Genomic DNA, 72,089 nt, shown 5'->3' with positions numbered 1-72,089 from the left:
AAATACTGGCAAGCTTGGATCAGGAAGTGAATGCGTCATTCAATGAAAGAAACATGCAGCTCATAGTAGCAAAATAAAAAGAAAAATGCAATTAAATAAATTCCAATTAATAAATTAGCACACTATTGCAACTCCCCGGCAACGGCGCCAAAAAATGACGTAAGCGGAAATTGGCAGACTAAGAATTAATTAGAAAAATGACGTTGCAAGTACAGTTCTTAACCGGCGAAAATCCACTTATCAATTTAGAAAAGAGTTGTCACAATTTTAGAAATAAAATATTGGGAGTATGAGTCCCAGGTCGTCTCCCAACAAGTTGCAGGAAAATGTGCTATTTTATCAATCAGAGGTTTTCCAAATAGGTTTTGAGTTTGATGAACAAAAAATTAAATTAGAGAATTTGTATGATTTAAAAAAATCTTGACCGTGAGAAGATTAATTGGAAGTTCTATCCTTGTTGGAATTTTGTCAAGATCAATTAATAATTAGTCATTGTTTTCATTTAGTCAACCCTCAACGAATGAAGGAAAGTCAAATTAAAAGTCAACTTCTATTCACAAGTCCTAACCCTCTCCCTTGGGAAGGATTAGTGTTAGTGACTAACAAGCTAACGAACAATGAACCAATTATAATTGAACTCTTGAGTATTCCAACTCAAGGTTCTCCTCTTAATCAACTCCCAATCAAGTTGGGGAACTACTCCATCATCATAAATATTTACTTCACAAAATTAATGGGGAAAATAAAAAGAGACATAATAAATAATAATCAAAGAGATTAATTAAAAGTAAAAATAGTCTTGTATTAATGAACTCTAAAAATAATCCAATATCAACTCTGGACAAATTAAGAATATGGAAGAGTAAATGAAAAGTAAATAACAAACTATAATGACCAGTTCTGGAGGTAGACTCTTCTCAAAAGCCAAAGCCAAAAATCTTCAAATACTAAATTATGAATGTCAAAAAGAAGAAACCTAGGGGAGGAGTAAAATCAGATCTAAAAAACTAGAAAATTATCCGGAATGAAAATTATTCTCTTTGTCTCTGCATGTTCCCTGGCTCTAATCTGTGTTTCTGGGCCGAAAACTGGGTTGAAACGTGGCCCAGAATCTATGCCAGCGTCTTCTGTAATTCTGCAGATCGCGCACGTCACGCGACCGCGTCATCTACGCGTTCGCGTCACTCAGCGTTTTCCGTGCCACGCATGTGCGTCGTCCACACATTTGCGTCACTTGTGCAGCTTCCAATCCACGCAGTCGCGTCAGGCTTGCGAGCGCGTCACTGTGATTTCCTCCATTTCGCGCGGCCGCGTGAGCCATGCGCCCGCGTCACTTCTCGCTGGTCATCTCCTCAATTCCTTGTGTTTCTTCTATTTTTGCAAGCTTCTTCTCCATTCCTTATGCCATTCCTGCCCTATGCAGCCTGAAACACTTAACACACAGATCACAGCATCGAATGGTACGAAGGAGAGAATAAAAAATATACAATTAAAAGATCTTCAGGAAGCAAGTTTTAATCATGGAACATTTTCAAGAAGGAATCGTAAATACATGCAAATTATATGAATAAGTGGGTGAAGACTTGATAAAATCACTCAATTAAACACAATATAATTCATAAAATAATGGTTTATCAATACACTTTTAGTGAGGGTTCGATGCTCGATTCTTTGTTCCCGGCTTTCATGAGCTACTTTCTTCTGCAAGTTTACTTGTACTTTATTTTGTGATTTGAATTAGTGAAATCCGGTTCATATTTGTTCTTGAAAGATTTATTTACTTTTCACCAAGTAGGTATAATCATTTTGCATGTAGTTGCATTCATATAGATATGTTACATTTCATACATTCTACCATTCTCCTTCACTCTTTTAGTTCTCTTGAGCTTAGCACGAGGACATGCTAATGTTTTAGTGTGGGGAGGTTGATAACCCACTATTTTATGATTTATCTTATACTCAATTGAGTGATTTTATCAATTCTTCACCCACATATTCATATGAATTGCATGGTTTTACAATTCCTTCCTTATTTCATGATATATGTGAAAATATGTTTCCTATGCCTTAAAAATGTTAAATTTAATTATCCTTTATTACCATTCGATGCCGTGATCTGTGTGTTGAGTATTTTTCAGGCTTTATAGGGCAGGAATGGCTTAGAGAACAGAAAGGAAACACGCAAAAATGGAAGGAACGCACAAAATGGAGTTTTTAAAGAATCGGCAGCGACGCGAACGCGTGAACAACGCGGACGCATGACTAGCGCAAAACACAACTGACGCAGACGTGTGACTGACGCAGACGCGTGGAAGAGAAAAACTCCAGATGACGCGGACGCGTGACCCACGCAAACGCGTGACGGACCCCACGTGCAAAAAATTACAGAAGTCGCCCCCAGCGATTTCTGGACCCTCTTTTAGTCCAAATTCAAGCCCAGAAAACACAGATTAGAGGCTATAAAGTGGGGGAATGCATCCATTCATTCAACAATTCACACAACATTCATAATTCATAATTTTAGGTTTAGATGTAGTTTTTAGAGAGAGAGGCTCTCTCCTCTCTCTTAGGATTTAGGATTAGGATTAGGATTTAGGATTTCTATTATGATTAGGCTACTTCTCTTCATTCCATGTTCAATGTTCCTTTAATTTATGTTTATCTTCTACTTTTATTTATTCTAATACTTTTACTTGTATTTGACTTATGTTGCCAAATTGGCTTATGAACTCTTTATGTTAGATTTGAATATTCTATTTAATGCAATTTGAGGTATTTTAGATATATGATTTTTATTTAGCTTTCTATATTCTTGGCTTTGGTTGAGTAATTAGAGACTCTTGAGTTATCAAACTCTTTTGTTGATTGATAATTGAAAGTTGCTAATTGACTTGAATTCCACTAACTCTAGTCTTTCTTTGGGAATTGACTATGACTTGAGGATTCATATTGATTTATCCACTTGACTTACCTTCATAGTTAGAGGTTGACTAAGTGGGAGCAACGAGCAATTCTCATCACAATTGATAAGGATAACTAAGATAGGACTTCTAATTTTCATACCTTGCCAAGAGTTTTCTTAGCTATTGATTTATTAATTTATGCAATTTATTTCTCTTGTTCAACCTTTCAAAACCCAAAAATACTGTTTTCCAAAACCAATAATAAAACACACCTCCCTGTAATTCCTTGAGAAGACAACCCGAGGTTTGAATACTTCGGTTTATAAATTTTACTGGGTTTGTTACTTGTGACAACCAAAACTTTTGCACGAAAGGATTCTCCGTTGGTTTAGAAACTATACTTACAACGCGATTTCTTTTATGAAATTTTTTACCGGCGAAAATCCTCTCGTCACTCAGCGGCGGAAAATACAGCACTGCAGCGACTGGTGGTGACAAACGGCAAATCTGACGGCGAAGATAAGGCAGCACGAGCTCCCTCTCTTTCTCTCTTCGCTAGTCTATCTCCTGGCGGCAGCTCAATGGCGGATCGGTTGCTCTGTGGCCACGGTGTGGCAGGATGTGACTGTGGCTGAGCACGGTGGTGACTCCATACGCGATTGTGATAGTGATGACTGCATCTTTTCTGCATGCTTGCTCTCTTCTCCGTCGGTGGCTATGGTTCACACTCCTTTCTCCCTTAACGGCAGCACGACGGCAAGGAGCGGGCTCCATGGATGGGACGACAATGGCGGCAACGGCACGTCTTCTCACGTGCAGTACTTTGGCGGTTGGGCAGCGGCATGACGCGAACAACAACCTCAGTCGGCGACCAGAGATGCGGTTGTGCGTGGCACAACTACGCATCTCCTTCATTCTCTTCTCACAGATCTCTCTCTCTCTCTCTCTCTCTCTCTTTCGATGATGATGATGATGATGATGTATGTACACTCAGTGAAGTGGGGGAAAGGGAAGCTGCTGATGAAAACATAGGAGTGTAGGGGTTTATGAAATTAGGGTTAGTGTGGGTTGATTTGGATATTTAAGGCTAGGGTAATTTTGTATTACTTTTTTTAAATAAAACTAAGGATAATATAATAATTGAAAACCAATTTAATCAAACAATAATTATATATAAAAATACTGTTTATTCATCAAATTGCTAATTATTTTTAAATAAGTATCCTAATTTAAAATACAAGATAATATACTTAATTTTCTTTATTCATAAAAAATGAAAGTATTAAACTCCAAATCTTTATTATTTAAATCAGATCATGTAAAATTCTTATTATTTAACAATTACCAAACTTTATAATTTAAATATGAAAATTATCCAATAATTGTAAAATTAGATAAAAATCTAATTTAATTATCAAAACCTACTTTAATTATTTTCAATGAAATAATATATGAAAATAAAATCTCTAATAAATGAATAAAATTTGAAATCAGCTCAAAATAAGATTTTTCAAAAGTTCTAGGTCTTACATTCTACCCCACTTATAAAAATTTTTGTCCTCGAAAATTAAAGTAAGGCATAACATAATACATAGTCTTAGTATTTTACTTTTAAATACTTTTTAGAAAAGTAAGAAATCATGACACACACACACACACACACACACACACACACACACACACACACACACACACACACATATATATAAATGTTCAAATACCGGATAACCATAGGATTTAAATATAAGGGCAAAGTATGGTGTAAGGCAGAAGACATGAGATAGGCCCGATGTAAAAAAGGTTTCAAGACTTCACAAAAACTTGAAGGAACAAAATAGGGTGTAAGTCAGGATAGCCGTTTATAAAGCAACGCGGTAGTTAATGTGGCAAAAGGCTATAGAACAGGCTGGTATTAAGGCAACAGATATAACATTCGCTCACAGATATCGTACGCACTTCAGAATTTCAACTTCTCAACTCCATCAATCACTTTACAACTCCATAATCGGTCACAAGCCTAACACCCGCAAACTCTCTCGCAAGGAACAAAACCCACCACAACTCCTCATAATGTTGCACACTTACCGCTATACCTTTTCACGTTCACGAACTACATTCTAAAGAAATTAACGCTTCGCTTGGTACGCCTAAAGGTCATATATGACTCTAAAGCAATCCTTGAGTTTATTCAGAAGGATACAAGACCTTGGAAAAAGACAAGCGACAAGGACAAAATCCGCAAGAGCTTGAAAGGATTGTTGAGATCACAAGTAATCAGGGATGCACAAGGAATGAAGAGTGCCAGAAAGAAAATTAGTTTGGCAACCTCAAAAATGACTCCCGAATCAACGAAATCCGATAAGAATAATAAAAAAAGAAGTGTAGTAGTTTGAAACAAAATCAAGTCGAGTCAAGGAACATGAGGTTTAAAAATACTTTTGAAAGCATTGCTCATGAAGAATGAAAAACTTTTGAAGTTGCATGCAATAAAACTCGGAAGAGAATCAAGTTGCATTACTTTAAAACAATTTTCCAAATTATAGATAGAATATGTGAGGTTTAAAAATGAAATTCAATAGGGTTAAAGGCCAAAGGTAATTTCTCAAAATTTTTGAAAGTTAATTTGGTTCTCATTTAAGCAAAACGGGTATAAGAGTTACAACAAGGATAGAAGAAAATTCAAACTCTATTTAGAAAGGAAAAATTTGAGGTGCAATTTTTTTTTGGTAAACTCATTTTCAGCAAAAACAGGGTTCCGCATAGGTGAGTGTTCAAAAGTGCACCTTCGCGTATGCACGCCACTGCCGCATACGCATATATCAGGTTTTCAAAGTTTCATATAAAGGAGTTAATACTAAATTTAAAAAAACTTTGACAAATTTAAAGAATGGCTATGGATGCAATTAAGTGAGAAAAATTTATTTAAAATCTCTTAAAAAAGGTGTCCAAATCTTGTTTTAAAAATTCATCTCAAAACTTCGAGAATATACTTGAAATCACCATCTCAAAAGAACATTCAAGAATGTTAAGATGCACTTAAAAGGAAATCAACCCATACAGGAAAGGATCTTTAGATCAAGGGAATTCCTAACAAAATACACTAGGCATGGAATGTCGAATAAGTTTTTAATTGATCCAAAAGAATACAAAACGCTCAAGGAAAGACAACTCAATTCATAGTAAATTTTCAAGAAAGAATCATTGACTAAAGAACTTTGGTAAAAATAATAAGAGGACAAATGGTGCACTAGGTTGAGACAAAATCAAGCTAACTCAGATGAATATGAGATCCACAAGAGAAGGAAAACTAAGGTTAATGGTGACGTTCACAAAAGTAAGGGTGTAATTAAAAAACAGAATCAAATATGACATCTATAGAAATGAAAAGCTTAAGAAGAGAATTGGTTCGTTCATAAGAAGAAAGATTTGAGTCCAACATTTTCAAAATAACAATTGCATAAACAATGTAGTATGCTAAACCAAACTCAAATAAAAAATAAATTAGGTGAAGTTTATCAAACAAAAATCAGCTGGAAAGAGACAAAATCTTTCTTTGAAGAATATCTAAATACATAATCAAATAAAGATATTCATAAAAATTGTAATATAGTTGTTAGAAACTCAAGTTGTATTTTAAAATAAGTATATTTTCATAAACCAGTAAAAGAACTGGCGAGGTATTGGGAGTAAATAGTTTTTAAATTGCATAAAGATTTTTCAAAGTTTTAGATAGAAAAGGTTATATCGAATCAAAATGATTTTATAAAGGTTTTAAGAATAATGGTTGTAAATATAGTCAAGAGAAAAATTAAATCACAACTTCTTAAAAAAAACTTAGAATAAGAGCTTAAAGGAATACACTGCATCGAAACAAGTTCAAAGTTGTTCCAAAGAATACATGGATAAAGAAAAGAGTTTAAACAAAGAAAAGCAAACACACCAAGGACGTTAAGTAAACAAATGCGGTTAGAATCAAACGAGAAAGCATACGAATAGAAAAATAGGGTTGGAGAATAATCAGTTAACTTACCAAGAAAGAGATCTCAAATAGGAATTTCAAAGCAACGATGAAAGAACAAGATAAGTAACTGAGTAACCTCAAGAAATAGTTTCTAACGTGTTTTATCCCTAAATTGAACCTAAATGTGAAATCATGCATTTTTATGCTTAAATTGAGCAATTTAATCCCACTTTTATTCCATTCGATGTCGTGATATATTTTTTGTGAGTAATTTCATGTCCAATGGGCAAGAACAGATAGGTAAAAGTGGAAGGAAGCATGCAAGAAGGTAGAACACATGAAGAAAACAAAGGAGAAGCACTCAGTCAAGTGTGCGTACGCACAAATGGCAAAATCAACAAGTGTGTGTATGCACACAACTGTGCGTACGCACACAACTGTGCGTACGCACAAGTCCCTGCACGTGATCTCATTAAAATGTCATGTGGCTCGCGAATTGGGGCTTTCTTGGCCAAATTTTTGGAGTGATGAAGCCATTTTTTGGATGCTATATAAAGGGGACATCATTCCATATAAAAGCATTAGCTTAGGATTAGTTTTAGGAAGCTCTCTTTTAGGGTAGTGAAAGAAACGTTTTCGTCGGTTAGGAATTTTCACACAATTAATTCTGTTGAAGTATAGATCCAACTAACAAACAGCCTTCAATCAAAGTTTTAATTAGTTTGTCACAAGTACAAACCCCAATTAAAAAAAACTCGAAGTATTTAAACCTCGGGTCGTCCCTCAAGGAATTGCAATGAAGTGCTCAATTATTGTCTATGAAGGAACACGGGGGTTTGATTTGGTGATTGACAAGAAAAGTAAATAACAAGAAAGTAAATGACAATTAACTAATAAAGGAAAGGAAAAGAACTCTTGGTTAAGGCATGGAAACTGAGATCACCATCCTTGTCTACAAACAATATATTGACAATTATAAGGGACCAAACCCATCAAGTCTACTTCTATACTTGAAGTATGTCAAATAGGCTTGATCAACATCAACCCATAAGTCCCAACCTAGCCACTAATTGACTTAATAGTAGGCTAGTGTTAATGGGTATCAAATTAAACAACAAGAGACCCAAAATCACCAATCCAATTAGACCCAATGACTCAAGGACACTCAATTCCCTTAGCCTAGGCCAAGAGTGTCAAAAACTACTCTATAACTAGTGAAAACATTTTATTAAACACCTAGAATGCAATAAAACTGAGTATCATAAATTGCAAGAATTAATGAAAACCATAACTAACACAAACAAGAAATCAACAATAGCAACTAAGATAAATATAAAAAGACATGGAAACATAAAATTGCATTAAAGAAAATAAAAATCTAACAAGGGTTCATGAAAGTAAAAATGGCAACATGAAGAAACCAATAAGAAAAACTAAGAAGATTAAGATAATAGAACATTAAAATATAAAGAGAGTTTATCTAAAAACAAGAATTAAAACTTGGATCTAAGAAAATTTGACCTAAGCTACCCTAAATTCTAGAGAAAAGACAGAGCTTCTCTCTCTAGAACTCTAACCTAAAACATGGCTAAAAACTAAACTATGACTACTTCCTCCTTCCCCTCATTCTCTTCCAATTCCTGGGTTCAAAAGCGTCAGAAATGAGTTGGATTTGGGCCTCCTTCAGCTCAGAAATCGCCCCCAGCGTGTTGCCTTTAATGAGGTCACATGCCGCTTGTCACGCGTACGCATGGGTCACGCGTATGCGTCACTGGCAACTTTGCTTATCACGCGTACGCGTCGGTCACGTGTAAGCATCGCCTTGACGATTTCCTTCTTCACATGTACGCGTCGCCTTGACGATTTCCTTTTTGACACGTATGCGTCGCCTTGAATCCTCCAAATCCTTATTTTCCATGAATTCTCCATCTTGCATGCTTTTCTCTTCACTCCTTTGATCCATTCCTTACCTTTTAATCCTGAAATCACTAACAAACATATCAAGGCATCAAGTGGAATCAAAAGTGAATTAAAATTGACTAATTAAAGGCCTAAAAAGCATGTTTTTAACCATTAAGCACAATTAGGAGAAATTCATGAAACCATGCTATTTCATTGAATAAATGTGAGATAAGTTGATAAAATCCCTTAAATTCAACACAAGATAAACCACAAAATTGGGGTTTATCAAGTAGAAAACACATTAGAACTAGGAGTAGTGTAGTATAGAAAATTCTCTCTTAGGGTTTACTTAATTTCCATTGTAGCCTTTTATAGTTAAGTTTTGATCTTGGATTTTGCTTATCTCATTGTAAGTACTCTTTAATTTCCTCTTTAATGTCACTACTCTTGCTACTTTGTCTTATGGTTCAAGCAGTTTGTTAATATATGTAATTTTGATTTCTTGATTGAGTTTCTATTGTGGATATTGTTAATAGTTTGGTTTTAGTTTTCATTTTCCTTTACAATTTTACATGATTTACTTTTATGCCCACCAAGTGTTTGTGAAAATGGCACTTGGTAATTTTGAATAGATTTTCATACCTTGGCTTGGGAAATGAGTTCTTAGGATACTAGAGTCATGACATTTAGTGGTAATTCTTGGGTAGTTAGTTGGCTCTTATTTCCATTGACGCTAGCTTTTTACAAGTAATTAGTAAGTTAGCTAGGACTTATGGATTAAGGTCAATTATACTTTCTTGACTTACTCCTCGATATTAGGGGTTGACAAAGCGAGACTGACTCATCATAGTTTCCATAGTTATGGTTATGATGATGATAAGATTCCTTAATTCTCATTCCCAAGTCAAGGCTCTCTTATACATCTATATCATTATCACTAGTTTTGACCTTATGCCCTTTTTTTACTTGCATTAAATTTCCTTTTTGATCATTTATTAGTTCTTTTATTTCTTGGTTCTTTTAATTTTTTGTTCCTTGATTCAAAACCCCTCTTTTCTTCACAACCAAGAGTGTGACATCTTAGTTTCATTTTCCGAGGGAGATGACCCGAGGTTTAATTACTCTCAGTTATTTTTATTTGAAATTAAACTTTAATGTTGGCCGATTGTTGGGTTGGGACTTGCAACGCTAATTCTATTTTAAGAAAAATTCCTAACCCGCTTTAGGCCATGCACCAAGTTTTAGGTGCCATTACTGGGGACAATACAAATGGTGTTATATTTTAGGTTGTTGTGAATATGTTAATAGTGTAAATAGCTTACTTTTTTGGTTATTTGGTTATTTTTTTCTTGTTTATTGATGTTTTCCTTTTATTTTCTACTTTCTCTATGAGATATCTCCCTTGTTGCTTGGAGTTTGGTTGTGATCATATTGTACGGTATCATGAATTCAAATTGGGATTGCATCATAGAGTTGGAGAATCAATTGAGGGAGGAACCGTATGCGTTTGAGTAACACTCAGGGCAACCACCACCCCTGATGAGCGGATATTTTATACGCTTTTTGACATCACTTTCATATAGTTTTTAGTAGTTTTTATTTAGTTTTTATTGAGTTTTCATAGGTTTTAGTGTTAAAATCACATTTTTGGATTTTACTATAGTTTTTGTGTTTTTGGGTAATTTCAGGTATTTTATGGCTGAAATTGAGGAGTTGGAGCAAAAGTTTGATTCAGAGACAGAGAAAGCACTGCAGATGCTATCCAGATCTGACCTACTTGCTTTTAGAAGAGCTTTTCTAGAGCTACAGAAGTCCAAATGGAGCACTCTCAATGGCTATAAAAATCTGACTTTTAGAGCTTTCTAGAAATATATAACAGTTCATACTTTGCTTTGGATTAGAAGGCCAAAAACTGGCATTCAACGCCAGCTTCCTGCCCCCTTCCAGGCGTCCAGCACCCAAAGAGCAGAGCCTAGTGTCCAAATGCCTAGAGAAGACTCCCTAGCTGGCATTCCACGCACAAGGAGCCTCATAGCACGTGGATCATATCAAAGCTCAGCCAAGCACTCACCAAGTGGGCCTAGAAAGTGGATTTTAGCACTAAATATACTGTTTCACCCTTATTAGTCATCTGTTTTAGTATTTAAAGGATTAAATCTATGTAATTCATACCACATTTTGCTATTTTCCTTTTTCACTATTATGGTTTACCTCGGTATGAGTTTCTAAACCTCGTAGGTTGATGGGAGGAGTCCTACTAACTCCTATGAATTAATAAAAGTACTATTTTTCTTCTTCGATCTGTGTTTGATCTATCTCTAATATGTATATCCCGATCTTCATCATGATGAACATGACGATCTGACAAATTGGCTCTGTTCATCACATTAAGATGAACGTGCCTGACAAACACCCGTGTCTACTTGGGTTCGTGTGAGTACCTGGAAGAGAAGCACGAGCCAACAGCTATGGATTTAAATCTTTTAGACGGTTAATCCACGATTTCATTGGGGACTTCTCGAGCCACCAGTTCAGCCGATCTCTGGGGAGATTAAGGTCTCTGTGGTATAGGCTAGAATCCAAAGAAGCAGCGTTCTCTGATCCGGAAGATACGACCTTGTTTGTGGCATTTTAAGTAGTATCGCCAAGAGAATGGACTGCTATGCGTTTCACCCTTTGTCAGATTGAATATCATGACCACTAGCCATGGCCGTGTTCAATCTGTAGCAGAGGAGATCAAGGACCCTTGGCGTGTCTTTGATCACTTACAGCCTACCATAGAAGAAGATCATTCACAAGCAAAGAAGACAATAGTACCAGAGTTACTTCAGAAAGACAAAGCAACTACAACTCTCAACTCTATTACCATTCCTAGCATATAATTCTTAATAGGTAACTTCTTAATAGCTAATTTACACCTCCTTCTGATTCTGCCTGACTAAGACTTGCAAGACAACCATAGTGCACTTGCTGGTACTGCTGCTGCTGTACAAAATAGTGTGGGTTTTGCGTACATGCGCACCATGTTTCTGGCAGCGTTGCTAGGGATTGTTGAGTTTGGACAAACTGTTGGATTGTCTTACTCCTTAGATCACGTAATTTATTTTATTTTATTTTGTTTGAATCATTAATTTTTTATTTTCTTCTTCAAATTTTCGAAAATTCTAAAGTTTTTCAAAAATATTTTTCTTTTCTTTGTTTAATCCTTGCATTTTTTGAATGTTTCTATGTTCTTAGTTTGAGTCTTTGAGTCACAATGTTAATGTTCTTGCTTGAGTCTTGTGTTCGTGTTGAGTCTTTTATTTTATTTTTCCTTTCAATTTTTTGAAAACTTTTAAAAGATTTTTCAAAAATATTTTTTATTTGTTGTGTTCAATTGGTTAGAGCGTTGGCTTATGAATTAAGGTAACAGTGACCCTTTGAGTCCTTCTTTCAAAAACTTTTCAAAATAATCTTTATTTGTTTAATTCTTGTTTCAATTTTTTTAGTTTGGTGTTTTCTTGTTAATTTTCTTGGCTTTTTTTCGAAAATAGTGTCTTAATTTTCTAAAAATTTTAAGTTTGGTATTCTTTTTTTATGTTCTTGAGTTCTTTGAGTCTTTAAATTTTGTTCTTTGTATTCTTGTAAGTCTTCAAAGTGTTCTTGAGTCTTGCATGTGTTTTTATCTTAAAATTTTTAAGTTTGGTGTCCCTTGGTATTTCTCTCCAAAAATTTTTGAAAAAAGAAGGTGCTAGATCTAAAATTTTTAAGTCTTGTGTCTTTTTTGTGTTTTTCTCTTTTATCATAAAATTCAAAAATCAAAAAATATCTTTTCTAACTAATTTTTAACTATATTTTTGAAACTTACATTTAAAAATTCAGATTTCAATTTTAAATTTTATCTTATCTTATCTTAGTTGTCAAGTTTTCAAAAATCTTATCTTTTTTTTTTCAAAATCAATTCATATCTTTTTCAAATTTCAAATTTTTAAACTCATATCTTTTTTTTTAAATCAAAATTTCAAAATCTTATCTCTTTAAAAATATTTTTCAAAATCTCATCTTTTTAAGTTTCTTATCTTATTTTTTCTAACTTCCATTCTTAAAATTCAATCTTTTTCAAAATAAATTATTTCTTATCTTATCTTTTTCTAATTTCAAAATCTTTTCTTATCTGATCTTTTATTTTATTTTTAAATTAAAAATCTTTTCTTAATTAATATCTTATTTTCTCTCTCATCTTTTTCAAAATCAGCTAACTAACTCTTCCCTCCTTAATTTTTGAAAAGATCTCCCCTTCTCTCTCTTCTTTTTCAAAACTTCCTAACTAACTCTCATCTCTCCTAATTTTCGAAAATTTCTTCTTCTCTTCCCTCCTCTATTTTTGAAAATTTAACAATTAAAATTCAAATCTTTTTAAATTAATTTAATTTTAATTTTTGAAAATTAATAAATTAATAAATTAAATAAAAAGAAAAATATTTTAATTCTTATTTCACCTCTTTTACTTCTATCTCTTTTTCTACCCCTTCTATCTTCTTCCTTCCTCATTTTCTACCTTTCTTAATCATGAATCCAAGTGGGAATGAAAAATTCAAGAGAACTCTGGGATCTTATACAACTCCCACTGCTGACTTCTATAGAAGAAGTATCAGCATACCTCAAATCAGAGCTAGTATCTTTGAATTAAACCCTCAACTTATTACTCTCCTGCAGCAGAACTGCCAATATTTTGGGCTTCTTCAGGAAGAACCTACAGAATTCCTGACAGATTTCTTAAGGATTGCTGACACAGTACATAAGGAGGGAGAAGACCAAGAGGTCTACAGGTTATTGCTCTTCCCTTTTGCTTTAAAGGATCAAGCAAAAAGGTGGTTGGATAACCAGCCTAAAGATAGTTTAAAAACTTGGAAACAGTTAGTGGACAAGTTTTTAAACCATTACTTTCCCCCTAGAAAGAAGACCCAGTTAAGACTAGACATCCAAGGATTCAAACAAGGGGACAATGAATCTCTTTATGATGTTTGGGGAGGTATAAGAGGATGTTAAGAAAATGTCCCACTGAAATGTTTTCAGAATGGGTATAGCTAGACATCTTCTACTATGGTCTTATAAGCATGGCTAGAATGGCCTTGGACCACGCTGTTGGTGGTTCCATACACATGAGAAAGACCATAGGAGAAGCTCAAGAGCTTATTGAGACAGTTGCCATTAATCAGCATCTGTACTCATCTCTTGAGACTTCTATAAAAGGAGAAGTTAAGGCAATAGTTATTGAACCTAATCCTTCAGAGCAGGATAGCCCATTGACTCAACAACTGCATGCCCTTGCCCAACAAATGCTGGAACTGCAAGAGGCTCTAAGAGAAACTCAGGCTTCTAATAGAAATATAGAAGCCCAGTTGAGGCAAACCTGGCATCAATTATCTAAGCAGATAACAGACGAATGCTAGGCTATCCAACTGAAGAGTTGGAAAACTTTGAAAACCCAACCCCAGTATAATAAAAACAAAAAGCCAACAGAGGAGAATCAGGTCTCTGCACAAGATAACTCTTGGCGTTTCAATGCAGAGAGAGGTATCCCTTTTGGCATTGAACGCCAGGAAAGGCAGAGGATGGGTGTTTAAATGCCCAGGAAGGTGACCTTATTGGCGTTGAACGCTAAGAAAGGGGAGAGATTGGGCGTCCAAACACCCAAAGGAACAGTAGCATGGGCGTTGAACGTTGGTGCACGAAATTGTGATCATCAATGGCGCCACCAACATGGTACGCTCAATTGCAATCTCAACTCTTTATCACAACTTCGCACAACTAACCAGCAAGTGCACTGGGTTATCCAAGTAATAAACCTTACGCGAGTAAGGGTCGATCCCACGGAGATTGTTGGTATGAAGCAAGCTATGGTCATCTTATAAATCTCAGTCAGGCGGATTCAAATAGTTATGGAGGATTGATAATTAAAAGATGAATAAAACATAAAATAAAGATAGAGATACTTATGTAATTCATTGGTGAGAATTTCAGATACGCGTATGGAGATGCTTTGTCCCTTCCGTCTCTCTGCTTTCCTACTATCTTCATCCAATCCTTCTTACTCCTTTCCATGGCAAGATGTATGTTGGGCATCACCGTTGTCAATGGCTACAGTCCCGTCCTCTCAGTGAAAATGTTCAACGCGCTCTGTCACAGCACCGCTATTCATCTGTCGGTTCTTGATCATGTCGGAATAGAATCCAGTGATTCTTTTGCGTCTGTCACTAACGCCCCACAATCGCGAGTTTGAAGCTCGTCACAGTCATTCAATCCTTGAATCCTACTCGGAATACCACAGACAAGGTTTAGACTTTCCGTATTCTCAAGAATGTCGCCATCAATTCTAGCTTATACCACGAAGATTCTGATTAAGGAATCCAAGAGATAAATATTCAAGCCTTATTTGCATGTAGAACGGAAGTGGTTGTCAGGCACGCGTTCATAAGTGAGAATGATGATGAGCGTCACATAATCATCACATTCATCATGTTCTTGGATGCAAATGAATATCTTAGAACAAGAATAAGCTGAATTGAATAGAAAAACAATAGTAATTGCATTAATACTCGAGGTACAGCAGAGCTCCATACCTTAATCTATGGTGTGTAGAAACTCCGCCGTTGAAAATACATAAGAACAAGGTTCAGGCATTGCCGTGAGGCCAGCCCCCATGATCTAAGAACTAGACGTCCAAAGATGATCAGAATATCTAAAGTGATCAAAAGATGAAAATACAATAGCAAAAGGTCCTATTAATAGAGAACTAGTAGCTTAGGGTTTACAAAAATGAGTAAATGACGTAAAAATCCACTTCTGGGCCCACTTGGTGTGTGCTTGGGCTGAGCATTGAAGCTTACATGTGTAGAGACTTTTCTTGGAGTTAAACGCCAGCTTTTGTGCCAGTTTGGGCGTTTAACTCCCACTTTTGTGCCAGTTCCGGCGTTTAACGCCGGGCAGTCTTGAGCGGATTTAGAACGCCAGTTTGGGCCATCAAATCTCGAGAAAAGTATGGACTATTATATATTTCTGGAAAGCCCAAGATGTCTAATTTCCAACGAGATTGAGAGCGCGCCAATTGGACTTCTGTAGCTCCAGAAATCCACTTTGAGTGCAGGGAGGTCAGAATCCAACAGCATCTGCAGTCCTTTTGAGCCTCTGAATCAGATTTTTGCTCAGGTCCCTCAATTTCAGCCAGAAAATACCTGAAATCATAGAAAAACACACAAACTCATAGTAAAGTTCAGAAAAGTGAATTTTAAATAAAAACTAATAAAAATATAATAAAAACTAACTAAAATATACTAAAAATAATGCCAAAAACCGTATAAATTATCCGCTCATCACAACACCAAACTTAAATTGTTGCTTGTCCCCAAGCAACTGAAAATCAAAAAGGATAAAAAGAAGAGAATACACAATGAATTTCAAAAACATCTATGAAGATCAGTATTAATTAGATGAGCGGGGCTTTTAGCTTTTTGCCTCTGATCAGTTTTGGCATCTCACTTTATCCTTTGAAATTCAGAATGATTGGCTTCTATAGGAACTCAGAATCCGAATAGTGTTATTGATTTTCTTAGTTATGTATGATGATTCTTGAACACAGCTACTTTATGAGTCTTGGCCGTGGCCCAAAGCACTCTGTTTTCTAGTATTACTACCGGATACATCCATGCCACAGACACAAAACTGGGTGAACTTTTTCAGATTGTGACTCAGCTTTGCAAGAGTCCCCAATTAGAGGTGTCTAGGGTTCTTAAGCACACTCTTTTTGCTTCGGATCACGACTTTAACCGCTTAGTCTCAAGTTTTCACTTGACACCTTCACGCCACAAGCACATGGTTAGGGACAGCTTGGTTTAGCCGGTTAGGCCAGGATATTATTCTTGTGGGCCCTCCTATCCACTGATGCTCAAAGTCTTGGATCCTTTTCATTTTTACCCTTGCCTTTTGGTTTAAAGGGCTATTGGCTTTTTCTGCTTGCTCTTTTTTTTTTTGAATTCAACTGCTTTTTCTTGCTTCAAGAATCATTTTTATGATTTTTCAAATCCTCAGTAACATGTCTCCTTTTTCATCATTCTTTCAAGAGCCAACAATTTTAACATTCATGAACAACAAATTCAAAAGACATATGCACTGCTCAAGCATACATTTAGAAATCAAAAGTATTGCCACCACATCAAAATAATTAATCTGTTATAAAATTCGAAATTCATGCAATTCTTCTCTTTTTCAATTAAGAACATTTTTCATTTAAGAAAGGTGATGGATTCATAGGACATTCACAACTTTAAGTCATAAACACTAAGACACTAATGATCATAAGACATAAACATAAATAAAACAAAAAGCATAATTTTCGAAAAACAGAAAAATAAAGAACAAGGAGATTAAAGAATGGGTCCACCTTAGTGATGGCGACTTGTTCTTCCTTTTGAAGATCTTATGGAGTGCTTGAGCTCCTCAATGTCTCTTCCTTGCCTTTGTTGCTCCTCTCTCATGATTCTTTGATCTTCTCTAATTTCATGGAGGAGGATGGAATGTTCTTGGTGCTCCACCCTTAGTTGTCCCATGTTGGAACTTAATTCTCCTAGGGAGGTGTTGATTTGCTCCCAATAGTTTTGTGGAGGAAAGTACATCCCTTGAGGCATCTCAGGGATTTCATGATGAGGAATTTCCTCATGTCCATGAGTGGGATCTCTTGTTTGCTCCATCCTCTTCTTAGTGATGGGCTTGTCCTCATCAATGAGGATGTCTCCCTCTATGTTAATTCCAACTGAATTATAGAGGTGACAAATGAGATGAGGGAAGGCTAACGTTGCCAAGGTAGAGGACTTGTCCGCCACCTTATAATGTTCTTGGGATATAACCTCATGAACTTCTACTTCCTCTCTAATCATGATGCTATGAATCATGATAGCCCGGTCTATAGTAGCTTCGGACCGGTTGCTTGTGAGAATGATTGAGCGTTGGGTAAACTCCGACCGTCCCCTAGCCACGGGCTTGAGGTCGTGCCTTCTCAGTTGAACCGGCTTCCCTCTTGAATCTCTCTTCCATTGAGCGCCCTCTTCACAAATGTCTATGAGGACTTGGTCCAACCTTTGATCAAAGTTGACCCTTCTAGTGTAGGGGTGTTCATCTCCTTGCATCATGGGCAAGTTGAATGCCAACCTTACATTTTTCGGACTAAAATCTAAGCATTTCCCCCGAACCATTGTAAGCCAATTCTTTGGGTCCGGGTTCACACTTTGATCATAGTTCTTGGTGATCCATGCATTGGCATAGAACTCTTGAACCATTAAGATTCTGACTTGTTGAATGGGGTTGGTAAGAACTTCCCAACCTCTCCAGATCTTATGTTGGATCTCCGGATATTCACTCTTTTTGAGTTTGAAAGGGACCTCGGGGATCACCTTCTTCATGGCCACAATTTCATAGAAGTGGTCTTGATGCACCCTTGAGATGAATCTCTCCATCTCCCATGACTCGGAGGTGGAAGCTTTTTCCTTCCCTTTCCTCTTTCTAGAGGTTTCTCCGGCCTTAGGTGCCATAAATGGTTATGGAAAAACAAAAAGCAACGCTTTTACCACACCAAACTTAGAAGTTTTGCTCGTCCTCGAGCAAAAGAATAAAGAAGAGAGTAGAAGAAGAAGAAATAGAGGAGATGGAGGGGGGCTTTGTGTTTCGGCCAAGGGGGAGAAGTAGTGTTTAGGTTGTGTGAAAATGAAGGAGTAAAGAAGGGTTTATATAAGGGTGGAGAGAGGGGTAGGGTTCGGCCATTTTGGGTGGGTTTGGGAGGGAAAGTGGTTTGAATTTGAATGGTGAGGTAGGTGGAGTTTTATGAAGGATGGATGTGAGTGGTAAAGAGAATGGTGGGATTTGATAGGTGAGGGGTTTTTGGGGAAGAGGAATTGAGGTGAATGGTGAATGGGTGAAAAAGAGAGAGAGTGGTGGGGTAGGTAGGGATCTTGTGGGGTCCACAGATCCTGAGGTATCAAGGATAGCTCATCCCTGCACCAAGTGGCGTGTAAAATGCTCTTTCTGCCAATCCTGGCGTTAAACGCCGGGCTGCTGCCCTTTTTTGGCGTTAAATGCCAGTCTGGTGCCCCTTTCTGGCGTTAAACGCTCAGAATGGTGCCAGACTGGGCGTTAAACGCCCATTTGCTGCCCTTACTGGCGTTTAAACGCCAGTAAGCTTTTCCTCCAGGGTGTGCTATGATGTGCAGAAAACGATCTGACACAAAACTCACCGGCAAGTGCACCGGGTCGCATCAAGTAATAATAACTCACGGGAGTGAGGTCGATCCCACAGGGATTGAAGGATTGAGCAATTTTGGTTTAGTGGTTGATTTAGTCAAGCGAATCAAGATTTGGCTGAGTGATTTGTGATTTGCAGAAATGAAATTGCATTGAAAGTAAAGGGAATGTGTAAATTGCATGAAATTAAAGAGGGCAAGGAAATTAAAGTGCTGAATCTTAAAGAACAAGAAATTAAAGGGCAAAAACTTAGAACACAAGAAATGTAAATTGCAGAATCTTAAATTGCAAGAAATGTAAATGGCTTGAATTGTAAAGGGAATTAGGAGTTGGATTTGCAGAAATTAAACAAGGAAAAGTAAATTGCATCAAACAGAAGAGTAAAAGGGGTTTGGGATTGAATCGGATATGAGGCAGAAAAGTAAATGAACATAGCAAGCAGTAAACAAAGAATTGAAGTGGGAAATTCAGATCTCAGGGGTCCAGAGACTAGAAAACCAAGTCTAGATCTCACTACCTTCCTTGATCCAACAAGAACAATTGCAAGGGAAATGTAAATTGCAAAGAAAGTAGATGAAGAGCAATTAACAGAAAATTTAAATTCAATTAAGCAGTAAAGAAACAGAGAGATCCAAGGATGAGATTGAAACAGAATTCCTTCAATTCTCCAACCCAAGATCCAAGCAATTGTAATTGAAATTGAAAGCAATAAAACTAAGAGGAAGAGAAGTGAATTCTCCTTCCCCGAGACTAAGAAACTTAAAATCACTCAATACCCCAAAAACTATTCTGAAAACATCAAAGAAAAAGTTCCAAAGAAAATCCTCCTCGAATAACTTGAATTCTATCCTATTTATACACTTTCTTCAAATGATCTTCAAGCCTTGAATTGGGCCTTCGCTCTTGGTGGAATTGGGTTAAGAGAGGCCTTGGTTGATTGCTCTTGGAGTTTGGAGAGGAACCAAAGTGAACCAATTGAACCGGGTTGAAGTTTTGCAAAAGTTTGAGTAAAAGTTTGAGTAAAAGTTTGAGGCTAACTTTTACTCGAACTTTTCATATCAGCCTCCATGCTTTGCTGCTATCCACGTTGGGGCAAAAGTTAGGGGTCTAACTTTTGCTCCAACGTTGGCCTCCTTATGTGTACTTATGGCGTCAACGTTAGCCCAAAAGTTAGAGGCTAACGTTGGCGCAAACTTTTGCTCCCAGGGTGCATTCTTCATGTGCCAACGTTAGCCCAAAAGTTAGGGGCTAACGTTGGCACAAACTTTTGGTGCCCAGGGTGTTCTTTTCATGCGCCAACGTTAGCCCAAAAGTTAGGGGCTAACGTTGGGGCTAACTTTTCACCCAAAAGTTTGTGCAAAAGTTTGAGGCTAACTTTTGGTCCAGCTTTTTGCTTCCTGGTTCATTTTCACTTATTCCATTGTCCTCTCTTCCTCCTAGCCATTCCTTCTTGCTTCAACCTTTCTCCAAGCTTTCTTCACCTATCATTAATCAACCAAACACATCAAAGCTATGCTCAAAATCATGAGATATTCATTCTTTCACAATATGCAACAAACATAGCATAAAACCTCATGAAATTGCATTAATTCATCTATGGTTGATTCGATCAAAGGAAGCATGAAAATCTACCTAAATTGGCTTGCTTAGAGCTCAAGAAAGTGCATAATTCAAGTGAAAACAAAAGAAAAAGGCTAGTGAAACTAGGCTAAGATGACTTGTCATCATGCTATTTTTCTTTCTGTTTTTCATTCTATTTTTGCTTTTTCAATTGTTTTTGTGACTTCACATGATCATCAACCTACAGAAAACATAAAATATAACATTGGGTTGCCTCCCAACAAGCGCTTCTTTAATGTCAGTAGCTTGACAGTGGGCTCTCATGGAACCTCCCAACACCAAACTTAGAGTTTGAATGTGGGGGTTTAACACCAAACTTAGAATTTGGTTGTGGCCTCCCAACACCAAACTTAGAGTTTGACTGTGGGGGGCTCTGTTTGACTCTATTTTGAGAGAAGCTCTTCATGCTTCCTCTCCATGGTTACAGAGGGATACCCTTGAGCCTTAAACACAAGGGAGTCTTCATTCACTTGAATGATCAATTCTCCTCTGTCAACATCAATCACAGCCTTTGCTGTGGCTAGGAAGGGTTTGCCAAGGATGATGGATTCATCCATGCATTTCCCAGTCTCTAGGACTATGAAATCAGCAGGGAAGTAATGGTCTTCAACCTTTACCAGAACATCCTCTACAAGTCCATAAGCTTGTTTTCTTGAATTGTCTGCCATCTCTAGTGAGATTCTTGCAGCTTGTACCTCAAAGATCCCTAGCTTCTCCATTACAGAGAGAGGCATGAGGTTTATGCTTGACCCTAGGTCACACAGAGCCTTCTCGAAGGTCATGGTGCCTAATGTACAAGGTATTGAGAACTTCCCAGGGTCCTGTCTCTTTTGAGGTAATCTCTGCCTAGTCAAGTCATCCAATTCTTTGGTGAGCAAAGGGTGTTCATCCTCCCAAGTCTCATTACCAAATAACTTGTCATTTAGCTTCATGATTGCTCCAAGGTACTTAGCAACTTGCTCTTCAGTGACATCTTCATCCTCTTCAGAGGAAGAATACTCATCAGAGCTCATGAATGGCAGAAGTAAATCCAATGGAATCTCTATGGTCTCAGTGTGAGCCTCAGATTCCCATGGTTCCTCATTAGGGAACTCATGGAGGCCAGTGGACGTCGGTTGAGGTCTTCCTCAGTGGCGATCACTGCCTCTTTCTCCTCTCCAAATTCGGCCATGTTTATGGCCTTACACTCTCCTTTTGGATTCTCTTCTGTATTACTTAGAAGAGTACTAGGAGGGAGTTCAGTAACTTTCTTACTCAGCTGACCCACTTGTGCCTCCAAGTTTCTAATGGAGGACCTTATTTCAGTCATGAAACTTTGAGTGGTTTTGATTAGATCTGAGACCATAGTTGCTAAGTCAGAGTGGCTCTGCTTAGAATTCTCTGTCTGTTGCTGAGAAGATGATGGAAAAGGCTTGCCATTGCTAAACCTGTTTCTTCCACCATTATTGTTGTTGAAACCTTGTTGAGGTCTCTGTTGATCCTTCCATGAGAGATTTGGATGATTTCTCCATGAAGGATTATAGGTGTTTCCATAGGGTTCTCCCATGTAATTCACCTCTTCCATTGATGGGTTCTCAGGATCATAAGCTTCTTCTTCAGATGAAGCGTCCTTAGTACTGCTTGGTGCAGCTTACATTCCAGACAGACTTTGAGAAATCATATTGACTTGCTGAGTCAATATTTTGTTCTGAGCCAATATGGCATTCAGAGTATCAATCTCAAGAACTCCTTTCTTCTGATTCGTCCCATTGTTCACAGGATTCCTTTCAGAAGTGTACATGAATTGGTTATTTGCAACCATTTCAATGAGTTCTTGAGCTTCTGTAGGCGTCTTCTTCAGATGAAGAGATCCTCCAACAGAGCTATCCAATGACATCTTGGACAGTTCAGACAGACCATCATAGAAGATACCTATGATGCTCCATTCAGAAAGCATGTCAGAAGGACACTTTCTGATAAATTATTTGTATCTTTCCCAAGCTTCATAGAGGGATTCACCTTCCTTCTGTCTGAAGGTTTGGACTTCCACTCTAAGCTTACTCAATTTTTGAGGTGGAAAGAACTTTGCCAAGAAGGCATTGACTAGCTTTTCCCAAGAGTTCAGGCTTTCTTTAGGTTGTGAGTCCAACCATATCCTAGCTCTGTCTCTTACAGCAAAGGGGAATAGCATAAGTCTGTAGACCTCAGGGTCAACCCCATTGGTCTTGATAGTGACATTGCAAGAATTCAGCTAAAAACTAATGAGGATCTTCCAATGGAAGTCCATGGAACTTGCAATTCTGTTGCATTAGAGAAACTAATTGAGGCTTAAGCTCAAAGTTGTTTGCTCCAATGGCAAGAATAGAGATGCTTCTCCCATAGAAGTCGGGAGTAGGTGCAGTAAAGTCACCCAGCACCTTCCTTGCATTGTTGGCATTGTTGTTGTTTTCGGCTGCCATGTCTTCTTCTTGTTTGAAGATTTCTGTTGGGTCCTCTACAGAGAGTAGTGCTTTGGCTTCTCTTAGCTTTCGCTTTAAGGTCCTTTCAGGTTCAGGGTCAGCCTCAACAAGAATGCTTTTGTCTTTACTCCTGCTCATATGAAAGAGAAGAGAACAAGAAAATATGGAATCCTCTATGTCATAGGATAGAGATTTCTTGAGGTGTCAGAAGAAAAGAAGAATAAAAGGAGGAGGTAGAAGAATTTGAACTTATCAAGAGGGATAGAGTTCGAATTGTGTATTGAGGAGGAGTGTTAGTCCATAAATAGAAGGATGTGAGAAGAGGGGAAGAATTTTTGAAAATAAATTAAAAGATTTTGAAGAAATTTAAAAAATTGAAGAATGATTTTCGAAAATTAAAGTTGGGAAAGAAATAACGTGATTTTTGAAAAAGATTTTGAAATTAGAAATCAAAAGATATGATTGAAAACTATTAAAAAAAGATGTGATCAAGAAGATATGATTGAAAAGTTATGCTTTTAAGATGATATGATTGAAAAGATATGATTGAAAAATAATTTAAAAAGATTTGATTTTTAAAATTAATGACTTGGCTAACAAGAAATTTAAAAGATATGATTCAAACATTAAACCTTTCTCAACGGAAAAGGCAACATACTTGAAATGTTGAATCAAATCATTAATTGTTAGCAAGTATTTTTGAAAAATGGAAAGAAATTGATTTTGAAAATATATGATTGAGAAGATATGATTTGAAAAAGATTTGATTTTGAAAAATTATGGAAACTTGAAAAAAATCTGAATTAAAAACAAAATCTTCCCTCTTGTGCCATCCTGGCGTTGAACGCCCAGAATGGTATCCATTCTGGTGTTTAACGCCCAAAACTCTACCTTTTTGGGCGTTAAACGCCCAGCCAGGTACCCTGGCTGGCGTTTAAATGCCAGTTTTCCTTCTTCACTGGGCGTTTTGAACGCCCAGCTTTTTCTGTGTAATTCCTCTGCTATATGTTCTGAATCTTCAATTCTCTGTATTATTGACTTGAAAAGACACAAATTAAAATTTTTTTTTGAATTTTTAATGATGATGAATAATCAAAATGAAACTAAGATCAAATAAACAATGCATGTAAGACACCAAACTTAGAAGTTTGTATACTATTGACACTAACAAATTGAGAATGCATATGAGAAACAACAAAATACTCAAGACAAGAGAATTTAAAGATCAAAGCAAGGAAATCATCAAGAACAACTTGAAGATCAATGAAGAACATAATGCATGTAATTTTCGAAAATTAGAAGAATAAAGACATGCAATTGACACCAAATTTAAAATTAGACACTAGACTCAAACAAGAAACATAAAAGTGTTTTTTTGATTTTAAGATTTTATAATTTTTTTTGGATTTTTCGAAAATTATATGGAAAAAAAAAATAAAGAGGATCAAAACTTTTAATAAGAATTCCAGGAATCATGCAATGTTAGTCTAAAGCTTCAGTTTAAAAAGGATTAGACATGTCTGGCCAAGCTTCAACAGGACATTACATTCAATAGCTAAATTGATGAGAATCAATCAGCTTTTGTGATGATAAGAACATCACCTTGAAACTCTAGAATTCATTCTTAAAAATTCTGAAGAAAAGATACCTAATCTAAGCAACAAGATGAACCGTCAGTTGACCAAACTCGAACAGTCCCCGGCAACGGCGCCAAAAACTTGGTGCACAAAATTGTGATCATCAATGGCGCCATCAACATGGTACGCTCAATTACAATCTCAACTCTTTATCAAAACTTCACACAACTAACCAGCAAGTGCACTGGGTCGTCCAAGTAATAAACCTTACGCGAGTAAGGGTCGATCCCACGGAGATTGTTGGTATGAAGCAAGCTATGGTCATCTTGTAAATCTCAGTCAGGCGGATTCAAATGGTTATGGAGGATTGATAATTAAAAGATGAATAAAACATAAAATAAAGATAGAGATACTTATGTAATTCATTGGTGAGAATTTTAGATAAGCGTATGGAGATGCTTTGTCCCTTCCGTCTCTCTGCTTTCCTACTGTCTTCATCCAATCCTTCGTACTCCTTTCCATGGTGAGCTGTATGTTGGGCATCACCGTTGTCAATGGCTACAGTCCCGTCCTCTCAGTGAAAATGTTCAACGCGCTTTGTCACAGCACCGCTATTCATCTGTCGGCTCTCGATCATGTCGGAATAGAATCCAGTGATTCTTTTGCGTCTGTCACTAACACCCCACAATTGTGAGTTTGAAGCTCGTCACAGTCATTCAATCCTTGAATCCTACTCGGAATACCACAGACAAGGTTTAGACTTTTCGGATTCTCAAGAATGCCGCCATCAATTCTAGCTTATACCACGAAGATTCTAATTAAGGAATCCAAGTGATAAACATTCAAGCCTTATTTGCATGTAGAACGGAAGTGGTTGTCAGGCACGCGTTCATAAGTGAGAATGATGATGAGCGTCACATAATCATCACATTCATCATGTTCTTGGGTGCAAATGAATATCTTAGAACAAGAATAAGCTGAATTGAATAGAAGAACAATAGTAATTGCATTAATACTCGAGGTACAGTAGAGCTCCACACCTTAATCTATAGTGTGTAGAAACTCCACCGTTGAAAATACATAAGAAGAAGGTTCAGGCATGGCTGTGAGGCCAGCCCCCATGATCTAAGAACTAGACGTCCAAAGATGATCAGAAGATCTAAAGTGATCCAAAGATGAAAATACAATAGCAAAAGGTCCTATTTATAGAGAACTAGTAGCTTAGGGTTTACAAAAATGAGTAAATGACGTAAAAATCCACTTCCAGGCCCACTTGGTGTGTGCTTGGGCTGAGCATTGAAGCTTACATGTGTAGAGACTTTTCTTGGAGTTAAACGCTAGCTTTTGTGCCAGTTTGGGCGTTTAACTCCCACTTTTGTGCCAGTTCCGGCGTTTAACACCGGGCAATCTTGAGCTGATTTGGAACGCCGGTTTGGGCCATCAAATCTCGAGCAAAGTATGGACTATTATATATTGCGGGAAAGCCCAGGATGTCTATTTTCAAAAGCAATTGAGAGCGCGCTAATTGGGCTTCTGTAGCTCCAGAAAATCTACTTCGAGTGCAGGGAGGTCAGAATCCAACAGCATCTGCAGTCCTTTTCAGCCTCTGAATCAGATTTTTGCTCAGGTCTCTCAATTTTAGCCAGAAAATACCTGAAATCACAGAAAAACACACAAACTCATAGTAAAGTCCAAAAAAGTGAATTTTAAATAAAAACTAATAAAAATATAATAAAAACTAACTAAAATATACTAAAAACATACTAAAAACAATGCCAAAAAGCGTATAAATAATCCGCTCATCAAACGTCCATGCAAGGGAGGTCAGTCATTCATTGATAACAACCCTCCTAAACAAACTAGTATTCCCCCTTCCAAATCAAATGGTATTTGGCCTCCTTCAACCAAGGTTGATGAGTACAAGGCTAAGATGCCATTTCCTCAGAAACTCTGTCAAGAGGAAAGGGATAAACAGTTTGCTCGCTTTGTGGTGTATCTCAAAACACTAGAGATAAAGATCCCTTTTGTAGAAGCTCTTGAACAGATACCTTCTTATGCAAAGTTCATGAAGGATATTCTAAGTCATAAGAAAGATTGGAGGGAGACACAAACAGTCATCCTCACTGAGGAATATAGTGCAATCATTCAGAACAGCTTACCAAAGAAGCTTAAAGATCCTGGAAGCTTTATGATACCATACATTCTAGGTGATGCTTGTACAAGGACAGCTCTATGTGACCTTGGAGCAAGCATCAACCTAATACCTACTTCTTTAATAAATAAGCTCTGTTTGATTGAGGAAGTCAAACCAACCCGCATGTTCCATCAACTTGCTGATGGGTCTATTAAGATACCATCAGGAGTGATAGAGGACATGATTGTCAAGGTTGGTTTTTTGCCTTTCCCACTGACATTGTGGTATTGGACATAGAGGGGCACAAGAGTGCATCTCTCATCCTAGGAAGACCCTTCCTAGTTACAGGACAAACCTTCATTGATGTTGAAAAAGGGGAAGTAACCCTAAGAGTCAATAAGGAGAAGTTCGTACTGAATGCTGTGAAGGCTATGCAGCATCCAGACATTCCTGAGGAATGCATGAGCATTGACTTCATTGATTCCCTGGTGGAAGAAGTCAACATGGCCAAAAGCTTCAAGGACAGGCTTGATGATATCCTTGATGATACTCAGCCTGACTCAGAGAAAATTCTGGAAACCTCTAACGAAATGGAGAAGCTAAGAATCCAAGAGGTTACCTTGCATAAGGACTCGATAATATTCAACGTTCTCAAACCTCCATTACCCCTTGACAAGGGAGGCACTTGCATAAAGGATTCAGCATCCAAGCCTCCACCCTTGGATGGAACTTATTCAATCCATCCTAAGACCAAACGTAAGTTTGTTGTTGGATGTACACCATCCACCTAGGAGGAAGGCCCTAAAAGGAAGATACATAGGGGCTGAAAAAACAAAAATATCCCTACTGAGGGCTTTTCACCATGGAAGATGGTGGTATTCACTTATCCCATCATGGTTTTCACCATGATCATGTGCATTAGTCAAGAGACAGAATTCACATCAGTAAAAATAGAACACTCCAGATGGAGTGTTAAAGTTGAACGCCAGCCAAGGAGCCCCTATTGGGCATTCAATGCCCTAAGAGGGTAGCATTGCTGGCGTTGAATGCCAGCCAGGGAATAGCCCCTGGGCGTTCAAACCCCAGTGCAAGAGATCAGGGAGTCTAGAATTCCCTAGCCTCTCAGGACTAAGAGGTCCCACAGAAGCTCCACCTACCGCACCTTCTTCTTCTTCATTGATCATGTTTGCTCGAGGAGGAGCAAAACTCTTAAGTTTGGTGTTGGGCAAAAGCTTTACTTTTGTGACTTCTACCACTCTTAAGTATAGAAGAAGAGGATGGAGCAAACTAGATAGTATGCACATGAGCCTGTGCAGCCACCTTAACAAAGACAAATGAGTGACATCGAAGAGATCAAGCACTACATTGGATCCTCAAGGAGGAGCACTAGCCACCATCATTCAGGTGGATTCGTTCTTTTTTTCACCCCTTTCCTCTTATTTTTGTTTTTTGTTTTCTGTCTGTTTTATTTGCTCTCTTATTCTAGTTGCATGATCATTTGCATTTGATGTCTTAAAAGCTGTAACATATTCCATATATCTCTCACCTTGCTTAAATGAAACATTTTTATTTGAAAAGAATTGAGAGATGCATGAATTTTAAGTTTAAAATAAGATTAGTTTAATTGGTTTGATGTGGTGTCATTTGCTTTTGTTTTCTAAATGTATGATTAAACAATGCATATTTGAAGTTAAAATTTATGAATGTTGGCTCTTGAAAGAATAAGAAAAAAGGAAAAGTATTATTAATGATCTAAAAAATCTAAAAATTAATTCTTGAAGCAAGAAAAAGCAGCAAAAAGAAAAATAAAAAGCTTGCATGCAAAAAAATAAAAAAATAAATAAAAAGAAAGAAAAAAAATAAAAAGTGAGCATAAAAATCCAATAACACTTTAAACCAAAAGGCAAGGGTAAAATGGCCCAAGGCTTTGAGCATCAGTGGTTAAGAGGGCCCAAAGGAATAAAATCCTGGCCTAAGCGGCTCAATCTAAGTTGTCCCTAACCATGTGCTTGTGGCATGAAGGTGTCAACTGAAAAACTTGAGACTGAGCGGTTAAAGTCGTGGTCCAAAGCAAAAAGAGTGTGCTTAAAAACTCTGGACACCTCTATCTGGGGACTCTAGCAAAGCTGAGTCATAATCTGAAAAAGTTTACCCAGGTAAAGTGTCTGTGGCATGAATGTATCCGGTGGTAATACTGGAAAACAGAGCGCTTAGGTCACGGCCAAGACTCAAAAAGCTGTGTTCAAGAATAAAAATAAGCTTAACTATGATAGTCAATAATATTATCGGGATTCTAAGTTCCTAAAGATGCCAACATCTCTGAGTTTCAATGGATAGTGAGATGCCAAAACTAGTCAGAAGCAAAAAGCTACTAAGTCCCGCTCATCTAATTTTAACTAAGCTTCATTTGAAACTTAGAAATTTATTGTATCTTAATTTTTTGTCCATCCTACTGTGTTTTTAGTTGCTTAGGGAAAAGCAACAGCTTAAGTTTGGTGTTGTGATGAGTGATAAACCCCATTTGTAGGGTTTATCTTATGCTTCATTTAAGGGATTTTATGACCTTTTACCCACATTTATTCAATGAAATAGCATGGTTTTATAACTTCTCCTTTAATTGTGCTTAAGAGTGAAAACATGCTTTTTAGGTCTTAAAATAGCTAAATTTAATTCTCCTTGATTCCACTAGATGCCTTGATATGTTTGTTAAGTGATTTCAGATTTAGGAGGCAAAGATTGGATCAAGGGAATGAAGGAAAAGCATGTAAAGATGGAGAACTCATGAAAAAATGTAGGAATCGCAAAAGCTGTCAAGCCGACCTCTTCGCACTTAATCGACCATAACTTGAGCTACAGAGGTCCAAATGATGCGGTTCTACTTGGGTTGGAAAGCTAATATCCGGGGCTTCGAAATGATATAAGATTTGCCATAGTTGCTACACGTTTGGTGATGCGCACGTGCACTGTACGCGCACGCGTCATTGCTGCCATATGATCCACTTAAAGCAATACGTGGCCAGCAATTAAAGGTATTACGTGATGAGAAAAATTAGTGTCGATCTAGAATTTATCAAAATATGAGTTTCTTCGTTGTAAGTATAGCCTAGACCAATGACGTGCAAAAAATAACCGATTAAGAATTTATATTGGAAATAACGTTGCAAGTACAGTTCTTAACCGATGAAAATTCCGCGTATCAATTTAAAAGGGGTTTGTCACAAATCAAGAATAAAATACTGGGAGTAGAATTCCTAGGTCGTCTCCCAACGAGTTGCTAAGAGAGTGCTATTTATTGGTAAGGAATTTTTCACGAAATTTGGAGTTTGGAGAATGGATAAATAAATGATTATAAATTAAAGCAGTGGAAATTGAGGAGAGATTTTATGTAATTAATATAAAAAGCCTTGACTAGGAGAAGATTAATCGGAAGTTCTATCCTTGTTGGATTTTCCCAAGAGTAATAGTAAGAGGTTGTTATTTTTACTTAGTTAACCCTTACCGAATAAAGAAAAGTCAAGTAATTGAGCCAACTCTTATTTACAAGTCCTAATCCTCTCCCTTGGAAAGGATTATCGTTAGTGACTAGAGAGTCAGCCAACAACTTCTAATTACAAGTTAACTCTTGAGTATTCCAACTCAAGGGTCTCCTATTAATTAACTCCAAAGTCAAGTTGAGAACCTACTCCATTGACATGGATGCCATTTTCTCATACATGTAAAGGGAGTAGAAAGAAGACATGGTAATTAAAATTGAATTGCGATAATTAAGGAAACAAAGAAATTAAATAGAAAAATACTCCTTGCATTAATAAATTCCAAACTTGAAGATATCCATATGTAACCTTAAACAAGATAAATGGGAAATAAAAGAGTAAAGGAATAAGAAAACAAACTATGATAATAGAGACTTCAATGGAGGTAGTTAACTCTTCTCAATATCCAATCAAAAAGCATAAAACTAGAAATCTAAGAATCTATGAATATGAAAAACCCTATAGGAAGTAGTAATTCCTCTTTCCAAGATTCAAAAACCAAAACTAAACTAGTGAATGAGAATATGTGAGTCTATTTTGAGTTGCTGCTGTCCCCTGGCTCTAGTCTGGGTTTCTGGGCCGAAAACTGCGTCCAAACTCAGCCCAAAATCGCCCCCAGCGTCTTCTGCAATTTATGCACGTGCCGCATGTCACGCGTATGTGTCGGTCACGCGTACGCGTCGATGGTCTTCTGCGCGTGTTACGCGTTCGCGTCAGTTACGCGTGCGCGTCGCTGTGGAATGTCCCAAGTTACGCGCACGCGTGAGTCGTGCGTGCGCGTCGATCCTCGCTGGTAAGCTCCTTAGTTTCTTGTGTTCCTTCCATTTCTGCAAGCCTCCTTTCCATCCTCTAAGCCATTCCTGCCCTATAAAGCCTAAAAACACTTAACACATGGATCACAGCATCGAATGGTATGAAGGGGAATTAAAAATACACAATTTAACGGCTTAGGAAGCAAGTTTTCAATCATATAATAAAATTGGGAAGGATTTGTAAAACCATGCATTTTGTATGAATAAGTGTGCAAAGAACTAATAAAAACCACTCAATTTAGCACAAGATAAACCACAAAATAGTAGTTTCTTAACCAACAAACAATCCTCAACATCAAAGTTTAATTCAAATCAATTATATCAACCGAGTATAATGAAACCTCAGGTCGTTCTTCCCTAGGATGCAATTGAAATGTCACTTTTTGGTTGTTAAGAAAAAGGATTTTGAATCAAGGAATGAAAGATTAAAAGAACTAAAAAAAATAAAAGAACTAAGAGATGAGCAAAATTTGAATTAAAGTAAGTAAAAAGAAGATATGATCAAAACTAGTGAAAATGCTAAGAATGCATAAAAGATCCTTGACTTGGGAATTGAGAATTCAAGGAATCCTATAATGGTCATAACCACAACTATGATAATTATGATGAATCAATCTCACTTAGTTAACCCCTAACATCGAGGAGTAGGTCAAGCAAGCATAATTGATCTTAATCCATAAGTCCTAGCTAACTTATCAAACTAGTTGATAGAAAACTAGCTTTAATTGAAACAAGAGTCAACTAACTCCCAAAGAATTACCACTAAATGTCGGACATTATGACTCTAGTATCCTAGGAACTCAAATCCCAAGCCAAGGTGTGAAAATCTACTCAAAACTCAAAATTGGCATTTTCACAAACACTTGGTGGGCACAAAACCAAAACATGAGAAATTACAAGGAAAATTAGAAAACTATAACCAACTATTCACAAAACCAAATATAAACAAGCAATCAAGCATAAAGAAAGCATGAAATATTAAATTCATCAATCAAAACTTCAAGAAACACAAAATTGCAAATATGAACAAAGTAACTTAAACCAAAAGAAATGAAAGTAAAAGTGCTTTAATTAAAGAGAAAATTAAGAGTACTTACTGATGGCTGGAAAATTGGATTTCCACACACACTAACCGGCAAGTGTACCGGGTCGCATCAAGTAATAATAACTCACAAGAGTGAGGTCGATCCCATAGGGATTGAAGGATTGAGCAACTTTAGTTAGGTGATGAATTTAGTTAAGCGAATAGTGATGAATTGAATGGAATTGATTTAACAGAAAGTAAATGACAAGGAATTTAAATTGCTGACAGTAAATTGGCAGGAAGTGGCAGAAAACTAAATTTGACTGAAACTTAAGGTGCAAGAAATTAAAAGTGCTGAATCTTAAAGTGCAAGAAAAGTAAACAGCTGAATCTTAAAGGAGGCAGGAATACTAAATAACAAGAAACTTAAATTGCATGAATAGTAAAAGGAATTGGGTATTGGGAATCAAACAGAACTGATAAATGTAACAGCAAGTGCAGAGGATCAAAGTGAAAGAAATTTAAAGTAAATGTTTCATCAGGGATTGGAGATACTATAATCCTTCAAGAATCAATTGGGTCTCAACTCTTTTCTCAATCATCTAGTAGATCTATGGCGGATTGAAATTGATTGGATCCCAATTCCTTGGCAATCCAATCTCTCAAATCATAATCAATCTTACCAATTCCTTGATCTAATTGCAATGAGAAGAGGTTAAGTGCAAATCTCTCATCCATAAGCCACACTAGCTCTCAAGATCTCAATTCTTCCCGAATGGTGTTGATCAAGAGAGTAGTGAAGGATAGAACTCCAATTCTAATGCAAGTATTTCCCCTTCCGAGGCTCACACAAGCATTCATGAATTCAACCTCCTTCCAGAGTGAAGAATTCTAAATCAAAACAGAAGATACCCAATAGCTAAAAAGATGAGTTGAGAAGAAGAAGAATTTCACTGAATCATGGGAAATACAATAGAGCTCCTTCCCCTAATGAAGGTGGGATTTAGTTCATCATTGCTCTAGTACCCAAAACAGAAAATAAAATGCAGAAGAAGAAAATGAAGAACATAAAGGGAAAAATCAACTCAGATCTAAAACTCAAAGAAAGAACTAAGAGAAAGCTGAAAAAAATATCCAAAGAGGAAGCCCCTTGAAAATTGAATGTTCTCTTATTTATACACCTTATAAATTAGTCATTCCAATACTTGGAGTGGACTTTCTGGCCTTTGATGAAACTGATCATAATGGGTTCTCAGCTGATGTGGTTGGGGCTTGCTTCAAGAGAACGTAGCATTCTCAAAGTGAACGCTGCGTTCATTCACCGATGCGTGCGCGCCCTTAGTGCGTGCGCATCCCTTGCGTTTTTTCCTATCGACACGTGCGCGTCGATGCTGTCTTCTGTCTCAACCATGTTCGCGGCATACCATGTGTGCGTCCGCGTCCATGGTAGTGTTCACAAACTGAATGCTACGTTCGCGCCATAAACGCTCTCTAGGCATGCGTGTCTTGTGCGCGTGTGCGTGGATGATGAAATGCCACTTCTGCGTCTAGTGTCATGTATGCGTCTGTGATAAACCACTATTTCATGGTTTATCTTGTGCTCAATTGAGTGGTTTTTATCAACTCTTTATTGATGTGCGGAAAACGATCCGACACAAAACTCACCGGCAAGTGTACCGGGTCGCATCAAGTAATAATAACTCACATGAGTGAGGTCGATCCCACAGGGATTGAAGGATTGAGCAATTTTAGTTTAGTGGTTGGTTTAGTCAAGCGAATCAAGTGTTGGTTGAGTGATTTGTGGTTAACAGGAAGTAAATGACAGTAAATGTAAAGGGGGAAGGGCAAATTGCAGTAAATTAAAGAGCAGGAAAGTAAACTTGCAGAATCTTAAAGAACAAGAAAGTAAATGACTGAAACTTAAAGTGCAAGAAATGTAAATTGCAGTAACTTAAATTGCAAGGAATGTAAATTGCTTGAATATAAAAGGGGTTTGAGGACTGGGATTGCAGAATCTAAACAAAGAGAAATTGAATTGCCACAATTAATAAGGCAGAAATTGAATTGGAAGCTATGATGATTCTAACAGAAATTGAAATTAAAATGCAGCAAGGTTCACAGATGAACCAAAAGGAAATTGGGATCTCAGGGTTCAAGAGACTAGGTAGCAGAGCCTAGATCTCAATTACCTTCCCAGATCCAAGTAATCAAGAAATTAACAAGAATTAGAAGAAGAAGCAGTAAAGGAAATTGAAATTGAATTCAATTATGCAGAAGGTGATTGAAGAGATTTTGAATGGAGGTTGAGACAGAATTTCCTCAACTCTTCACACCCAAAACTCAAAACAAGAAAATTAAAAGTGCTCAGGCAAGAATGAGGAAGAAGAGAGATCAATTCTCCTCCCCAATTCTCTGAACTCTCGGTCAAATTTCTCAAGGAAAGTGCAAAAGCTCAAAGCTCAAAGAAAGTGCCAAATTCAAAAGCAAAGCTAAAAGTTCAAAGTAAAGGTGAAAGTAAAAGTCCTAATTACATCAAACTAACTCCTATTTATACACTTTCTATTCTTGGATATTGGGATTTGGATGGGCTTTTGATTTGGTGAAGAAATGAATTCAATTGGAATTTTAATTGAATTTTTCGGCCCAAAATGGTAGCTCCCAGGAGGCTGCCCTGCCCTTGTGGAGGGCAGGGCAGGATTTGGTGCGTGTTGGTGCTTCCTTGGTGCGGCTTGGTGCAGTCTTGGTGCGCAAAACGCTGCCCTGCCCTCGCGGAGGGCAGGGCAGAAAAACGTGGTGCTGCCAGGATCGTGTGTGGTGCGCGCTGGTGCTGCCAGGGTATTGATTTGGTGCGCCAGACTCACTTCTTGGTGCGCCAGAGTTGTGCACCAACAAAATGCTGCCCTGCCCTCGCGGAGGGCAGGGCAGTGTTTCCAAAATGAGGTCCCGTGTTCGAATCTGGGCAGAAACACACGCTCAATCATTTTCCTTGGTTTCTTGGCACGGTAATGGACCTTAGTTCCTTGCTTCCTCATGGTCCCGTGTTCAACTCTTGTGGCAAGCATTTGGAGACATTTTCCTTTGATTTTCTTCCTTGGTGAGCCCGATACTGCCCTTGTGGAGGGCAGGGCAACATTTTATTCCTCTTGATTCCAAGGCACAAATTTGTGCTCTGCCCTTGTAGTGGGCAGGGCAGAGTTGCCTTCCTTTCTTAGTTCCCTTATGTTGCCCTCCTAGAGGGCAGTGTGCCCTTGTGGAGGGCAATGCTTGCCTCCCTCATTGCATGCGACACACTTTTCCTTCCTTTGACCACGCTTCCTTCTCCTTGGGTCACGCTTTCTTAGGCCACGCTTTTCTCTTTTTTTCTTTTCTTCACCTACAATAAACCAAAACAACCACTCAAAGTATCACTAAATTCAAGAGGCTTATAAATCAATTAAAATTCAATTAAAATTAGCTTAAACCTCATGATTTAACATTAATTTCATGGTGGTTGCTTGATTAAAAGAAGTTATGCATTTTCACTCCAAATCACTTACTTAGGATGCAAGAAAGTGCATAAATGCTAACAAAACAAGTGAAATTAGCTTGAAAAATGGGTATATGATGACTTGTCATCACAACACCAAACTTAATCTTGCTTGTCCCCAAGCAAGCATCAAAACTAAGAGTAAATGAAATGAATAAGAAAAGAACACATATCCTTATTAGGCATATAGCAGAACTTGATCTATGGGGTCTTTATGCAGATAATGATAACTCAAGTTATTGTTTGCTGTTACATAATACACATTTTTCATCAAAGGTTTGCTAAACTTGCTGTCATAAGACTCACTTTTTAATTCCTCCCTTGCTAACTTTTCTTGGCTTACAATGCTTAACAAGCTTATTATTCTTTTGGAGGTTTGGTGTCAAATGTTGCAGTGATAGCCTTTGGCTTTATTTGTTTCTTTCTTTTACTCAACATCTCTCCACCACAGACACTTGGCTCACTAATTTTTCCTAGGATCATTGATGCCCAACATCTCTTTGGATAACTAAATGTTTTGTATCTAAGTTGCTCTTTATTGTGGACTTTCAATTGGCCATCCCAAATCAGTTGATCTAAGTGACCGGGTTTTAAAATACCCCTTAGAATTTACTCATCCAAGCATATCTCAGTACAAGAACACCACAGGCATATGTCCTAGGGTCCAAGCTATTGGTGTCCAACCTTTATTTTTTGTTTTTATTGCCATTTTGGCTTTTTCTTTCCCTTTTCTTTCTGTTTTTGTTACCAAGGGCTTTTTCATTATTGATAAGAGTCTTTACAACAGCAAGCTAACTCACACTTGAATGAGAATGATATTATGCAGCAGTTATTTCATGAGTTATGCATTTAATCAAACACATATACCACCACCAACTTCCATTCTTACTTATGCAACATTGGATATTTCACTTTTCAATTCAAACCAAATCTCTTTTATTCAAGCATATGGGAAACAAAACAAAATTTAAAGCTAAGTGATGGATAACAAGTATTATGCAGATTTAGCATTTTTCTAGCTATTTATTAACTAACTAAAATGAAAAACAAAGAACAAAAATTGCATGAAGTAAAAGAAATAAATGATGGAGGCATATCATGTTTCAGACATGCATCTCCTTATTAAAGGCATAAAAAGAAGCATGAAAGAACTTTGCCACCTTCTAATGGTCGTGGCTGCTGCTTGATTCTCCCTTCTTCTTCTTTCTCTTCCCTGTCTTGGAATAATCTCGGATCTCTTCACCAGGACATCTTCTACCCCAAACGGAATCTAAGAGTCCTGAGAGCCCAACATCTTCCAATCTTTTAAAGGTTGCCTCAGTATATTGATGAGATCTTGCCTGTTGCTTGGCTAAAAATTCAGGGCATTGCTCAAATGGCTTGATCTCAGGATTGAGTGTTGGCAAATTGTGGGTCAAGTACTCCAACCTTGCTTGCATGTTTTCATCATTCTCCATTCTTTGGGCGTATCTAACTTCTCCCATGGTGTGATGAAAATTCTTCCATTGATACAGGTTGTGACTATATTCCCCTGCTTTAGCTTGACTAAAATACAGTTTATCATATGATTCTTTGAACTCTTTGTATTGCTCTTTTTGTCCTTCAAGAATCTGTGCTTGAAATTCTTGCTGCTGAGTCATCATTTGTTGTTGCCATCTCTCTTGTTTCTCCTCCATTTGATGCTGCCAAGCTTCTCGTTCCTCTTTGTCTTTCAGATATTGCTCCCTAAACTCTGGATGGGGCTCTAGATATTGCGCTGGGCACCCCTGATTTTGCCCTTGTTTAGTTTGCATGAGTTGTTGGGATAGCTCTTCTATTGCTCTGTGTAGATGGCTCATGTCTATGGCATCATGAGCTTGATTTCGTCCTTCCTCTCTTTGGGTTCTCCTTTGTCTGGGAGCTACCACCCCCTCTGGATCATCTTCCTCATTTATTCCTTCCATACTCTTCTTAGTGATCCCTTTTCCCTTTTTTACTTTTTCTGTGTCCTCATCTTCAAAGATTACTCCAGCTTTGTCACATAGCCTGAGGATGGTACTTGGATGTCCAAGACCCTTTGATTTGCTTGTGCTATCGGCCATTTCTTGAATACTGTCAGCTATGAGTTGTGCGAGGTTGATCTCACCTCCATGCAAGATGCAGTATGTCAAGAGTGCTCGTTTGATTGTGACCCAAGAAGCGTTTCCAGTAGGAAGATTAGATCTTCTCACTATTTCATACCATCCCTTAGCCACAGGAGTGAGATTTATCCTCCTTAAGTGACTTGGAACTCCCTTTGAATCTCTTTCCCAATCTGTATTTTCCACACATAACCCTTGCAGGATCTCATCAGGATTATTTTCCATTTGCAATCTAGTTTCATAACTGGGCTCTGCATAGGTTATGGTTCTCAACTTGAGGGCTCTTGTGATGGCAGCTGGGCTAAAGCTCACTTCAACTCCTCTGACATAACTTGTGTAAGGAGCACTATCTTTGTTTTCTTTCACAGCATTTGCATAGAACTCCCTGATCATGACTGCACCGATGTCAGTTAAAGGAGCACACAAGAGTTCCCACCTTCTTTCTTTAGTAATTTGCCTCATGATGGGGTATTCTCCTTCCTTCAAATCAAGACCTTTCTCATAGATGACATTCTTTGCCTTCATGAACCTATGATATCTCCCTTCATGGAATTGGGATCTAAATTTGGTTGCATCAAAGGATGGAGGTTCGGCCACCATAGGTTCCTTTCCCGGCCTCCTTTTTGAACTTGCGGAGGCCATTGAAGTTGAGGTGAAAAGAAAGAAGAAGTGAGAAAAGAAGAAGTTTGTGTTGTGTTTGGGGAGAGTTTTGGTTCGGTTCTATTGTGAGACAAGGGGATTATGTTGGTTTTAGGAGTAAAGAGGATTATGATTCTCATATGAGGGTAGCTTGAGTGAGTCTGCAAACCGTTTGGTGCAACGGCTATTAATAGGCCAAGTCTTCAAGCTTCTCAACAAAACCACAATGAATGAATGAAGAAGGAACCCGTTAGTGCTCATGAATGGCCAAGATTGAGTTGTTCATCCAAGGAATGCATGAAATGGACGGCCTGCATGTATTGTTGAGGCTTTGACGAGGATCCTTCTCTCATTGGCTGCATGCATTTAGGTGTTCAATGTTGCATGCATGCAAATTCTGTTCCCCATGAGCGCGTTCTTCTAGGCACATGTGACCATCTTCTCATAGCTGATCCTAGCCGTGGCCCCTCCTTGCTTTTGTCTCAATCTTTTTCTCCTGCATGAACCAAATTAGCTAGCTTAGAGCATTAATATACTCGTTGGCAATTTATTTGCAAGAATAAAATAAATTGTTTTGGTTTGTTTAATAGTTATTAAAATTTTTTTGTGATCAATTGTGTCCCTAAATAAAAATGCTAAAATTTGGTGAACACCAAACTTATCTTTTATTGAGGGGATGGCTTAACATTGCAAACCGTTCTTCACAATTGATGCATTTAAAAAAAATTTGATGTATGATTCCCTTTTTTTTGTATGGTTTTGAGTCCATGATTGGGAAATGATCTTCTGAACATTGTTACACATGCAGACACCAACTTAGTGTTTGATCCTATGCTTCATCAAAAAGAATTATGCATATGTTCCAAGAATAACTCCCTTTCTTTTTGAAAAGCAAAAATTAAGTGTGCCTTAAGGGACACCAAACTTAGAAGTCTGACTTATGCTCTAAAATGTGCATTTATCAAATATGAAAGTTCAAAATCATACTCAGGAAATCATAGCTTATTAAAGAGAAGACAGAAATTTTAAATCATGGGTTGCCTCCCATGAAGCGCTCTTTTATTGTCACTAGCTTGACATTGAACTCCCTTTAAGGTGGTTGATGTTGGTGATGTCTCAACTTGTCACCTCTCACTGTAAGCTTTCTCTGTGTTCCTTGATGCTCAATTTCAATGTGCTCAAGAGAGAGTACTTGATTGACAGTGTAATAATCCTTTGTTCCCAGCTGTTGATACACTAGTTGCACCTTGTCACCTTTAGAAAATCCTTCAGTTGGGATTTTCTTGTTCTTCCACCCTTTGTGAGCTTTTTTCTTACTCTTCATCTTTTTCTTTCTTGTTGATCTTTCTTTCTTGACAGTGACTTGAGTTGTGATACCTTCCTTCTTGTTCATCACCCCTGCTTCCTCTTGATTTCCTTTTTCTTCTTGTACAATCTCACTCTCTTGTTTTATTATTTTGTCGGTTGCTTGCTTTGGAAGGAAGTCACCACTTGTCTTGCTTGGTTCTTCATTCCTTTGTGATTCTGGAAAGACTTTCAAGGTGATGCTTTCCTCATGCATCCTGAGGGTTAGCTCTCCCTGTTCTATATCCACAATGGCTCTAGCAGTGGCCAAAAATGGTCGACCAAGTATTATGGAGTCATTTCCATTTTCTGAAGAATCCAAGATCACAAAATCTGCCGGATAGATGAACTTGTCAACCTTAACTAAAAGGTTCTCAATCAGCCCCTTAGGATACACTACTGATTGATCCACCAATTCCAAGGATATCTGTATTGGTTTCACCTCCTCTATGCCAAGCTTTTTCACTAAAGAAGATGGGATTAGATTTATGCTTGCTCCTAAATCACACATCCCCTTGTTGATGAATAGGTTTCCAATAGTGCAGGGTAGGAAGAAACCTCCAGGATCTTCAAGCTTAGGAGGGAGTCCCTTTCTGATGAGTGCACTGCATTCTTCACTAAGCATTACAGTCTCCTTCTCATTCCAACTTCTCTTCTTGTTGATGAGCTCCTTTAGAAACTTGGCATACAGAGGCATTTGCTCTAATGCCTCAGCCAAAGGTATGTTGATTTCTAGCTTCTTGAAAGTCTCAAGAAATTTGTGGAAGTGGTGATCCTTTGTTTCCTTGTGGAATTTCTGTGGATAAGGCAGTGGTGGTGTTGAGCTCTTCTCCTCTTGATGTTGTCTTGGGTTTGGTTCCTCCATGATTTGCTTCCCTTTCTTCAAATTTTGTGGTTTGTTGTTTTCTTCTGTGAGTTTTCCTGGAACATTCTTAGTTGTCATGTCCTTGTTGATGGCTTCATTATTCTTTGTTGGCTCATTGTCATTGTTCTTGGTTGTTCCTTGGTTACCATCCAATAACACTTTTCCACTTCTTAGTTGCACGACCTTGCATTCTTCCTTTGGGTTGGGAATGGTGTCACTTGGTAGTGAGCTTGATGGTTTTTCAACAGAAATCTGTTTGGAGATTTGTCCAATCTGCCTCTCTAGATTCTTCATGGAAGCTTCTTGGTTCTTTGTTGTCAATTCTTAGTTCTTCATCATTTTCTCCATGAGCAGCTCTAGATTAGTGATCCTCTGTGAATCTTGTGAGATTGGTTGATTTTGGGGTGTTGATGGATGATGGTAAGTGCCTTGGTTAGTTGGGTGGTTATTGGGTAGGTGATGGTTAGAATTGGGGTAGTTGTTTTGTGGTTTTCTGTATGTGTTTTGGTTAGTGTTTGGCTGGGGGTTGTGGTTTGTGTTCTTCCAATTGTTCTGACTTGAGTTTCTTTGCCATGATTGTTGGTTTTGATTGTGGTTGTCTCCCCATCTGAGGTTGGGATGGTTCTTCCAATATGGATTGTAAGTATCCCCATAGACTTCATTTGTTCCAGGATTTTGGTTGTGCATGTATTGGACTTGCTCTTGCTGTTGCTCCTTTTGAGTTTCTTCACTTTGCACCCAAGTGGTTGGTGGTTGGCTTGTGGTGCTTACTGCTGCCACTTGCAATCCATCAATTCTTTTGGCCATTTGCTCAAACTGTTGTTGAATCTGCTGCTGCATCATCTTGTTCTGAGCTAGAATTGAATCCACTCCTTCCAACTCCATTACTCCTCTTCTTTGTGATGGTTGGCGTTGTCTTTGATGAGCAAAGAAATATTGGTTGTTGGCCACCATATCAATGAGGTTTTGAGCTTCCTCTGTGGTTTTCATGAGTTGTAATGAGCCTCCAGCTGAATGATCAAGTGCTTCTTGAGCTTTTAGAGTGAGTCCTTCATAGAAGTTTTGCAACTTATCCCATTCAGTAAACATCTCTGGTGGACACTTTCTCAATAGAGCTTTGTATCTTTCCCATGCTTCATATAAATTCTCAGCCTCCATTTGAGTGAATGTCTGCACCTCTGTCTTCAATCTTAAGATTCTTTGAGGGGGATAAAATTTGGCAAGGAACTTGCTCACCAAGTCATCCCAAGTGTTGATGCTTTCCTTTGGGAACGTTTCTAGCCATTGAGTGGCTTTGTCTCTGAGAGAGAATGGAAAGAGCAACAATTTGTAACTGTCAGGGGGCACACCATTGGTTTTAACAGTGTCACAAATCCTCAAGAAGGTGGATAAGTGTTGATTTGGGTCCTCCAATGGTCCTCCTCCAAAGGAACAGTTGTTTTGAACCAAAGTGATGAGTTGTGGCTTTAATTCAAAGTTGTTTGCATTGACATTGGGAGGAAGAATGCTACTCCCACAGTGTCTAGCATTTGCAAATGTGTATGAAGCCAAGACTCTGCGTTGTTGTTGGTTATTGTTGGCTCCTTCTCCTGGTTGGTTGGGATCTCCTTCCATCTCTTGGAATTCCTCCTCAGATTCTTCCTCTCCAATAACGTTCTTTCCCCTTTCAGCTCTTCTTATTCTTCGAAGAGTTCTTTGGCCAATTTCAGAGAGGATAGGGGAAGATCTTCCTGTACCTGACATACAAACACAGAACAATAAACACACAGACCCAGAAAATCAATAAAACTTCAATCTATTGCTAGAATGAGGTTTAGTTAGTTTAAGCAAAAATTCAAACAGTTAGTGTGTTAGAGAAACAGAAAAGAAAAAGTGCTTAATCTAGACCTCCACTTCACTTAATCATTGTCAATCTATTTCAATCCCCCGCAACGGCGCCAAAAACTTGATGTGCGGAAAACGATCCGACACAAAACTCACCGGCAAGTGTACCGGGTCGCATCAAGTAATAATAACTCACATGAGTGAGGTCGATCCCACAGGGATTGAAGGATTGAGCAATTTTAGTTTAGTGGTTGGTTTAGTCAAGCGAATCAAGTGTTGGTTGAGTGATTTGTGGTTAACAGGAAGTAAATGACAGTAAATGTAAAGGGGGAAGGGCAAATTGCAGTAAATTAAAGAGCAGGAAAGTAAACTTGCAGAATCTTAAAGAACAAGAAAGTAAATGACTGAAACTTAAAGTGCAAGAAATGTAAATTGCAGTAACTTAAATTGCAAGGAATGTAAATTGCTTGAATATAAAAGGGGTTTGAGGACTGGGATTGCAGAATCTAAACAAAGAGAAATTGAATTGCCACAATTAATAAGGCAGAAATTGAATTGGAAGCTATGATGATTCTAACAGAAATTGAAATTAAAATGCAGCAAGGTTCACAGATGAACCAAAAGGAAATTGGGATCTCAGGGTTCAAGAGACTAGGTAGCAGAGCCTAGATCTCAATTACCTTCCCAGATCCAAGTAATCAAAGAAATTAACAAGAATTAGAAGAAGAAGCAGTAAAGGAAATTGAAATTGAATTCAATTATGCAGAAGGTGATTGAAGAGATTTTGAATGGAGGTTGAGACAGAATTTCCTCAACTCTTCACACCCAAAACTCAAAACAAGAAAATTAAAAGTGCTCAGGCAAGAATGAGGAAGAAGAGAGATTAATTCTCCTCCCCAATTCTCTGAACTCTCGGTCAAATTTCTCAAGGAAAGTGCAAAAGCTCAAAGCTCAAAGAAAGTGCCAAATTCAAAAGCAAAGCTAAAAGTTCAAAGTAAAGGTGAAAGTAAAAGTCCTAATTACATCAAACTAACTCCTATTTATACACTTTCTATTCTTGGATATTGGGATTTGGATGGGCTTTTGATTTGGTGAAGAAATGAATTCAATTGGAATTTTAATTGAATTTTTCGGCCCAAAATGGTAGCTCCCAGGAGGCTGCCCTGCCCTTGTGGAGGGCAGGGCAGGATTTGGTGCGTGTTGGTGCTTCCTTGGTGCGGCTTGGTGCAGTCTTGGTGCGCAAAACGCTGCCCTGCCCTCGCGGAGGGCAGGGCAGAAAAACGTGGTGCTGCCAGGATCGTGTGTGGTGCGTGCTGGTGCTGCCAGGGTATTGATTTGGTGCGCCAGACTCACTTCTTGGTGCGCCAGAGTTGTGCACCAACAAAATGCTGCCCTGCCCTCGCGGAGGGCAGGGCAGTGTTTCCAAAATGAGGTCCCGTGTTCGAATCTGGGCAGAAACACACGCTCAATCATTTTCCTTGGTTTCTTGGCACGGTAATGGACCTTAGTTCCTTGCTTCCTCATGGTCCCGTGTTCAACTCTTGTGGCAAGCATTTGGAGACATTTTCCTTTGATTTTCTTCCTTGGTGAGCCCGATACTGCCCTTGTGGAGGGCAGGGCAACATTTTATTCCTCTTGATTCCAAGGCACAAATTTGTGCTCTGCCCTTGTAGTGGGCAGGGCAGAGTTGCCTTCCTTTCTTAGTTCCCTTATGTTGCCCTCCTAGAGGGCAGTGTGCCCTTGTGGAGGGCAATGCTTGCCTCCCTCATTGCATGCGACACACTTTTCCTTCCTTTGACCACGCTTCCTTCTCCTTGGGTCACGCTTTCTTAGGCCACGCTTTTCTCTTTTTTTCTTTTCTTCACCTACAATAAACCAAAACAACCACTCAAAGTATCACTAAATTCAAGAGGCTTATAAATCAATTAAAATTCAATTAAAATTAGCTTAAACCTCATGATTTAACATTAATTTCATGGTGGTTGCCTGATTAAAAGAAGTTATGCATTTTCACTCTAAATCACTTACTTAGGATGCAAGAAAGTGCATAAATGCTAACAAAACAAGTGAAATTAGCTTGAAAAATGGGTATATGATGACTTGTCATCATTTATCCACTTATTCATACTATTTGCATGGTTTTACTTTTTCCTTCCGGATTTTGTGCTATAATTGAAAACATGCTTCTTTGTGCTTTAAATTTGCTACGTTTAATCCTCTCTTATTACCATTCAATGCCTTGATATGTGTGTTAAGTGATTTCAGATATTACAGGGCAGGAATGGCTTAGAGGATGGAAAGGAAGCATGCAAAAGTGGAAGGAATACAAGAAGTTGAAGAAATTGCTAAGCTGTCCAGCCTGACGTCTTCGCAATCAAACGGTCATAAGTTGAGCTACAGAGGTTCAAATGAGGCGGTTCTAATTGCATTGGAAAGCTAACATCCGGAGCTTCGATTTGATATATAATTCTATATAGTGCCCATACAGAAAAACGACGTGCACGCGTGAATCACGCGGACGCATCGTTCTGCAGAAAAATCAGCGACCTGCATGTGGCAAAATTCGCCCCCAACGATTTTGGACCGCGTTTTGATCCAGTTTTCGGCCCAGAAAACACATATTAGAGGCTATAAAGTGGGAGAATCCATCCATACTTAACACAACTTTCATATTCACAATTTGAGGTTTAGATGTAGTTTTTAGAGAGAGATGCTCTCTCCTCTCTCTTAGGTTTTAGGATTTAGGATTTCTTTTAGGATTAGTATTTCTACTTCTCAATTTTCAGGTTTAATATTCCTTTACTTTTCTTTATGTTTTCTTCTACTTTTATTTATTCTATTACTTTAGTTGATTACTTGATGTTGCCAATTTGGTTTATGGATTCTTATGTTCAATCTAACTTTCTATTTAATATAATTTGAGGTATTTTAGATATATGATTTTAATTTATCTTTTTACACTCTTAGCTTTGGTTGAGTAATTAGAGACTCTTGAGTTATCAAACTCAGCTAATGATTGAAAATTGGAATTCTTGCTGATTGAATTAAATTTCCCTAACTCTAGTCTTTTCTTAGGAATTGACTAGGACTTGAGGAATCAAATTGATTTATCCACTTAACATACCTTTATAGTTAGAGGTTGACCAAGTGGGAGCAAAAGCCAATTCTCATCACAATTGATAAGGATAACTAGGATAGGACTTCTAATTTTCATACCTTCCCAAGAGCTTTATTAGTTATTAATTTAATTTCTTGCAATCACTTTTCTTGTTCAACCTTTTTAAAACCCAAAAATATTGTTTTCCATAACCAATAATAAAAAACACCTCCCTGCAATTCCTTGAGAAGACGACCCAAGGTTTGAATACTTCGGTTTATAAATTTATTGGGTTTTGTTACTTGTGACAACCAAACTTTTGTACAAAAGGATTTTCTGTTGGTTTAGAAACTATACTTACAACGTGATTATTTTTATGAAATTCTTTACCATCAATTAATCCGAACGTCAGTCTGCGCCCAAACTACAAGAAAAACACCAATTCAAGTACACTTGAAAAGTGTAGCCAAAACAAAAAAAATGATGCCTTAGGAAAAGGCTACGCTTTTTAGGCTTCGGAGACACTTTTGTAGGCGATGCCTATACTAGTGTTACCTATTCTCAAAGGCTACGCTTTTCTGTAGCAAAGGCTACGCTTCTCGCCTTTGAGAATAGGGTACGCTTTTTAAGTGATGCTGTTCAGGACCTAAGGCTACGCTTTTCAGCACTAATGGTTAACATAATTCTAAGGAATAGGCTACACTTTTCAGAGCTACTGCATCACTTTATAAATGTAGCAAATAGTATACCTATAGCTACTCTATATAAGTGTAGCCTTTTGTCCCTCATTTTTTTTTTTAAATTTCTGTTTATATATATATATATATATATATATATATATATATATATATAATAATACCATACAATAATCTTTAAACAATAAAAATTATACTGAAACAAAATATAAGTATACAATGAACCAAAAATATTGGAATGATCATAATTTTGAGCATTCATACATCTCAAACTAGAATAAGTATACTCATATAATGCACTTAGAGTTTACTACTAATAAACTAGGAAAAATCAAAATATTATATCATATAAATGTATCTTAGCTTCTAATAAAAGACATCATCATCAACCATACATCTTTCAATTTCCACCTTTGTCAATAAAATCATCATGATAAGCATTTCAATCTTCATTCACATCTTCAGAATTATCCTGCATAATTATATAGAAAAATAATTATAATTTGAAAAAGTACAAGAAGAAAAAAGTAATTAACAGATTAATAACACATACAATATCCGAGAGGCATAGGATAATTGAAACTACTCCACTTTTCATATCACCAAAGTCTTTTGCTTTAAAATAACAATCACATTCAGGGGGATACTATAAATCACCATAAAGGACAACTAAAAAACGGACTAATACAACTTCATACTAAATGGGAACTAAAATCAGAAAAATCAGAAAACTAAAACCAGAAAAATCAGAAAAACCAGAAAAATCAGAAAAATTACAGCTTTCACCCTGATAACAATAATATTAAAATTACATAATGAAAAAATAAAACCAAAAAACCAAATCACAGCTTCCATCTTCTTCAATTTCAGTTCAAATTAAAAAGATATGGCATCCTCTTAAGTTCTAACAAATAAAAATTTTAAACTCAAAATCCTAATTAACAATTAACAATATATAAACAAATATTAGGGAATAAGAAAAAACTAGTCATACCATATTTATGTTTGGAATATGTGTTGATCCATGAGCGCTATTTGCATCAATTGGAGAGTGTTGGGCATCTTGTAACAAAGCTTCAATTTCTTCCGGCCTCATTCCAGGTTCAGATCGCTGAACTAGTAACTTAATCATGTTTCGCAATCCATGAAGGTCAGCCTCTTGGTGCTGCTGTTTGGCCTTCATGTCTCCAAGTTCAGCCTTCAAAGATGTGACTTCCTCCTGGTGTTGTTGCTTGAGTTCAGAAATTTCTGCATGCTTTTTTAAGTCACGTCGTGTAATAGATCTTCCATAACACCTAACCCGACCTGGTTGTTCTTTTCCAAATAAAGACTCAAAAGCTTCCTCATCTGTTTCACCAGCAGCTTGCCGGTTTTGGAATTCATCCTAATTAAAAGAAACATTTGACATAGAATTAGTTACCGTATCTTAAATTTGATTTATAATCATTAGTAATTCAATGAATTCTCATACAATTGCATCTTGTGTTTCCTGATCAACTTCCTTCCTTTTTCGACTTGTTCGAGTAGCAAGGAACATTTCAAACCTTTTTGGTTCCTCATTTGTTTCCTTTGTCGCGCGCTATAAAATAAAGCCTTAAATAAGTAAGTCTATAACAACATAACTAAAATTAACTAAACAAATCCCAGCACAAATATGAAATAAGTATACCAGAGCCACTCGTACTCTTCCGAAATTGATTGGCCCCATGCGATGTGGAAACTTTTGCTGTTCTTTATGTTTCTTATTTTTTTCACTTATTGACTATAATTGAATAAAGGGTTAGCATATAGAAACAGAGAACAATATAATTAAATTATGCTTCGGCAAACAACATTACAGCAACCAGAATAGTAACAGGTATAATTGCACATAATAGAATTGCAGAAAACAAAATTGCACAAAACAAAACTATAGAAAAAAGAATTGCAGCAACTTAAAATTACAGCAAACAAAGTAGCCAAAAATAGAATTGTAAATACAGAAATTCAGAAGTTCAGAATAGAACTGGCAGCAATATATCCTAAAAAAATTCAATTCAGTTCAAGAACCTACATCAGAATGGATATGTGTTTGTACAGCATGAGAGAGGACAGATTCCAACATTATCAATTGAAATTTCATTATTTTGCTTATGTCTTAACAAACAATAATATATTTGCAATTAAAGTACCAACTATTTTACCTGGATTGTAGGATGACTCCAATAATAGATCAATTTTATGAATTGACTTTCAGGAACTTGTGTCGGTCGATTTTTCACCATATCTTCGATGGTATCAAAGGGAACAAAGTGCTTCTGCTTAATCTTTCCCTTGAACCGCTTCCAAGCATCCCGAATTGCTTGGATCACCCACTTTTCTCCACTGTCTGGGAGGATAAACTTGGTCTGCGTGATATCAACAGTGTTATACGCACCTTCCTATATTTAAAATAATCGACATTTAATAATAATAGAAGAGTCTTACATTAACATAGTTCCACATGAATTTCTTAGCTTTAGGAGTTACAGCATGCCAGCTAGTGTACAAAAGACTCACAAATCTTTTATTTCTCCCAATTGTTCCTACGAAACTAGTTAAATTAGACACACTTTGATCGGTTGGTCCTACTGGCTGTCCAATATCAAAAATAACTTCTTCCCACTGTTCCATAGTTCTTGCATAAATCTCTTTGCAAGTTGTTTTTCCCCGGGTTTTCTTCTTCTTTGGCTCTCCTAGTTTCATGCAGTAGGGGGAAAATTAGGGAGTAATTAGTGATGCCAATTGAAAAATTAAGCATTATGATTTACAAAAAAATATAAAAAATGATAGAAATAAATTACCTTCGTCATCATCAATGTCCTCCATCACATGTGAATAATAATTTTCATCAAGTGGAAAGCTATCTCCCACATCATCACTTAGTTCAGAGCTTAGTCCATCAACTTCTACATCTATCCCATTTTCTTTTAAAAATTCATCAATAGTTGTAGCCCTTACCCTTGGCTTGCTCTTTTCCTTTCTTGATCCATCTTGCTCCGACATTAAATCTTCAGCTTGTGGGGTAGTGTTTGAACTCAGCAAAGTAGTGTCATGTTGCCTTTTTTGAGTTCTACCATGTGTGACTTGAATAATCTGCTGCTGCCTTTGGTTGATTGTGGGCTGAGTAGAATTTGCACAACTCCGATCTTGGCTTACAGTTGTTGGCATACTATTATTCATATTACGAATTGCATCGAGCTTCCTTTTAAGTTCATCTGCACCCACCTTTGTAAGCTTAGAATTGTTCAAGCCTTGTGTTAATGGATCATGTTGTACTTCATGCTTCTTTTTCTCAGCCATAGCCACAGTCAAGTGATTCTTTCTTTTTTTATTTTTTGGCTGTTGCGCAGGAATGCTTGGCTGTACTTCCAGGGTTTCAGGCGTGAAATTCATCCTTTTGTTGATTGTACTGAGTGTGCTTTGTAAATGAGTAAAATCCAGCTTCTTTGATGTACACTTCTTCACTCCTTTGGTTGCACTCAACTCTTTTTGACTTTCGACTACATCCAACCTTGGCATAGTTTCCTCCTTGTCATTACGTGCTGCACCTTGCATCACATATTGCTTGCGTTCATTTACAATCCTTTGTCTCTTGGCTTCAAATTGTCGAAGCAAATTCTTACTTGATGTTGCTTTAAGATCAATAAATTCTTTATTCCTACACAAATAAATTAGTTAACTCGAGTTAATATAAGCAATAAAATGACATATCCTATAAGAAACACTAACAAAATGAGAAATAAAAACAAAAATATGACTTACAAATAAAAAGGTGAAGAAAACTTAGTTATACATATGTACATATTAAGCAATAAATTACTTAGGCTGACCCATCAGAATCAGAATCTCCAATGAAATCTGCCTCATATTCTTGGGCAGAAGTCACTTGGGGAACCGTTTCAATAACTGTAGGTCGTAGATCATTCCTCTCCAGAATAAGTTCACCATCATCAGCTGGTATGGCAGGACTTGTTATATGCTCGTGTTGTTCACTATAGAAGGTTTGACTGGCCTCAGACTCAGATTCGTCATTTGTTTTAAATAAGTCTCTTGGGATAGTTTCCATAACTTAATTTTTGTTATGTTCATATGGATCTTGCACATAAAAACACTGATGTGCTTGAGATGCTAGTATGAAAGGTTCATTCTGGTAGCATTTCTTATTGAACTGAACAAATGTAAGACCATACTTGTCTCTCTCAGCATCATACCACTCACACTGAAACAATACAACCTTAAAACGCCCAAAATAATCTAACTCTACTATCTCAAATAACCTGCCATAATAAGCTACAGTGTCTTGAATTGGACTTTTATCTTTAGCACTTGCAAAGCTTGAAGTTAAAGCAGTTAATGTGACACCACTATTTTGTGTTTTTCTCCTTGCCTCACGCTCCACAGTGTGAAACCTATATCCATTAATTATATATCCAGAAAATCTTCTTGCAACAGAGCTTGGACCTCGAGATAATTCTTTTAGCCAAACAGGCACATCTGGATCCCTCGCCCGAGTTTCAAACCACTGCGAGAAGGTTCTACTGTGCACTTTTGCTTTTCTCCATTTTGTTCCCCGCTGATTGTTAACCTCATCCTCATGCTCTCTGTAGTTAATAATAGTTATGTTTAATCGGAAAAAATCTAAATGCACTTGATTTAGTGAATAAACATAAGTTATATTAAGTTACCTAACATAATCTGCGACTTCTTCACAATTGTATAATACATATACATGGGCTTGAGCACTTGATATGTCATCGAGATTAATTGGTTCTCCATTTCCCACGCCTAACGAACGACCTTTGTTAGAAAACAACTTTGAAGGCAAAACTTCATCGTCATTAGGATCATCATCATTCCGAGGTTGCTTATTAAGTCTTGTTCGCACACCTCCATGCAAGTATCTTGAGCAGAAAGTTAAGCACTCTTCAGCCAGATATGACTCTGCAATAGAACCTTCGGGGCGACTTTTGTTGCGTACATACGACTTTAATGTACACATGTACCTTTCAGGAGGATACATCCAATGAAACTGCACCGGACCACCCAATCTAACCTCATTTGCTAAATGAATAGGAAGATGAACCATTATGTCAAAAAAACTAGGGGGAAAGATCCTCTCAAGGTGGCATAATGTTTCCACAATCTCTAACTCCAGTCGATCTATCTCTTCCAGTGTGATTAACTTTTTGCATATGCGACGAAAAAAGGAACTTAGTCGAATCAACGGAATGGCCACGTGATCAGGAAGGATGCTTTTAATTGGTATTGGTAGTAAGTAGTGTAGCAAAAAATGAGCATCGTGGGTCTTATACCCAGAAATTTTTCTTTCTGCTAGATGTACACACCGTGATATATTCGAAGCACTACCATCAGGTAGCTTTGTTGTTTTCAAAACCCCACAAAAAATTGACTTCTCTGCAGCAGTCATAGAAAAGCATGCCTTTGCCAACTTTGTTCTCTTGCCATTATTCACCTCCTTTGGTTGAAGATTTTTCCAGATCCCCAAATCTTTTAAGTCATATCGAGCATTCAGATGATCCTTTGTCTTGCCTGGGATATCCAAAAGAGTTCCAATTATACTGTCAAGTATGTTCTTCTCTATGTGCATGACATCTAAGTTATGACGCAGCAGGTTCTTGTGCCAGTAAGGCAATTCAAAGAAAATTGATCTTTTTTTCCAATTCCATGGGAAACTATTAGATGTACTTTGCTTCTTCCCGAAAACATTCTCAACATTTTGTAGCATCTCAAAAATTTCCGTTCCTTCTATAACAGGTGGAGGGGATCTTAATTCTTGCTTCCCATTAAAAGACCTTGTATTGGTTCTCCATGGATGATCCATGGGTAAAAAGACACGATGGTCCATATAAACTGTCTTCCGACTATGTTTTAGTTGTAGAGAAGAGGTATTTTTGTTGCAACAAGGGCAAGCCAATTTTCCCTTTGTACTCCACCCAGACAACATAGCATACGCAGGAAAATCATTAATTGTCAACAAAAGAGCTGCCCGCATTTGAAAGGTCTCATTCTTTGATGCATCATAAGTTTCCACCCCTATTTCCCACAACAACTTCAAGTCTTCCATCAATGGTTGTAGATACACGTCAATATCTTTGCTAGGTGATTGTGGCCCAGGAATAAGCAAAGAAAGCATACAATATTCAGGTTTCATGCACATCCACGGAGGCAAGTTGTATACCATCAACATTACGGGCCACGTGCTCCATGAAATATTCATGCTACGAAATGGGTTGAACCCATCACTTGACAAGCCTTGTCTAATATTGCATGATTCTTTTGCAAAATCTTCATTCATTTCATCAAAGTACTTCTATGCCAGTCCATCAGCAGGATGCTTTAACGTCCCATCTTTAACGCGCTCCTCATCATGCCACCTCAGACTAGCTGCCATTTTTGAGCACATAAATAATCGCTGAAGTCTTGGAATTATAGGAAAGTATCTCAGAGTCTTGGCAGGAATAGGACGACCTTTCTTGTGAGGTTGGTTCTCGCTATTATCACTAGAATTTTCAGTATATCGAGATGTTCCACATACACGACATTGTGTTTCATCCTTTAGTTCTTTCCTATACAGGAGGCAATCATTAGGACAAGCATCAATTTTTTTATAATCCAGACCTAAATCTCTTATCATAGCCTTCGTCTTATGGAAAGATGGAGGTATGTTAATTTCAGGCATTGCCTCTTTCAATAGCTCAAGAAGGGAAGTGAAGGAGGCATTGCTCCAACCGTGCAAACACTTTAACAAGTACAGGCGGATGGTAAAAGATAATGTAGAAAATTTCTTGCAGCCCGGGTATAACTCCTGACTTGCCCCATCTATTAAATTATAAAACTTTTTAGCCTCTTCATTTGGACCTACAGTAACACCCTCAGCATGATCTCCAAATGCATCATTAAGCAATCCTTCGATGTCATCGCGTGCACCTTCATCATCCGTGTCATCATCAACCACCATCGGGATTGTCCATTCCCCGTGATTAATCCATGTTCTATATCCCTTAACAAATCCATCGGCTACTAAATGGTCAAATACCACATCTCTTCTATACCACTCAATGTTACAACACCTCTTACAAGGACATTGAATTTGTTGTCCGTCCGGTTCTCCCTCAGAGTATGCAAACTCTAAGAAACTAATAACACCATTGATATACTCTTCGCTATACCTTGGTAGATCCATCCAATCCTTCGGCATATCACAAAACCTAATCAATAATTATTAAATTTTTTTGGAAAAAAATTTATAAGGGGTCGCAAAGTGAAGATAACAAGAGTAGAGGAGGAAGGGTGTTATGAAATATAAGGGGCATGGGCTATGAAACGGACTTCATAGCCTTGTAGTTAGGTTAGGAAATAGTTCCTAATCTTTAGAAGTAATTCTCTAAACATTTTACTAGAAACTCGCTGAAGCAAAACAAATTAAGGAAAACAAAGAATTTATAGTACATAAATAATAAGTTAAATTGCAACTTCATAACTAATAAAGCAATCAAAGTGGAGCTACACATGAATTAATAGCATAATAATAAAGTGAAAAAAAAAGTATGCATTGTACCTTGCCATGACACGATCAATGTTTTGACAAAATTCACTTGGGAGCTTTAACCAAAAACTTCAATCTGTTTGTTACGAAGTAAAATTCTAAGAGATTAGACTATGATATTATTTACTCTTGATTTATTTTCATAAATTCTAAACTGATATAATTAAAATGTAAGGGGAAAAAAATAAAAAAAAACTCAATTCAGGTCGGTAACTTATTTGGAAAATAAAAGCAATCTGATAACAGCCCAAAATTCAAATCCAAAGCATGAGTAACTGAGTAACTAAAAATAAAAGGAAGCAATCTTGCTTCTCAAAACTCAATTCAGGTCAATAGAAGTGAGACGATTTAATGGTAAGTCATGAGCTAATCAAAATATTATCCTGGTAACTGGTAAGCCATGAACTTGGCAGCCATTCATGCAAACCACATGGGTCATCCATGCAGCAGCAGCAGACAATGAAATACATTTAGAGAATAGTGAAAAGAATCTGGAAAAGAATAGTGAAAAGAATCTGAAAAAGAATTAAATTGATATAATCAAATAGATTTGGGACCCAGCAGCAACAACAGCAATTAAATCATTTAACAGATAACGGCAATCTAATTAAGTAAAAATACAAAATATTATTGTGTAAAACTGTGATATTTACCACTCCAATTTTTTAATTAATTAATATTCTTCTGCTCTGTGATCCACTCCAGCATGTTATATCAATATGATATATATACATAGCTTATGATATTCATAACTAGTGTACCCTTGTTTGGCTATTCCATAATGGGAATGGCTCTTTCGGAAAACAGAGCACCCAAGCAATGCAACTATATATCCAGTTGGCAAAGAATGTTCTTTAATAATAATGAAAAGAGTTGTAATAATAGTAATTTTTAGGGAAACAGTTCTAATTAACTTTATGCAAGCTGATTTTTTCACACAAATTTGAAGGAATTAAGAAATTTTAAGCGGAGAGAATTTTAATGTTTCCTTTTTTCATTCAAATAATTCAGATTCAATTCATTTTCAATTTCATTGGGTTTTGACTTTTTTTATTACTATAATTAAAGAGACCAAAGAAATAAATGCCACCTCTCTTTAATCTAATCCTGTTTAATTACATGCAGTTTCTTGAATCTCAATCAACAAAGATTAAAGTTAAAGTAGACAAATAATAATCATTTGTTATCACAATAATAATGTGGCATGCATCTTAATTAGATAGTACATGGCACAAAACTATACTCATCACTGTACAGAGCCAATCTTTAGGAGATTATTTTTCAAAAGAAAAAAATTCATCTCAATTTGCTAAAAAAAGGTGGAAAACCATCGACTACAAAATCAGACAAGTATAAAGAGTGAAAATTGAAGGATCTTGTTTTGATGACATGGACTCTTGCATCGATGACTCCAACTTTCAAGAACAAGGTAATCAATTGTGTTATATTTCATGAAATGTGTGATAAATTACATGGGCAATGGCATAGTGTTGTAGCAACATGTCCTAATTAAGTGACACAGGTGCACCATCAACCTCAGCAAAGACAGAACAACAACCACCCTCATACTCCTAATATTATAAATCGTACCCTCAAAACAGTTAAACAGAGCAGGTAGAACAACCCTCAATACTAAACCACCAAGCAACCCCATTTATTAAGATGACCAACCAAAAGACATAGATCCAAGCTAACACTTGTGCATTTTAAGTAATTCAGAAAAAAGCCACACTCACACACACATATCCTTCAGGAGATCAGAAAATCAGAACCCAGATTTCATAACCATAATAAAAAAAATATTATTATTATTATATTAATATAAGAAAAATAAATAAATTAATCAAATTGAAATACCCAGTACGGGGTACAGATTAAAATTGGAAAAAGCACCAGAAATATCTTCACTTTAGGTGATTTAAGTGGGGAAAATTAAAAAAATAAAAGTTTACCAGAATGAGCAAGTTGGCAATGATACATATTGATGTCTAAGAGAACTAAAAATTTATATCAATTTCAAAAAAGAGAGACTACAATGACATTTAAGATCAGTGTAGGACTAACTTGAGTGTTATGTATATATCTTTGGATGACATGAGTATTTTTCTCCATTATAGAATCTTTTTTAGGGGGAGGAATTTGAAAAGCTTTTACAATACCTCAGCCTCCTTGATAGGATCAGCTTGGTTGCGGTACTGATCTAATAGTGTCTGCACGGCTTTCCCTTCTGGAGAGTTCCTCACATTCCTAGCGACGCGAGCTTGAACTCGAACAAGAGCCTGCATGCACTTTAGAGTAACAGCAGCTTGCTTCCTCGCTAGCCTTCCGCGAAATGTAGCCTGCAGCCTCACCACTGCCCTCAACGCCCTCAAAGCTCGTCTTGCCTGCAACATTCATCACATAATTAAGGTCAAAAACTCAAAATAAACAAGTAAGAAAAATACAAATACAATCACATGGAACACAAGTTTAACATACTGATAAAACTCTCTGAACACAAGGATCAATCTTGCAACTATGAACTACCTCTCTCTGGTCAAATCGAAACCCACCAACATTGTGCTCAAGCATTCCTTAGGAAACTACAAAAAATTGTGGCTTCATGTCTTACAATGGACTAAGCTTCAATAGGTCAAAGTCTTACCATGGTTGAACTCATTCAAAATTAAGATCTAGTTAGTAATTCTTCTGCAAAAGATCATACTGTGATCTTAGGAATCCTGATCCTTACCTGACCCAGAATTTTAGTAATTTAACAACAACTAACTATTGCATGTTAAAGATACTAGAATTAGAAGTTGAGAGTTTTTATTAAAGGAAAAAAATTAAATGATATTTCTGGCAAGGATTCAGTATCAATGAATAAGCTAATGAAAAAACCAACCATGAACAAAAGGATAAATGATACATATTGATATTCCTAGATATTGTAGTATAAAAAAACCTAAAAACAATCGAATTTCAATAAACTAAGTAGGATTTTGTCTCAGATAAGCAGAGATCTAATAACTTCTTAACTATGTTGCATTTCGTATCATAGTTTTTTTTTATCTTTCTTTCAACTGTTTAATGCAGTTTGAATGCTTTTAAACTTGATAACACCATTCAGCAGACGTATATATAAGGAAGTAGGTCACGAAGATAAAAAAAATTGTAATTTGTAATTTTCCACTAATGATAATAAGTATGACTTAGTGCTAATGCTAATAGCATCACTATCATAGAGGTTTAGTCAACATTAAAATAGAGCATATGGGAATAGAAAGATCTGGCAACAGTTCAAGAAAAATTGATAGACCAACTACAATAATTTAATTTCTAACTTATATCATATTAGTCAGAAAATTCTCTATCACACTAATTTATTCATTGATTCTAAGAAAGGAAAACTATATTCATGAAACACAACAGAATAGTTATAAATTGCTACCTACGATATCCTCAATTAGTTCTTCAACAGAATTCAAAGAAGAGCACCATTAAGGACAGCTTTTCCAGCCATATCCTTCATCTATTTCACCTTTTTGTGCACCACACTATCTTTGTCCATCAACTGTTTCAGCCCTTTCTCTCTATGCATATACAAGTAGAACCATATACTTTGCCCTCTTGTGACCTCTAATTAAAGAACCATATACTACTTTTAATTTCTATGCAGAAGAACTATTCAATGATTTTTTCTATACAGAAGAAACCTTGATTTATAGAATTATTCGTGACAGAAATATATTAAGAAATCTCGATTTCCTTGTCTTACCGGAGGCAATTAAGGAAGCAATAAAGAATCATAACCAATTAGTTCCATGTGATGGCAGTGACTACATTTCATTTTTCTATTACCCAAACAAGTATGGTTTAGAACAACAAGCAACCTCTACTCAATTCAGATTTCAGTAAACAACAACTGAATCACTTGAACTAAACCAAACTTCAGATTTCACGGATAACAGGCAATTAGTGTACAAAACCCCCAAATTAAAAACCCTAAATCGGAACCCTAAACCTCCAATTTCAGAACCAAATGAAAATCTATACACACCTTCTCGATGATGGTGAGCAGAGAGAACGATGATGCTAGGCGCCCGGCGACCGTCGGCACAGAGACAACAAGAGTGAGATGCAACAGTGAGAGCAGAGACAACTTGGTTGAGCGGCGACGGTGAGCGCAGATACGACGATGGTGACCAGTGATGGTGAGAGCAGAGACTACAAAGGTAGATGAACGGTCTGGGTGGCGCGCTACGATCAGTGCAAGAGGGCGACTTAGCTTCGAGCGATAGTTAGTGGTTAGTGGTGGGTGGTGTGTGGCGGTGAGTGGTGAGTGGGGGTCAGTGGTTAGCTTCGATTCGGGATGCAGGAGGGTTTTCTAACGGTGATGACGAGGGAGCTGAGGGTGATCGATGAGGAGCTGAGGGTGATGACGATGAGGGTTTTCTTCTAAAAGGGTGAAATGGTTTTCTTTGTGAGCTGAGGGTTTTTCTTTGTGAAAGGTGAAAGTGAAATGGTTTTCTTCTCTTGCAGGGAAAATTTTCACTAAGTGTGAACTGGATAAAAAGTTAAGAGGAAAAAAATTTAAGTGTTAAGAGGGAAAAAATTTACAAGTATTAAGTTTTTAGTTCTAGATACATTAGGCATCACTTTTAAAATGTACCCAAAACTTAATATATAGGCTACTCTCTAAAAGCGTTCCCTTTGATACGAAAAGTGAATCCATAGGTATCAATCTACGGCTACGCTTTATAAGTGATTTCTATAATACCTAAGGCTACACTTTTTAAATGATGCCACAATTGTGTATCCTTTTCTCTTATAAAAAGGCAACACAGAGAAAAGCGTAGCCTATTCTATGAATAGGCTACGCTTTTCAAATGTAGCTTAAAAAAAGTGTGGCTGAATGGGTATTTTTCTTGTAGTGCCATCACCACACTTGTCATATGGACGCGTGCGCGTCATGCAAGCGTGCGCGTCGATACCCATCATCGAATTCACACTCTGAAAGTATCGCAGGTGTTCGCTCCAAATGAACGTAGCGTTCATTTCTTATGAACGTTAATCCTCAATCTACGCATGCGAACCATGCGTGCATACGCGTGGATTTCCAAATCGCTCATTGATGAGCGGATAATTTATACGCTTTTTGGCATTGTTTTTAGTATGTTTTTAGTATGATTTAGTTAGTTTTTAGTATATTTTTATTAGTTTTTAATTAAAATTCACTTTTCTGGACTTTACTATGAGTTTGTGTGTTTTACTGTGATTTCAGGTATTTTCTGGCTGAAATTGAGGGACCTGAGCAAAAATCTGATTCAGTGACGGAAAAGGACTGCAGATGCTGTTGGATTCTGACCTCCCTGCACTCGATGTTTATTTTCTGGAACTACAGAAGCCCAATTGGCGCGCTCTCAACGGCGTTGGAAAGTAGACATCCTGGGCTTTCCAGCAATGTATAATAGTCCATACTTTGCCCGAGATTTGATGGCCCAAAACGGCGTTGCAAATCAGCTTCAAAATTCCCAGCGTTTAACGCTGGAACTGGCATAAAAATTGGAGTTAAACGCCCAAACTGGCATAAAAGCTGGCGTTTAACTCCAGGAAGAGTCTCTACACGAAAATACTTCAATGCTCAGCCCAAGCACACACCAAGTAGGCCCGGAAGTGGATTTTTCTGTCATTTACTCATTTCTGTAAACCCTAGGTTACTAGTTCACTATTAATAGGATCTTTTGACATTGTATCTGGACCTCATGACACTTTACACGTTTCTCATTGTATCTTCTACAGCATGAGTCTCTAAACCCCATGGTTGGGGGTGAGGAGCTCTGCTGTGTCTTGATGGATTAATGCAATTACTACTGTTTCTTATACAATCATGCTTGCTTCCGTTCTAAGATATCACTTGTTCTTAACCCGGATGAATGTGATGATCCGTGACACTCATCATATTCTCAACTATGAACGCGTGCCTGACAACCACCTCCGTTCTACCTTAGATTGAGTAGATATCTCTTGGATTCCTTAATCAGAATCTTCGTGGTATAAGCTATAATTGATGGTGGCATTCAAGAGAATCCGGAAGGTCTAAACCTTGTCTGTGGTATTCTGAGTAGGATTCAATGATTGAATGACTGTGACGAGCTTCAAACTTGCGATTGTGGGGCGTTAGTGACAGACACAAAAGAATCACTAGATTCTATTCCGACATGATCGAGAACCGACAGTTGGATAGCCGTGCCGTGACAGGGTGCGTTGAACATTTCCACTGAGAGGATGGGAGGTAGCCATTGACAACGGTGAAACCCTACATACAGCTTGCCATGGAAGGAGCCTTGCGTGTTTGAAGAAGAAGACAGTAGGAAAGCAGAGGTTCAGAAGACAGAGCATCTCCAAAACCTCAACCTATTCTCCATCACTGCAATTCAAGTACCTGTTTTATGTTCTTTTGCTTTTTACAATCAATCCTGATAATCTTTGCTATCCTGACTAAGAGTTACAAGGTAACCATAGCTTGCTTCAAGCCGACAATCTCCGTGGGATCGACCCTTACTCACGTAAGGTATTACTTGGACGACCCAGTGCACTTGCTGGTTAGTTGTGCGGGATTGCAAAGTGTCATTGCAATTTCGTGCACCAAGTTTTTGGCGCCGTTGCCGGGGATTGTTCGAGTTTGGACAACTGACGGCTTATCTTGTTGCTTAGATTAGGACCGTTTTGTTTTTGTTGGTTTAGAGTCTTTTATTTAAGTATAATTTCATATTTTAAGTTTGGTGTCAATTGCATGCTTTTGTTTTTCTTTTAATTTTCGAATTTGCATGTCCTTAGTCCCTTTTGGATCTTTAAAAATTCTAAGTTTGGTGTCTTCTTTGTGTTTTTTCTTTAAAATTTTGAAAATTCATGTTTGATTTTCTGAAAAATTTTAAGTTTGGTGTCTCTTTGTTGTTTTTATCTTTCCTCTTTTCAAAAAAATATATATACATATATATCTTGATTACTATTCACATCAATTTCCTTTTCTCCAATATGGACATAAATGGGAATGAACAGTCCAAAAGGACTCTGGAGTCATATGCCAACCCCATTACAGCTGCATATGGGAGTAGCATCTGTATACCTCCCATCAAAGCAAGCAGCTTTGAGCTAAACCCTCAACTCATTATCATGGTGCAGCAAAATTGCCAGTATTCCGGTCTTCCACAGGAAGAACCTACTGAGTTTCTGGCACAGTTCTTACAAATTGCTGACACAGTACGTGATAAAGAGGTGAATCAGGATGTCTACAGATTATTACTGTTTCCATTTGCTGTAAGAGATCAAGCTAAGAAGTGGTTGAATAATCAACCTACAGCAAGCATAAAGACATGGAAACAATTATCAGACAAATTCCTGAATCACTTTTACCCTCCAAAAAGGATGACACAGCTAAGGCTGGACATCCAAGGCTTTAAACAAGAGGATAATGAATCCCTTTACAATGCCTGGGAGAGGTATAGAGGTATGCTGAGAAAATGCCCCTCAGAAATGTTTTCAGAGTGGGTGCAGTTGGACATCTTTTACTATGGGCTTACAGAAAAAGCTCAGATGTCTCTAGACCACTCAGCTGGTGGATCTATACATATGAGGAAGACTATTGAAGAGGCTCAAGAGCTTATAAATACTGTTGCTAGAAATCAACATTTGTACTCTAGCCATGAGTCCTCTACAAAAGAAGAAGTTATGGCATTAGCCACTGATCCTAATCCTCAAGAACAGATGGTTGAGCTTACTCAACAATTACACCTGATGACAAAACAGTTAGCAGAATTTAAAGAGATGCTCCAAGAGACTAAAATTGCTAACAAGAACATGGAATCACAGTTGAATCAGGCAAAACAGCAGCTATCTAAACAGATAACAGAAGAATGCCAAGCAGTTCAACTGAGGAGTGGGAAGACACTGAATAACACTGCTCAAAGTAGCAAAAAGTCAGTAAAGGAACAATTGACAGAGGATAGCCAAACCACTATCCAAAATCCCTCTGAGGACAGTAAGAGCCCAGAGAGGAATACTATTGGCATTCAAACGCTAGAAAAGGAGGGAAAGCTGGCGTTAAACGCCCATTTCCTGCCCAGTTCTGGCGTTCAAACGCCAGAAAAGGGGGAAAAGTTGGCGTTAAACGCCCATTTTCCACCCAATCCTGGCGTTCAAACGCAAAAGGGGAACCAGACACCTGAGAGTGCTGATAGTAACCCCTCTAAAAAGGCTTCTCCAACCACCTCTGTAAGGAATAAACCTGCAGCAACTAAGGTTGAAGAGTATAAAGCCAAGATGCCTTATCCACAGAAACTCCGCCAAGCGGAATAGGATAAGCAATTTGCCCGCTTTGCAGACTATCTAAGGACTCTTGAAATAAAGATTCCGTTTGCAGAGGCACTTGAGCAAATACCATCTTATGCTAAGTTCATGAAAGAGATCTTAAGCCATAAGAAGGATTGGAGAGAAACTGAAAAAGTGTTTCTCACTGAAGAATGCAGTGCAGTCATTCTGAAAAGCTTACCAGAAAAGCTTCAAGATCCAGGAAGCTTTATGATACCATGCACATTAGAAGGTGCTTGCACCAAGATAGCCCTGTGTGACCTTGGAGCAAGTATCAATCTAATACCTGCATCCACTATCAGAAAGCTTGGGTTGACTGAAGAAGTCAAACCAACCCAGATATGCCTCCAACTTGCTGATGGCTCTATTAAATATCCATCAGGCATAATTGAGGACATGATTGTCAAGGTTGGGCCATTTGCCTTTCCAACTGACTTTGTAGTGCTGGAAATGGAGGAGCACAAGAGTGCAACTCTCATTCTAGGAAGACCTTTCCTAGCAATTGGACGAACTCTCATTGATGTACAAAAAGGGGAAGTAACCCTAAGAGTCAATGAGGATGAGTTCAAGTTGAATGCTGTAAAAGCTATGCAGCATCCAGACACACCAAATGACTGCATGGGCGCTGACATTATTGACTCTTTGGTAGAAGAGATCAATATGACTGAAAGTCTAGAATCAGAGCTTGAGGACATCTTCAAGGATGCTCAGCCTGATCAGGAAGAACCAGAGGAAACAAAAGAATTTTTGAAAATTCCTCAGGAGGAGGATAAGCCTCCCAAACCTGAACTCAAACCACTACCACCATCCCTGAAGTATGCATTCCTGGGAGAGGGTGGCACTTTTTCAGTGATTATAAGCTCTGCTTTAAATCCACAGGAAGAGGAAGCACTGATTCAAGTGCTAAGGACACACAAGACAGCTCTTGGGTGGTCTATAAGTGACCTTAAGGGCATTAGCCCAGCAAGATGCATGCACAAGATACTATTGGAGGATAATGCCAAACCAGTGGTCTAACCACAAAGGCGGCTAAATCCAGCCATGAAGGAGGTGGTGCAGAAGGAGGTCACCAAATTACTAGAGGCTGGGATTATTTATCCTATTTCTGATAGCCCCTGGGTGAGCCCTATCCAAGTTGTCCCCAATAAGGGAGGCATGACAGTAGTTCATAATGAAAAAAATGAACTGGTTCCTACAAGAACAGTCACAGGGTGGCGCATGTGTATTGACTACAGAAGGCTCAATACAGCCACCAGAAAGGATCATTTTCCTTTGCCATTCATAGACCAAATGCTAGAAAGACTAGCTGGGCATGATTATTATTGCTTTTTGGATGGCTATTCAGGCTACAACCAAATTGCAGTAGATCCTCAGGACCAAGAGAAAACAGCATTCACTTGCCCTTCCGGCGTGTTTGCCTACAGGAGGATGCCTTTTGGTCTGTGTAATGCTCCTGCCACCTTTCAGAGATGCATGCTATCCATCTTCTCTGATATGGTAGAGAAATTCCTGGAAGTCTTCATGGATGACTTCTCAGTATATGGAGATTCATTCAGCTCCTGTCTTAACCACCTAGCACTTGTCCTGAAAAGGTGCCAAGAGACTAACCTGGTTTTAAACTGGGAGAAATGTCACTTTATGGTGACTGAAGGAATTGTCCTTGGGCACAAAATTTCAAGCAAGGGAATAGAGGTGGATAAGGCAAAGGTAGAAGTAATTGAAAAATTACCACCACCTGTCAATGTTAAGGCAATCAGAAGCTTTCTGGGGCATGCAGGATTCTACAGAAGGTTTATAAAGGATTTTTTGAAAATTGCAAAACCTCTGAGCAATCTGCTAGCTGCTGACACACCATTTGTGTTTGACACACAGTGTCTCCAGGCATTTGAGACCCTGAAAGCTAAGCTGGTCACAGCACCAGTCATCTCTGCACCAGACTGGGCATTACCATTCGAATTAATGTGTGATGCCAGTGACCATGCCATTGGTGCAGTGTTGGGACAGAGGCATAACAAGCTTCTGCACGTCATTTATTATGCTAGCCGTGTTCTATATGACGCACAGAAGAACTACACAACCACAGAAAAAGAGTTACTTGCAGTGGTCTATGCCATTGACAAATTTAGATCCTATTTAGTAGGATCAAAGGTGATTGTGTACACTGACCATGCTGCTCTTAAGTACTTACTCACAAAGCAGGATTCAAAACCCAGGCTCATAAGGTGGGTATTGCTTCTGCAAGAGTTTGATATAGAGATAAGAGACAGAAAAGGGACAGAGAACCAAGTAGCTGATCATCTGTCCCGACTAGAACCAGTAGCTGGGGCGTCCCTCCCTTCTACTGAGATCTCTAAGACCTTCCCAGATGAGCAACTCTTTGCCATTCAGGAAGCTCCATGGTTTGCAGATATTGCAAATTATAAAGCTGTGAGGTTCATACCCCAGGAGTACAGCAGAGTGCAAAGAAAGAAATTGATTTCTGATGCCAAGTACTACCTATGGGATGAGCCTTATCTCTTTAAGAGATGTGCAGACGGAATAATCCGCAGATGTGTACCCAGAGAGAAAGCACAAAGAATCCTGTGGCATTGCCATGGATCACAATATGGAGGGCACTTTGAAGGTGAGCAAACAGCAACCAAGGTCCTCCAATGCGGATTCTACTGGCCTACTCTCTATAGAGATGCCCGAGAGTTTGTGCGTAACTGTGACAGTTGCCAAAGAGCTGGTAACTTGCCTCATGGTTACGCCATGCCTCAGCAAGGGATCTTAGAGATTGAATTGTTTGATGTATGGAGAATTGACTTCATGGGCCCCTTCCCACCATCATACTCAAACACTTATATTCTAGTGGCAGTAGACTATGTATCTAAATGGGTGGAAGCAATTGCCGCACCCAATAATGATACTAAGACTGTGCTGAAATTCCTCCAGAAACACATCTTCAGCAGGTTTGGTGTTCCCAGAGTACTGATCAGTGATGGGGGCACTCATTTCTGCAATAAACAACTGTACTCTGCTATGGTTAGATATGGAATTAGCCACAAAGTAGCAACTCCGTATCACCCACAGACAAATGGGCAAGCTGAGGTCTCCAACAGAGAGCTCAAAAGAATCCTGGAACGGACTGTTATTGCCCGTAGAAAGGATTGGGCAAAGAGCTTGGATGATGCTCTGTGGGCATACAGAACAGCATACAAGACTCCTATAGGAACCTCTCCATACCAACTGGTGTATGGGAAGGCCTGTCATCTGCCCGTGGAACTGGAACATAAAGCCTACTGGGCAACCAGATTCCTAAACATGGATGCTAAGTTAGCTGGTGAAAAAAGATTGCTCCAGCTAAATGAGCTAGAGGAATTCAGACTCAATGCCTTTGAAAATGCAAAAATCTATAAGGAAAAGGCAAAGAAGTGGCATGACAAGAAATTGTCATCCAGAGTCTTTGAGCCAGGACAAAAGGTCCTGCTCTTCAACTCTAGGCTCAGATTGTTTCCAGGAAAGCTTAAGTCTCGCTGGAGGGGTCCATATGTGATTACAGGAGTATCACCATATGGATATGTTGAGCTTCAGGATAATGATTCTGACAAGAAGTTCATTGTCAATGGACAGAGGATGAAGCATTATCTTGAAAGCAATTTTGAGCAAGAATGCTCAAAACTGAGACTTGAGTGATTTTCAGTGAAGGTCCAGCTAAAGACGGTAAAGAAGCGCTTACTGGGAGGCAACCCAGTGATTAGAAGGGCATCAGTTCTGTCTAATCAAGGTTTGATACGTATTCGTAAAAGGCAATTATTAAAATTGAAGGAATTCACAGAGTTACAGAAGGATTCAGTGCAAAAAGCAGAGAAAAATAGCTTACTGGCGAAAAAATGCCAGTAAGGGGCATTCTGGGCGGTAAACGCCAGAATGGGCACCATTCTGGGCGTTTAACGCCAGTAATTGTGCCATTTTGGGCGTTAAACGCCAGAATGGGCACCATTCTGGGCGTTTAACGCCAGGTGTGTAGCATCCTGGGCGTTTAGCAAAACGCCCAGTGATAAAGGGATTTCTGGCGTTTAACGCCAGCCAGGATACCTGGCTGGGCGTTAAACACCCAAATAGGCCACCAAGTGGGCGTTAAACGCCAGAATGGATACCATTCTGGGCGTTTAATGCCAGAAAGGCAGGGGGAGGAGATTTTGTTTTCGACCTTAATTTTTTTCAAAATTTCTTGTTTTGATCCATATCTTTCTCCATAAACACATTACAAATTTTCATTATTCACCCCCCAATCTCAAAAATTAGAATCTTCTTCAAATCTATTTCAAATTCTTTCCTAGATTCTTTCAAAAAAACTCAATTATCTCCTCAAATTCTTTCCATATCTTCTCAAATCTCCTTCAAATTTTCGAATATTTCTCCTCCTCTCCTATTTAAACACATTCGGCCACCCTCCTTCCCCACACCATTCGAATTTTCTCTCCTTCTCTCTCCCCTCTTTGCCTTCTTTTGCTTGAGGACAAGCAAACCTCTAAGTTTGGTGTGCTTTCCGTGATCACTAGGCCAAGATTTATCAAGATCATGGCTCCTAGAAGAAAACAAACCAATTCAAGAGGCAAGAAAGAGAATAATCCAAAGGATGTTTGGAGTCAAGAGAAGTTCTTAACCAAAGAACATGCAGACCATTACCACAAAATAATGGGTCTGAGGTCAGTGATCCCGGAAGTCAAATTCAATCTGAAAGAAGATGAATATCCGGAGATCCAAGAGCAAATTTGAAATAGAGGATGGGAAGTTCTAACCAACCCTGAGACAAAGGTTGGAAGGAACATGGTTCAGGAATTCTACTCAAATCTGTGGCTGACAGATAAGCAGAGAATGACTGGAACTGCTTTTCATACCTACAGAACCATGGTCAGAGGGAGAATTATTTACTTCCATCTGGACAAAATAAGAGAGGTCTTCAAATTACCTCAACTGCATGATGATCCTGAATCCTTTAATAGGAGGATGGTGAGAGCAGATAAAGGGTTGGATCAAGTTCTAGAGGACATATGCCTCTCTGGAACTAAATGGATAACCAATTCAAAAGGTGTCCCAAACCAACTCAAGAGGGGAGACCTCAAACCAATTGCAAGAGGTTGGCTAGACTTTATTGGGCGTTCCATATTACCCACTAGCAACCGTTCTGAGGTTACCATCAAGAGAACAGTGATGATTCATTACATTATGCTTGGAAAAGAAGTGGAGGTTCATCATCTAATTGCTTGTGAGATCTACACAATTGCAAACAAGAATTCCACTGAAGCCAAACTGGCGTACCCAAGCTTGATCTCTTTGCTCTGTAAAGAGGCTGGGGTCAAGATGGGAGTAGATGAATTCATACCCATTGAACATCCAATCACCAAGAAGTCAATGGAAGGACAAATGCAAGACAACTCTATCAAAAAGAGGGCGCAGGAGTTCCTCCCTGAATTTCCTGAAATTGACTACTGGACCAGCCTAGAAGCATCTATCACCAAGTTGCAAGAAACTATGGAGCAACTTAAGGAAGAACAGCAGAATCAGAACTGCATGCTTTGCAAATTGCTGAAGGAACAAGAGAAGCAGGGGCGTGAACTTCAAGAGATGAAACGCCAAAAGCTCTCCCCTCAAGTTGAGGGAGCATCCATTTCTCAAAATCAAGGTTGTTGAGTCCTAACTCTGTGATAACCTCTATCATTAGGAGCCTATTTAAATTTTTTGTTTTATATTACTATTAGTCTTATCTTATATCTATTTCTGAGTTTTGTTCTTAATTCATGATTAATTAAATTTAAAATTCATGTCTTAAAGCTATGAATGTCCTATGAATCCATCACCTCTCTTAAATGAAAAATGCTTTAATCACAAAAGAACAAGAAGTACAGGATTTCGAATTTATCTCTGAAACTAGTTGAATTAGTTTGATGTGGTGACAATACTTTTTGTTTTCTGAATGAATGCTTGAACAGTGCATATGTCTTTTGAATTTGTTGTTTTAAGAATGTTAAAATTGTTAGCTCTTGAAAGAATGATGGAAAAGGAGAACTGTTATTGAGGATCTGAAAAATCATCAATTGATTCTTGAAGCAAGAAAAAGCAGTGATTCAAAAAAAAAACGAAAAAAAAGAAGAGAAAAAGAAAAAGCAAGCAGAAAAAGCCAATAGCCCTTTAAACCAAAAGGCAAGGGTAGAAATAAAGTTGTGATCCAAGGCAAAAGAGTTTGCTTAAGAACCCTGGACTCCTCTAATTGGGGACTCTAGCAAAGCTGAGTCACAATCTGAAAAGGTTCATCCAATCATGTGTCTGTGGCATGTATGTATCCGGTGGTAATACTGGAAGACAGAGTGCTTTGGGCCACGGCCAAGACTCGTAAAGTAGCTGTGTTCAAGAATCATCATACCTAACTAGGAGAATCAATAACACTATCTGAATTCTGAGTTTCTATACATGCCAATCATTCTGAACCTCAAAGGATAAAGCGAGATGCCAAAACTGTTCGGAAGCAAAAAGCCACTAGTCCCGCTCATCTAATTGGAACTAAGTTTCTTTGATATTTTGGAGTCTATAGTATATTCTCTTCTTTTTATTCTATTTTGATTTTCAGTTGCTTGGGGACAAGCAACAATTTAAGTTTGGTGTTGTGATGAGCGGATAATTTATACGCTTTTTGGCATTGTTTTTAGTATGTTTTTAGTATGATTTAGTTAGTTTTTAGTATATTTTTATTAGTTTTTAATTAAAATTCACTTTTCTGGACTTTACTATGAGTTTGTGTGTTTTTCTGTGATTTCAGGTATTTTTTGGCTGAAATTGAGGGACCTGAGCAAAAATCTGATTCAGAGACGGAAAAGGACTGCAGATGCTGTTGGATTCTGACCTCCCTGCACTGGAAGTGGATTTTCTGGAGCTACAGAAGCCCAATTGGCACGCTCTTAACGGCGTTGGAAAGTAGACATCCTGGGCTTTCCAGCAATGTATAATAGTTCATACTTTTCTCGAGATTTGATGGCCCAAACCGGCGTTGCAAATCAGCTTCAGAATTCCCAGCGTTTAACGCTGGAACTGGCATAAAAATTGGAGTTAAACGCCCAAACTGGCATAAAAGCTGGCGTTTAACTCCAGGAAGAGTCTCTACACGAAAATACTTCAATGCTTAGCCCAAGCACACACCAAGTAGGCCCGGAAGTGGATTTTTCTGTCATTTACTCATTTCTGTAAATCCTAGGTTACTAGTTCACTATTAATAGGATCTTTTGACATTGTATATGGACCTCATGACACTTTACACGTTTCTCATTGTATCTTCTACAGCATGAGTCTCTAAACCCCATGGTTGGGGGTGAGGAGCTCTGCTGTGTCTTGATGGATTAATGCAATTACTACTGTTTCTTATTCAATCATGCTTGCTTCCGTTCTAAGATATCACTTGTTCTTAACCCGGATGAATGTGATGATCCGTGACACTCATCATATTCTCAACTATGAACGCGTGTCTGACAACCACCTCCGTTCTACCTTAGATTGAGTAGATATCTCTTGGATTCCTTAATCAGAATCTTCGTGGTATAAGCTAGAATTGATGGCGGTATTCAAGAGAATCCGGAAGGTCTAAACCTTCTCTGTGGTATTCTGAGTAGGATTCAATGATTGAATGACTGTGACGAGCTTCAAACTCGCGATTGTGGGGCGTTAGTGACAGACGCAAAAGAATCACTGGATTCTATTCCGACATGATCGAGAACCGACAGCTGGATAGCCGTGCCGTGACAGGGTGCGTTGAACATTTCCACTGAGAGGATGGGAGGTAGCCATTGACAATGGTGAAACCCTACATACAGCTTGCCATGGAAGGAGCCTTGCGTGTTTGAAGAAGAAGACAGTAGGAAAGCAGAGGTTCAGAAGACAGAGCATCTCCAAAACCTCAACCTATTCTCCATCACTGCAATTCAAGTACCTATTTTATGTTCTTTTTCTTTTTACAATCAATCCTGATAATCTTTGCTATCCTGACTAAGAGTTACAAGGTAACCATAGCTTGCTTCAAGCCGACAATCTCCGTGGGATCGACCCTTACTCACGTAAGGTATTACTTGGACGACCTAGTGCACTTGCTGGTTAGTTGTGCGGGATTGCAAAGTGTGATTGCAATTTCGTGCACCACTCATCCACATGGAAGCACCTTGTACGCGTGCGCGTCGCGTGTGAACATAGTGTTCATCAAATGAACGCAGCATTCATCTGCACCTTGCTTCTTTTCCTTTTTCTTTTCATCATTTTGCACCTGAAATTAACCAATCAAGCAATCAAAGCCTAGCCAAAATTATAAGGTTTTACATCATTCATAATAATAAACTAAATTGTGCATAAATCTCATGATTTTGCATAAAATCAACAATGTTTGATTGGGTCAAGGTAAATGTGAAATTGCACTCCAATTACTTACTTATCATGCAAGAAAGTGAAATAAACCTAATAAAAGCAAAGAAAAATGCTAGTAAAACTAGCGTAAGATGACTTGTCATCACATACAATTAAAGAAGCAAAAATCCAAAATGAAAGCTTGCTATAAAATGCTACAATGGAAATTGATAAACCCTAATTAAAACCCTAAGAGAGCTCTCCCTAAGCTATACTATTCCTACTCCTACTACTATAAAAAAATGTTCTAAGTCCTAATGCCTTCATATGTGTTGATATCCCCTTCATATAGCACTTCAATTTCAGCACTGAGCCTTCAAAAATTGGGCCAAAGGCCCCAGAAATCGCACAGCACATGTTTCATTAATGAAATCACGTGCAGGGTCCTGTGCGTACGCACACTTGGCTGATTGGAGACCTGTGCGTATGCACAGGTGGTCGTGCGCACGCACACATGCAAATCTCTTCTTGTGCACATGCACACATGGCTCTATGTGTTTTTTCTTGTTTTCTTCATGTGTTCTCCCTTCTACATGCTTTCTTCCACTTTTGCTCAGCCAATCTTGCCTAAATGACCTGAAATCACTCAACAAACTAGTCATGACATCGAATGGCATAAAAGTGGAATTAAATTGCTCAATTTATGCACAAAATTGCATGTTTTCACATTTAGGATCAAATTAGGGGCAAAACACTAAAGTATTCTATTTTGGTGAATAAGTGTGAGTTTGTGTGATGAAATCCATCCAAATCAAGCTAAAATATATCGTAAAATATGGACTCATCAATTTCCCCACACTTAAACAATAGCATGTCCTCATGCTAAACCAAACAAGGATAATGATCAAAGGGGTAACCAACTTATTAAATGCAACTATCTATAAGCATGCAAATATGTATATACTATCTATGCCTATATATCTATCTGTACTATAGTTTCCTATGAAATTGGTGAAAACAAGCAATCAAATTCCAAAGCAAGTATATAGACATATAGGGCAAAGCAAGGAAATAATCCAATGCATCCAAAATCTAGAGAATCGATTCAAATTTCAAAATGAAGAAACTTGCAAGAACTCATGATAAGAAAAGTGGAAACATAGAATTAAGTAATTGAACCCTCACTAGGTGTGTATACACTCTAATCACTCGGTGTCTAGGGTTTAATCACTCAAATCTCCTCCTAATCATGCTTTCAAGGATTTGCTTTTCATCTAACAATCAACAAACAAGTGATGCACAAATGCAATTATCATGAGGTCTTCATAAGGTTGAAATGGGGTTAGGGACAAGGTGGGATAGATATGGCCAAGTGGACTTGTTCGATAGAATCCTTGATTAGATTAAGTTTCCAACTCAACCTTTATCAATCCAACAGTAAATACATGTGATCCTAACTTTCCATCATTTTTTTCCACAAACATTCATGTATGCTCTTTCATTTA

General features: G+C 37.9%; 3 protein-coding genes and 1 non-coding gene across 4 annotated transcripts; 2 read left to right on the top strand and 2 right to left on the bottom strand.

Annotated features, from left to right (window-relative positions):
* Positions 1-22,585: 22,585 nt before the first annotated feature.
* On the top strand, positions 22,586-22,693 carry LOC130937451 (small nucleolar RNA R71). Its single transcript, XR_009068671.1, has one exon. It is a non-coding gene; the product is annotated as a small nucleolar RNA R71 (small nucleolar RNA).
* Positions 22,694-26,600: 3,907 nt separating this feature from the next.
* Positions 26,601-27,595, top strand: LOC130934232 (uncharacterized). The gene is made up of 2 exons (XM_057863820.1): positions 26,601-27,056; positions 27,104-27,595. Exons 1-2 carry the CDS (start codon positions 26,601-26,603, stop codon positions 27,593-27,595), a joined length of 948 nt encoding a protein of 315 aa, XP_057719803.1.
* Positions 27,596-50,373: 22,778 nt separating this feature from the next.
* Positions 50,374-52,620, bottom strand: LOC130934231 (uncharacterized). Its single transcript, XM_057863819.1, has 2 exons — positions 50,990-52,620; positions 50,374-50,905 (listed from the first exon to the last, which is right to left on the bottom strand). Exons 1-2 carry the CDS (start codon positions 52,618-52,620, stop codon positions 50,374-50,376), a joined length of 2,163 nt encoding a protein of 720 aa, XP_057719802.1.
* A 15-nt stretch (positions 52,621-52,635) lies between these two features.
* LOC130934230 (uncharacterized) lies at positions 52,636-53,523 on the bottom strand. The gene has a single exon (XM_057863818.1). The coding sequence runs from the start codon at positions 53,521-53,523 to the stop codon at positions 52,636-52,638; it is 888 nt and encodes a 295-aa protein (XP_057719801.1).
* Between the last annotated feature and the right edge of the window lie 18,566 nt (positions 53,524-72,089).

Source organism: Arachis stenosperma, chromosome 6 (genome assembly GCF_014773155.1).
Source record: "Arachis stenosperma cultivar V10309 chromosome 6, arast.V10309.gnm1.PFL2, whole genome shotgun sequence".
NCBI classification, from domain to species: domain Eukaryota; kingdom Viridiplantae; phylum Streptophyta; class Magnoliopsida; order Fabales; family Fabaceae; genus Arachis; species Arachis stenosperma.
The sequence above is the reverse complement of the archived record's forward strand: the minus strand, read 5'-3'. Positions and strand labels throughout refer to the sequence as shown.

Coding starts and splice junctions, on each gene's coding strand:
- LOC130934231 (XM_057863819.1), bottom strand. CDS start 52,620: ATGAATGAAGATTTTGCAAAAGAATCATGCAATATTAGACAAGGCTTG. Junction 50,906..50,989: donor GAAGTCGCAGATTATGTTAG/GTAACTTAATAT, acceptor TATTAACTACAG/AGAGCATGAGGATGAGGTTA.
- LOC130934232 (XM_057863820.1), top strand. CDS start 26,601: ATGCCATTTCCTCAGAAACTCTGTCAAGAGGAAAGGGATAAACAGTTT. Junction 27,057..27,103: donor TAGAGGACATGATTGTCAAG/GTTGGTTTTTTG, acceptor TTGGACATAGAG/GGGCACAAGAGTGCATCTCT.
- LOC130934230 (XM_057863818.1), bottom strand. CDS start 53,523: ATGCCGAAGGATTGGATGGATCTACCAAGGTATAGCGAAGAGTATATC.